Raw genomic sequence first — 72089 nt, 5'->3', positions numbered from 1 at the left:
GAATGATGACTTATTTAGAGGTGGAACATTTTAATGTTTTGTGATGTCTTGCTTTCTATTTTATTTTTTCGTTGACCTTGCTGACAGACAGCAGGATAGATTAGCATGCACAGTGCTACCTACTGCACACCCTCTGGTATCCACTTGTTAGCCAATGTTAGCCTTGACCGTTTTGCACCACCCTGGTCAGGTGGGACCTATGTAGCCATGCCGCATATTTCTGCTGGTACTGCTGCAGAAACATGGCATCTAATCTCCAGTCGAATAGCTAGCTTCCAGCAGACCTGGGTGATGCACAGTGCAGTATTCTGAAGAGCAGCAAAATCAAGCAGTAGGCTGAGATTGTAACCGGTCAAAAATATTCCTGACGGTAAACTGATTGGTTGACTGTTGACATCCCTAGAATGAAGTATCTATGAAAGACGACATTGCTTCCCTCTTGCAGAGACTAGAGAGCCAAAGAGATGAATAACGAGAGTGAGAAGCAGAGACGAGAACAGAGAGGTGCTGCCTGTGGTTCACAGGCTCGAATGTCCATCATCTCCCAGAGAGCTGGCTCTCTGCACATCAAGGTAGCAGACGCGAAGATTTTCTCGCAACATAAAAAGGCTTTAGAGCAGCAATAAGTCACACAGCGCCAACATTGCTGTGAATATATTTCACCCTTCTCTGAACCTTCACACGCTGCGTCCACAGTCCTCTGTATGTGCGATCGTCTTCTCCTCACGCCTTATCTTAAAGCACCGTAAAGACAAAAAAAGAAAGTGCTCATTCTGTTAGGTTTTAACATGATGTGTGGGAACTCTAAGGAAATCACTATTTTTATCTTTCTTGTAAGTCTAAGAGTTCTTCCATCCGTTACTGAAAACACAGCAGAGTTGTTGGGCTGCAACTGATGATTATTTTCACTATTTCCATTATGAATCAATCTGTCCATCTGTCAGTTACTGATGAATGAAATTAATTTTTATGTCATAAAATAGTTTTCCCTGAAAACACAATATAGAAATGTATATTAAAAAGGTTTGGGAAAAATTATTAGTGAATTACATTTAGAATTATCATAATTAGATATCTAAGATTTTTTTTTTTTACAGAATTATCATTTTTAAACATTTTTCCCAAGTCATTTCCTTTTTTTCTTACATTTTTTAAAAACTTTTTTTGAATAAAACGAAATTTCAGGTATTTTTCTTTTACTCTTTCCTCATTTCTTGCAAATTTGTGGGTAATTTCTTCTTAAGTTCGCTCATTGCCTTCTTCCCATGTTTTTGAGAGAAATCAAGCCAATTTGCCCAGGTTTAAAAGGGTTAATGGAGTTAAGCATACCATCTTCACAGCACTGAAAAAAAGGCAAATATTTGGTAAATTTGCACTGCAAATAAGTTAAATCGCGTCCTGCAGATGGTGCAAAATGCTGCGGCTCGGGTTCTGACGGGTGCTGGGAAATATGAACACATGACCCCGGTATTGGCCTCTCTTCACTGGCTTCCATGTCAGGTTCGTGCTGACTTTAAGGTGCTTTTATTGACTTATAAAATTTTAAATGGAGCAGCACCTTCTTATTTAACTGATCTGGTCAGACTGTATACACCGTCTCGTGCTCTCCGCTCTCATGGATCTAGCCTGCTGATGGTGCCGAAAGTCAGGAAAAAGACTGTTGGTGAGCGAGCCTTTTCTTTCCGAGCACCAACACTTTGGAACAGTCTTCCTCTGGACATAAGACAGGCATGCTCTCTGGATGTTTTTAAAACAAAGCTGAAGACCCACTTTTTTATTTGCTATATGTCCTGATTTGTTCTTACTGTGTTAATGTTTTTATAGTTTTAGATTTATGTTTTATTGATTGATTTTATTAGCTGTACAGCACTTTGACTGAAAGCGCTTTATAAATAAAGTTATTATTATTATTATTATTATTATTATTAAATTATTATTCAGTTATCATAATTTTTGTGGATTTAAGTTTGTGTCACTCAAGTGATGACTGGGCTGACCGTTTCATTTGTGTGAGTATGTAAAACAGTGCTGCCGCGTCTTAATATGCTCTGTGTGTCTTTACATGAGCATCTCTTAGTGGTTTAGCAGGTTCAAGTGTAGCTAATCTGACCACCGCGTGCCTACAAGGCAGCGGCTTGGCGTGACAGAGGAGTCCGCGTGAAAGGCCTCTTTGTCGAGCCGTGCCATCATTTGTATTCAGCAGGATCAAAGTCTCCTCGGCTGCTTTTAAAATTTGTCCTGTGGCTAGTGTTGCCGGAGCAGTGAATGACAATGTCAAGGGATGCAGAAGAGCTGCGAAATTTACATAGAAATGGCCCTCGATATGAATGTGTAAGGAATCAAATCAGAGTCCCCAATTTAGGATTGTGTTGGCATGTATCTGTGCCTGACTTACACTCTCCTGCCTCTGTGTATTTGTGTGTGTGTGTGTGTGTGTGTGTGGGTGTGTGTGTGTGTGTGTGTGTGTGGGTGTGTGTGTGGGTGCACGCCTAGTAAATGTGTGTTGGTGGTAACCATATGTGCATGTTTGAGAAAAGACTTAGTGGGGATTGTTTAAGTAAATGTTATGGCTCGCTACATCATTTTTTATAAAGAATCTTTTTGGCCTTTTCACCTTGATTGGACAGTCTGACAGTGAAGATACTTGAAAAATCTACATTATACCTAGCCCCATAATACCCCCAAACTTCACCGCTCCCAGCTTTATTATCATTGGCATGGTGCGACTATTCCACTAGGTGGAGCTACAGTCTTATCGAGAGCTTTGCGTGTTTAGTCCATTTTTGTGTTTTTAAACAAAATATTTTGAAAGTATTGCTCATGTCACAAAGTATAATTTGTGCTTTGGATGTTATTATCATACTGTGGGAATTGTCTGTGTTTTTGTTCTGTTACTCTGTAAAGATCTGACTTCTGCCTGTCAAATCAGATCTCACAATAATTACCGTAATATTAGTTTTTTAAGTTCATGAAATGCACCCAAATTCATATATTACCAAAGACAAACTGTAATATTACATTGCAATGTCTGTCACAAGTTTAACCATTGTTGCTGCAATATTGTGACCTGCTCGAAGCAGCAGACATGTCTCTGGTGGTGACCATCCTGGTCAAGTGGCCTTCTAGTTGGTGCAGTGTTGCCAGGTTGGTTCAGAAAAAAACGCAGTACTTTTGCATCTCTTTGTGGTCGTTTGGAGTCCCTTACTGGTCGATACGTGTTAATTTGATTGACGTTTTCCCTGTGAAGGCCTGGAGGGCCCCTAACACTTTTGGCCCCTGGGCCTGTGCCTAGTAGGTCTTTTCAGTAAGACATCCACGAGTGCAGTTTTTTTGTAAGTACATTATTTAAATCTGGTCTTTTAATAAATAGATTAACATTAGACAACAACTAAATAGAGGTTATTTATGTTGATATGAAACATTTTGTAAACACAGAAGCAAAAACAACATTTTTTCAGTTATCAGCTGAGAAACACAAACATTTATTAGAGTAAAAGTAAAAGTACTTTAAATATATGCATGTGCAAATGTAACTCTGATTTTCATGTAAAAAAGAAAAAAGATTGTATGTTTAACCTTCAATAGCACTAAACACGGAAGTTGTGTTTTTAATGAAATACAAAGATTGACAACATCTTGATCAGTTTTTCCACATTAATCCTCATTTGTTTCAAACTAACTGTAAACATGCAGGACTGCCAGGCAGTAAGATGTCAGAGCCTGAACTTTCTCCTCTTCATCACTTGGAGAAAGGCTGTCAGAGCATACACTGATTATACTGTGGCAGCACTGACATCCGCCATCTTCATTATTATGGCAGACACACAGCAGAAAATCAATAGGGTCGTTGTAGACTTAATAAAGGTAATTTCTTCACGGCCCTGCCTCATGCAGCGCCAAAGTAGCAGGCTTATTCCTCGACTTTTTTTTATCCTTTTTCACTATTCAATTTGTTGCAAAAATGCAGGAGGGATCGATTCATCAGCCGTTAAAACTTTCAAAAGAAGATTGGGAAAGAGAAAGGTGAAGGCTATATTTTAGTACTTGAATGAAGCAGAAATTTTCAATGGAATGGCTTGTTTAGTGCACTGGATATGGCATTTTTATGAGCTCTCTTGGCCCCCTTTTTTGAAAAATGTTAAAATTTGAAGGTGAATATGAATCGAACTGATGAGGCATTTCACAGTCTTCTCCACAGCACCACATCGACATATCATATTTACTCACTCTAAACTGTATCTGCAACTGCAGAGGGATCCTATTTCAGAAATAAGAGTATTATCCATGTTCACATTTCCAGACTTTTAACTGAGTATAATCTGTGCCTGCACTGTATATTTGACTAATCTGTGTGTATTCAAAACTCTATTACTTTATGCTTTTCCTTATATACCTCTTGCTCCATTTTCTTCCTCTCTTGCACCGCTGATTGCAACTGAGATAATGACATCACACATCAGTGCACTCAACGTCACATTTTATGTAAATCTGTCTCCTCCATCTGGAGTTTTCTTCTCCAAAATGAAGAGTCACACACGCTCATATCCTAATATAAAAACCATATGCATGTTATTTTTAATTTGAATGTATGTGATAAGATACATAGGTCTCTCAGAGCGCACATTTAAATAGAGATCATGTCTTTAAAAACTTAAATTAATTATTATTGGAAAGAAGGAAACACATTAACACATTAGCTCTATTCAGAGTTTTCATATTCTGATAATACATAGTATGCCCAATATATTGATGCTTTATTAATTATGAATCTGTAGCATTTACACATTGTTATGTTGTTGATACATTGGAAAATTTTTCAATGTATTTTTTTCCACTTTTTTGGCAGCTCTTTTAGCAGGAAGCACAGCAGTGTCTCAGTCTGTCTGTCTCCATCTCTAGATGACAAAGTGACCTCATATATTATATCACTTTAGACAGAAATGTACAAATGTAACATATTCTTGGTTTCCAGAAAGTATACCGCCAACATTTTCTGCTGTCATCAAACACATTTACAAACCGCATAGTCACAATATTATATACACGATGTCTGAAGTGTTAGGTGTGTGTGTTTACCTGACAGCCTAGAGTATTTTTTATTCTCTGACAGACATTAATAATGTTTCATTTTAATCTATTTATTTGTCCTGTCAAAAGTTTGTAATTCTGCAAACATATAGTGTCCTTTTCTGTTCCTATAATTGGAAATAATGTTGTCCCCAAGGAAAAATTATCAGCCAGAAAAAAAAACTAGAAAATGTCTTGTGAGAGGAGTAAGCAGAGAGCATTTTAATGACTGTTGCAGGGTGGACAAGAGGCTGGATAAGACGCTCTTTAAAAAGGATTGTCTAAGCTGGTGTGTAGCCTTTGGCAAGAGATTACATTAGAAATAGGAAGTTGTGGTGGAGCTTGCCTCGCAGCCATGCATCAGATCAAGGACAGTTTCAGCCTGTACACTATTAAGATAGTTTTCGGATTAAAACTCTTTTAAAGTCGGATTTTAGTCTGCTCAAAGTTTCTCCTCCTCTACACTTGGACAAGCAGGTTAATCTGCAGAAGTTTGGGCACAACAGCCATTAGGAGCTCCTCTCTGCCTTTAAGAGGGAGGGTGCAGCTCAACCAGTAGAGCTATTAAACCATCCAAACCAATCCTAGTGTTGTCAGTGTCATCCTCAATACCGAGGAAAGGTTAAATGTGAGAAGTAACGTTTTATTTCTAGTCTTCTGTGAGGCCGGTTGACTAGTCTGTGTAGACACAAACGCCCGCGGCAAGCCCAGGTGTGTTGAATGAGAAGACAGTGGCCTTGCTTTGGCCCGGGGCTTGTTGTCTGTGCATGTCGACCTGAGGCTCATGTGTTTATCATCTCATCTCCTCTCTGGGCTTCCGACATGCCTTCGGATTGAGGCGCTCCTTTATGAATTTTAATGTCCACTCCTGATCTTGACCCACTGGCTAGACTGAAAAATCCCACTCACAAAAAATCACTGACATACTTTAACAGCATGTGCACGGTGTCCCAATAAAACAGACTCATGGGAGTAGGGGTCGGTGGTGTTCACTAAAAGTAAGGAGTGGGCTGAATTATTTAATGGACGTTGAGAGGGAGAGTAGTGAAGAAGGATGGAGTCAGGATTGAGGGAAAATTGATATTGTATGTGTGCGGGCTTTGCTAGATATATAAAATGAATAATAGAGATCATTTCTGAGTACATGAATACTAATAGACAGTGGTGACAGGCAACGCAGTTGTTATCAGAGTACTGAAAAAAAAATTGGTTAAGTGTTTTCACTGACACATTAAGTGCTTGCCTGGAGCTTCAACTTCGTGTAGCCCTAACTCGTAAACTAGTGAACTAATAATGGAGAAGTTAGCTGGATAAATACCATATGAAAATTGAAAGCTGAAGTCCCACCTTATTATGTACAGCACATATGATTTTGCCACACCTAATTATTTGATGTGGTACTAAGTCTCACTCTTCAAGACATTAGGTTGACACTGGACGCAGAAGTGCTGCAAAATGTGCTGATTTTTCATGGAGCGCTGCCTGCTTCCTCTCAGCGCCCACGTTTATCAGTTGGGTTTTTCACACTGGTTGCACCGTGGCCTGTTTGGGATCTGCAGCAATAGTTTTGCCATCTGATCTCCCCAAGCTGAGAGCGAATCTGGCTAAAAAGCACAATGGTAATCTATTATGAACGATATAGCATATATTATATATGATATTAATGATATAATTATGATGAATGATGAAATATGCATCTAGTGTTTCCATATATTTGTCTGTTGTGTCAAAACAGAGAGTGAGAGAGATGGGCGGGCACACGCACGCACGCACGCACGCACGCACGCACGCACGCACGCACGCACGCACGCACGCACACACACACACACACACACACACGAGTAGCCAGAGAGAGAGAGAGCTCTCTTTGTGATTAGAAAATAGTAAAGGAGCAAAAATCCCTTGCACAGAGAAATGTGCTTCTGGTGTGAGTGTCCAGGCGACTGCACGACAGTGGACATATTGGAGCGCTTCAGCTTCCAGTGTGAACATGGTGTGAGAGTCTCAGACATGAATCAGTCACTAAGTGAGTCCTTGCACGTTCGCTCACAACTGACTGAGAGCTCAACTGAACTGAGAAATGGACAAATTATTTCAGGAAATGGTTCAGCTCAGTTTGTTCACCCAAAAGATTTGCGCTTTTGAATTAATTGTTCGCAAATGACAACACTTAAAGGCGTGTAAGTCTCTTGATAAAGTGAGCTGAGAAAACAAATTCCTGGTTCAGCTTTGGCCTACTGCAGTTGTGCGCACAGTTTATGTTCAGTGACGGATTACTGTCAAGTTTGAGTTAATTACTTTAGCTTTTACAACTAAATTATACGAGGTAATTTTCCCATATGTCAGCAGTCAATTTGTTGAGTAAGGTGTTATCATAAACAATAAAAATGATGAGGAAGAACTAAGCAAATAAGGTTTAAATGTAAGAAAACATCCCTTAATTAATTTTGTTAAACAGAAATGCACCATAGCAGTTGAATGAAGGACACAGCTGCTGATAGGACAGTGTATGGGTGTAATGTGTGTATGCATGTGTGTGTGCGTACAAGGATGTAATTAACAGTTGGGGGTAAATGGGCAACCTGCCTTCACAGAGAGCCAGAGTGACTCCATGGCTTGCATCAACATACATATCCCAGCATGCATGCTGTTTTTCCCCATGCCATCCCTCACACTCCACCTCCCTTCCCCTCTTCCTCCTCCTTTGCTCTGACGCCCCTATCATACAGCCATGCTTTGCTCATTCTCCTTCCCCTGACACACAAACCACACACACACTCTCAAACTAGCTGTCCATTTGCACGGAACACCATGTCCGTCATGCTTGTGAGAAACGATATTGTGACGCAAATCAGCTTACTTGGTCACATCAAGAGTTGACGGTGAGCCAGTGGGCAGTCTAAAGCAACACCTCACCGCCTCCTGACTGCTGCCTCGTTGACTTTGAAGGCTGCATTCACTCACCTTTAGTGTCTGTTTGCAGGCGAAGTTTAATCCCAGATCGACAGCTGTGCAGCAGAATACAAGTGGTGAATACTGAGAGGTGTCACTTATTGTTTTGCACGATGTGTGCTGCACTGAAGTGGCAGTTTTTCTGTGCATACTCTTGGCTCATGTCTCTATGTTCGTGTGGGTGGGCAGGTTGGTTAAACATGCCTGTACTGAGCGAACATGTGCCGCATATGTCTGTGTTTTTGTCTTGAAAGCATGCAGTCTTGCTTGCGTGTATGTATCATTGTGTGGCTGAGTGCTTCATGAGCGATTCTCTCGACAGGCCGGGTTATAATGAGATCCCTGGGGCTGAACGCAGGCTGCCTGTAAAACAACAGATGTGACTGGACTCGCTCAGTCTCCCCACTAGCTGACAGAGCTGTCACTCAGCGGGGAGGAGTTTGACTGACAGGTGAGGAGGCTGCCTGTGTAGGGCAAGAGATGGGTGAACTACTGTGAGGAAAGGAAAAGGCAGTCACCTGGGCTGACACTTGATCCCGCAGCTCGGCGCTCTCCAAACAAAACTGTCTGACGGCTGAAACATCCCAAATGTCAACAGCTCAATCGCAGTAGAGATGTGATGATGATGATGAGACCTTATACTTTTGCTACTGGTGCTACACTTCAAAAGTGAGCTGAATAATCTGACATTTAAAAGGCATTTCGAGACATTCAGATAAAGTGCCATCTATAATCACATCGGAAATGACCAGTTATTAAAGTCTTAAATGCGGAAGGCTCGTAAGCGTGCAAATGGAGGTGAAAAATCAGATTTCTCCTTGAATATACTAAATGGGAATCCTTAAATTTTACTTGACATTTTGCTCTCCCAAGAATACCCCTCTGACACTACACACACTTTGTGGGAAAAACAATTCAAGATGCGATTTTTCACCTGTCTTTCTTCTTTAAGTCCCGAGGGAGAGCCAGGCTCGGGGAACTGGCAAAGGCCCCCAGTCAAATGTTACTGCAGAGTGCCAGAAACATCACAATAGAGGTTCTGTGTGAGGGAAAGAGCAAATGGGTGCACGCATACAAAAACACACACACACAAAAACATCCCTCTGCTCCTGGGCATACAGCCACTGGCCCGCTGCAGTCTCTCAGTCAATAGACGCGCATTGTGCTTCCTCCAACAGGAACCTGCTGCAGAAACCTGTTACTGTGCCATGTGCACGCCAGAGGAACATTTAACAATTAGTCAAAGGTTGTGTGATATGCAACACTGATTCTGTTTTTGTTTTTTGTTTCTGTTAGGGATCACCCAAATAAAAAGAAACACATTTTGAGTCAGCAATTTTCACACTCAAAATGTAGTCAACATTTTTTATAGGAACAGGGGTTATTCAGAGTAACTCAAACATTAGCTCTAAAAAAAGGCTCTTTTTGTAGCCATGGTATCTTATACTATTACAGGGATTGCAACGAAATTTTGTAAAGACATTCGTGGTCCGAAGAGGATGAACCCTATTTATAACCCTTATTTATTTCTGGCGGCCTGCCACAATCAAAATACCTGCTGCCATAAATTGTTTTAGTAATTTTGGAGCTGGACCATTCATTAGGAATGCTATTGGAATAAATGAACCCTTTGGTTATTCATTGCAACACACTCTCGGACCACAGACCAGAGCAGCAGAACGCCAGGCCCAGTGACGGTGAAACTTATTTGTTAATTGCAAAGGGGCTAAAAGTTGCATTGCCTTGACTCTGCAACAGCTGCTTCTTGACCCAAGAGAGCCAGGAGGGACAGTTGAGTCAGATTCAGCTCCTCTTTGTTTGGGATGGGAGGGGGAGGTAGGGAGGGATTTATCAGACATTGTGTCTGAGGTTTGTCTCCATAAAGTCTGTCTACTCTCGTTACACCTTGATAATGTAACCTGCACATTGTCTCCCCATAATTCCACTGTCATGTATAAACACTGCACACACATTCTGCCCTGCACTTCTTGTTTCCCATCCATGTGTCGCTAGACACACCTGTTGGAGATCTGCACTCTTTCTGAGTGGACTTTTGTAGTGTAATGTTGTTTTCATAGCTGTGAACACCACAAATGGAATTACATTCACCTCCATTATATTGGATTGGAGGCAGAAATCTCTGAGACAATCTGCATGGCTAAATACTACTCACAAGAAAATCTGCTCTTAAGTAATTTGGGTGAACTGACACTTGAACCTAGCCCTGACCCTGGTTTAAATAACATATTGCACTGGTCATCTGCCGGCAGAGCAACACTTATGATCTGAAATATTTTAGGCTATGCAGTGTTGTGCAGTAGTTAATCCCTGAGCCTTAGCTCTCTGGTTTCTTTATGAGACACCATGTCATTAGCTAGATAATCGGGCTTGTTCCCATTATCGCTCCTCATTTTAATGAGCTGTGTACATCCACTGCACGGCCTCCAGAGATGAGCCATCACACAAGGCCTGATTTTCTCCAGCATTCTCTAATGCTCTGCTAATGTGTTTAAATAAAACAACAATTTTTTTTGTAAATCTGCTATCTTTGGGGCATATATGCTCCTCTGTACAGCAGTATTTGTGGATTGTTTTTTTTTTTTTAGAAACATAGCATTAATAGCAACCTTAGAGCTGCATAGCAACTCCATATCTGCTCCATTGCCATTCAATCAGCACACACCGGCTAGATATTTCTCAGGCAAAATATGCAGCGTCTCCATCATCAGAGAAGGCTATGATGCATGACCTGCTTGACTCGGTTGATAAATGATTTATCAAAAGCACACACAACCAGTCTAGGTAAGGGTTGTGGACACAGAGAGATGCAAGCAGGCAGAGGAGTGAAAGCAAGCGCTGAATCTGAGAGCAGATAGTTGGAGCTCCAGATGGTGTTGGTGACAGGTGTGATTATCATTGGGAATTACTCTACATTTGTGATACTCTGACTGCACAATGTGTGATAATTCAGCTCTAATTTCGGCTACACATCACACCCCAATACAAGCACATTGGACATGAATGGCTTTCCAAATTGACAGGAGCAGAATAACTAACTGAAAATAATATTATTTAAAGCTTAAAAATAAGTTTTTTAAACATCAAACAGCTTGTCCCTTCAAAATTTAAAGGGTTGCAAATTTAATTTTGTAATATTTATTAATATATTTTCTTTTAAAACCAGGCAATTAAATGCTGTCAGCTTTCTATAAATCAATTTTATAATATTTAATTGCTTCAACCTCAAGGCTATCAATATTAAAATTTAAATCTGAATTTGAAATGGACTAAAAATTTGCATAGCAGAACAAGCCCAAATTCAAATCTGCTAGGCAGACATGGAAACCCTGGTTGCAGAACAAATCAGTTGAATCTGATTTTTACCAGTTTGTTATTTATTGTTAAGTCTTGTAAATGACAATGAAGATGCCATTAACGTTTTATTTTCACTGGGAATTTGCTATGATGAGGACATTTATAACCTGAAATTACAGTTTAAAATGTAATATTAGGTTGTACATTGTCTGCCGATTTAAAAATGAAACTTCCATTTTACATCCTATTTCATGATTCTTATGGCAGTACATGCAAATATAGAAACAGACAGACAAAGACTCCCTTCATTTTAGTAAGATTACACTGGAGAAAAATGTGCTTTTATTGACTAACACGTAAATGCTCCATAGTGTGTGAACGTTTACTGTCTATATTTTGAAAAGTTTCAACACTCTCAGGTGGAAACATTGAGACTGGGTTCAAACATTAAGTTTGATGGTGCTTTATTTTCTTGAAAACGTTTGTGTCTGTATGATTGTGTGTGAGTGTGTGTGTGTCTGTGTGACTCACTGTGAGGTTGTTTTCAAAAACTCTACAAGTCTGTCAACTCTGGCAAAAATAACTGTTTAGATTCCCATCTCTTGGTGGCAGTTGAGCAGCTACAGCTATAGAGATTTGAGGGGACTTTCTTCCAGCAGAGTCCTTTATCACTATTAACTTCCCTCCCAAGTGCCATAATTTTCTCTCCATTTATTCTCTCTCTCTTCTCGACACAAGAGCACTTTGTCTCACTGTTCCTCTGTCTACCTTGTTCCTCTCCTCGCCGTTTAAACTCTCATTTGTGCATGATGGAGGTAATGTTGCTGTTGCCCTGATCTCCATTTTTACAGGCAGTCTTTCAAAATCTCACACCACTTCACTGGGATGAGAAGACGGAAGAAGAGTGGTAAAAGGAAAAGGGAGGAAAAAAGCTACTGCCCGTCGCTCTGAATACAAATTGAGGCTGTCAAAAACTAAAACCAAATGATATTAACATTTGGCTCAGACAAATATGCTCCGTTGGCTTAAAATATAGCTGCTGTTTTCACTGCATCTTCATCTCAAATACCCATTATAATTGGCATTAATTCAGTGTTAGCAAGCTGTGAAAATGTAATTTCCAGTTCAAGAGCTCCAATTGGAGCTTAGCTGAAGTGGAGAGCATTACACTGTCTGTTGAATTGGTTTTGCCAGGCTGAGATTGCCCCAGCTCCTCTGCTGAGAGGGACGGGTTAATAGATCAACGTCGTAGGAGGCTGAGAGAGCGATATAAGGGGAAAGAAAATAAAAGCGCAGGAGTGTGATTATTTAGGTAACGGGAGGAGAGAAAAGTATGCCGAGCTCTGAGGTGGGGGGGTGATTGGCTTGATTTCCCCCGTGTGTCTGTCATCATTGGGGGGCCGGTCTGGCTCCATCAGCTGGCTAGGGGGTCGGCTGCATCCCCTAATGCCACTCCTGCCTACATTACACGGCTATTTGCAGGAAGGTGCTGTGCTTTGATGGTCAGACATATTGGTCATCATTGCCTCTTTGCGGGAAATGAGCGAACAGAGGGGAAAGGCAATTTCTTATTTGGCCCCGCTTTCCATTGGCACTCTTATAAATACGGTGTGGAGATTTGCTATATTGTGTTTATTCATGCTGAAAATCTTTTATTAGACCTTTACTTTGTGGATGGCTGTTTGGTGTTTTCCTGTCTTTCTCTCGCTTTTGTTTCCTTGTTCTTTCTATTGTCTGATTAATTTTGAATGTGTGTGTGCTGCTCATCTGTCAGCTGCTTTGTGCTTTTAAAGTTTTGTGGGATTTGTTCTGTTTATTGCCTGTCTGGTTCCTCCCTGAACCGTTTGGCTCGAGCCTGTCTGATAGTTGGACGTCTCTCAGGACTCCTCGCAGCTAACCGGGCAACACTGGCACATCTCCGTGTTTATGAGACAGCGGGCATGTGTTTGGTCCCACCTGGCAGGGGGAGATTGAGAGGGAGGAGGGGGGCTTGAAGGAGTGTGAATGAGAGGCCTGTTGGGACGCTGCGGGGAGCGGGTGGGCATATTGGATAGCAGCAGGTGCTCAGCCAATCTGGGAGGTGGCCTGAGCCCCCCAAAATGGCCACCTCGAAGAAGGGACAGCCTCTGATTGGCTGCCGATCAAAACTGACAGGGGCAGAAAGCACGTTGCTTTGCCAAGAACCCAGTCTGAGTGCACCTGGCCCGCAGTCACATGACCGGAGATGTCTCAGACAGACTCTGTGTGTGGCGTTTGTGTGTGGCTGCTTTGAAGTCCTTGCTTCTGGCTTGTTTGTGTTGTGACCACATGGGGAGTGGAGCCCCGGCTCTTCCTCTCAGGAGAGCCGGTGGGAGTGACTTTGTCTATCTGCCAGCCATCGATGTGGCTGCTTTTCAGCGGACGCCTCTTTGTTTTGCAGCTAATTTGATTTTATTCTCACACCTCTCATCTCTCCAGGGGCGGCCGGTCAGTGTTCAGCCCCTTTGCTATTAGAATACCAATCAAACACCCACCAGTGCCGACTAAACACGCGTCAAATCCAGAGCCAAGAGCATCCGCCTCCTCATCTTGTATCTTTCGAGTGTAGCATAGCCATCTGGACATGGAGTACAACTGCTGCCCATGTACAGTATAAAATACAACAGTGATAGCAGTAAATAAATAATCAGGATATCACTGCAAGGCTGGTGTTGTTTACAGCTGGCCTCATTTGTTCAGAAACAAATGCCCGAGGAATGCATAGCAAAAGTGCAAATGCATATTTAATAGTCGTGTTACTCTGGACCTTTTAGAAAGCATGTTAAACCCCACAGCTCCTCCGAGATACTAAATGGGTTCTTGAGGAACAGCTACATGCACGTGCTCGAGGTCACAGTGAGATCATTCCCTCATTAATATGTATCAAAGGGTTATGATGTTGTAATGTTTTAATGGAGGTTCGCATTTGTTTTCTACCAAAGAAAGCTGACTAGATCAACAGGGCAGAATGATTCTCATCTCTTGGACTTCTTTCCTTGACCCTGAATGAACCTTGACCTCACAGGGCTATGACCCAGGAAAATGAAATTACCCAAAGGGAATGGTACCCTCACACACTCCCACCCACCCCTGACTGTTGCTGACCCCCATCAGCAGCTCGCAATGAAAACCACAGCTATTATGTCATTATTTTCAGACTCAGCAATAAAAGTCTGTAGAGGAAAATGGAGAGAGATAAGAGCAGGGGAGAGAACAGAAGACTGAATAGGACAGTCTATTGTTGTGAAATTGTTCGTTTTTCTGTGTCAGGACAAAAGGGAAATCAATAGGAGATATTGATGTTCAGCTCTAGGCTCACTTGTATCGTTGCTGCTTTGTCATCTCTCTCTCTCTCTGTCTCTGAATAGTGATTTTGAAGGTGTGTAGTGAAGCGTGTCCGAGAATGACACCAGAGGATTGTTTTGGGAAATGAGTTTACATCAGGATTCACATTTATTCATGCAGTAGTAGCATAGATTAGATTTTAAAGAAAATGATTATGACTTTGTATGGCAACAGAGGGACTTTATCCTGGTGATATGTATAAAACACTCACGTATCACTCAATACGAGTCTCAGTGTCACCAAGTGATCGGCCGACTCCTGTGACCTCCGTGAAATGACCCAGTCCTCATTCTTGAGAGCATGCATATCTGTGAGTGTGCAGATGTGTGTGTGTGTGTTGTTAAGCCCTTGAACAGATGGTAGAAGGACACCCCTGTGCTCTGCACCCTGCCCATCGCTCGCCTCTGTAAATAATTAGTGTACATGCTGTGAATGACACACAGACTGTGTGTGTGTGTGTGTGTGTGTGTGTGTGTGTGTGTGTGTGTGTGTGTGTGTGTGTGTGTGTGTGTGTCTCTCAAGAGAGGTTCTACCGTTTTGCATAGGCGCAAAGACTAAAATGACCAAATTTGAAAACTTAAATATTACTTAATATTTTATTTTAACATCAATTCAAAGCAAACTAAAGTTAAAGCCCTGATGTGCAGAGTATAAAATATTCAGACTTTGGGAGCTCTTAGCAGTAGTATCAAGAAGAAAAAACACTGCATGCAACACCAGCTCTTTGCACATTGCACATCCCAAATAAACAGGCCAGTATCTCCAGAAATTACATAGATAATTATGGACAGTTCTAACTCATAATTTACGTCCAATGCCAAGGGTCAGTGTGAATGCAGGAAATAATGTGGCCTTCATGCAGCAAGGTGGCAACTGGAAGTGTTAAAGTCAGAGCAGTGAATGGGCATGTAGCACGAATGACTTTTGTGCAGGAAAATGTTTGCATCCTGTCTCAAACCTGCAGATAACATTTGCTTTTTAGTTAACCACTGTCAGTGTTTTATATCCTGATCCTAACCAATATAGTGTATATGATACAACCAAAATATTTCCAGAGGCTTAACACCACCAGGTAAAAATCAGTGTTTCACTGCCCTCCGTGGTTAAAGCTTCAAGTAAATTTCTCTTTAAATATACCAAAGAGGGTGCAGGAGGTGTGCATGTGTCCATGTCCCTCCCTGTTTTTAGCATTCTGTGCCCCCTCTCTAAATTCACTTTTGAAGATGAAACTCTGGATGAGATGAGAGGAGAAGCTGCAGTGAAAGTAAACTTTTAGACCCAGCACAGTAAATGAATAAGTTTCACTTTCACTGCACCTGTCTGTGCCCTGCACTCAGCGTGTGGTACAGTGATTAAACAAACAGCTTATTTTCCAATAGCGCTCCTAATGACCAGTCCAGCTCCAAAAGTAGAAATTTTGTTTGTGGCAGCAGATGTTTTGACCACAAATAAATGAATGTGTGGAAAACCCTGTCTTTATTATTCATGATAGATTATCAGAGTGTTTTAAAAAAATGTTGGGGTGTGGTATAGAAATGGGGGAGAAAGAGAGGGGTGTGACATGCAGCAAAGGTCCCCAGACTGGAATAGAATCCGGGATGTTGCCACTCGGCTACCAAGGCGCTCTGTTATCAGTGTGTATTGTTGCCAGATTGGCTTGTGGCTCATGGAGAAAAAAAATTCAAGACAGCAACAGCAGATCGCCAGTCTGGCACGGAGCTTAACCACCTTACTGGTCAACATGAGTAGTGAAAAGAGGCAGGTAGTGTTTCCTCAAATGGGTTTGAGGAATCTTCCAAAGTTCAATATTCTTATGTGTTGAAAGGGTTATGCCAAAATGGGCAAAGGGGCTCCCAAAATGACCACGGTAACCCCTGCATTTGTTATAAATTTTTAATTTTTTGTCTGTTTTTAATCTCTTCTCTTCAGTCAGAACTGTCAGTCAGGTTTATTTCACCTTCACCCAGCTTCATATTTCCTTTTCAAAATTTGATTTTGTAAATAACATATGCTTATTCTTGAAACAAAAAAGCCCTCATTCTTTGTTTCCAGGAGACAGACCTGAATCAAGCTGTCTTCAATAATTACCTTCATCTTACACTTTCATCATCATTGGTGCCCACGCATGTGCTTTACCGCAGTCAGTCCTTCTTTTCACGTAGATGATATGTGCACATGTGCTGGGTCGCACCATGTTGCACAAACAAACATCTACAAGCACAGGCACACACTCACACACACTCGCAAGTAATTAAGTCTGAAAATCTGAAATTAAATCACAAACACAGGCTAATTTCCTTGGCGATGGCACGGTGAACACATCTCTCCTCATAACTGGTCATTTAGAGCGAGCCTGTGTCATTGTCTTTGCAAAAGAAGTAATCAGCGCAAGAGAGATAAAGACTGAATTATAGTAGAACAGAAGATGAAAGAAGAGAGAGGTGGAGAGGATGGAAGACTGATGAACAGAAAGAGAAGGCCTTTGTAAACGCGAGTGCTAGATGTATACATCTATAATCTGCTTAATTTTACATGCTGTTTAAACAGGCAATCCATTTCTGAATCCTGCCATTTTCCTTGGCAAGCACTTTCTTTGCTGAGGTGAGAGAGCTCTTTCTTCACTGCCATTTGCTGTCTGGCTCAGACACTGAGATATTGGGGAGAGCTGGAAGCATTAAAGCCATTACTGTAATGTCCTATTGAAGCTATGTCAGTCACGGACACACATGCACCTGAAAACAGTCTCTGAACACAAGTTGTTTCTGTGTTGTTCTGCTTCTGGAAGGCTCAAAGGGAATTTTGCAGGAGCTAGCAAAAAATGAATGTGTTTTTTATTCTTTGCAGTTATTGCAACTGCAGTTTGGTCAATTAAAAGACAAGGCTTCAGTGGCATTTATGAATAAATTTCACAACCATTACAACTAAAAGAAAAAGGCATTTCAGCGTCTGTTGTTTTTTGTAAACTTGGCATTTCCCCCCATCTCAAGCGACATAATTAGGCTACTGTAACAAGCGATCCGTTTAACCACATCATAGAAACAAAGGTCCATTTCAGCTAAATGCTAACAGTGCTTACTCATGAATTAGCTTAGTTTTCCAAAACAAACCCAAAAGCAAATTGTTAAATAATGTTGTAGTTAGGGTTGCAGGGATATACTGGTTTCAAGGTATACTGTGATATGAAAGCTGAACTTTATCCCACGTACATATTCTTATCTACAATGTTGAACAAAACTAAAAATGCAACTGAATGGCGAATCTCACCTTTAGTTATTTTCAAAAGGGAGACTCTTTGCATGCATTTCCAATAAAAAATGGTTGCAGGTCTTAATTATAGTGAAAAAAAATATTTTGTAGTCATCTGCAAAATGGTAATGTAAGTAACGTGAATGAGTACAGACCAGGCTATGTGGAATTTGGAGAAAAAAGTTTGCTGGCTTATGCTAGACTCCATAGAAATAATGATAAGGTGTTACTAATTTTCAACCAGTGTTGTATCATAATAATGTGGGGGGTATGTGCAAAGGAACCTCTACTTCGTCTTACCGGCACCCAGATCTCCATGTGCATTTTTCAGCTCAGATCGCCCAATTGACACATTTCACGTCACCCAACAGATTTTCACTGGCTTTAGGGCTGTTGCCTTAACAACAGATTGTATCATATGCCCATCAACATGGACACAAGTATAGAAGTCAATCAAATGGGAAAACTATGCATTGTTGATCAAATATAAATCAAGATTCTGTTACTATATTGCAGATTTTCTTCTTCAGAAACCTGTTTTAGTGCAGTGGTTGGCTGTGATACGAGAATTTGTGAACAGAAAGAGGGCACCATGTTGTTTCCTATATAGTAAAAACGGAGGCTGAAAAATTCAAATGGTAAAACTTGGCAGCGCTAAAATATGAACCAAGATTCTGTCACTGTGTTACCTATTTCTCACATAAAAGTTTTTGGAAACCTGTTTTAGTTTACTGTTTAATTGTATTTCGAGATGGTTTGTTACCAGCCAGCCGCCATATTTTCGTGGGAAAACAGCAATACTTGCATTACATCATCCACCAGGGGTGCGCTCATTGGTCCAGTGAGTTGCAGTGCATTCTGATAGTTGTAGGTTTTCTACCTTTTAAGCAAAAGTGAATGCCAATAGCCCTTTTCCTCCATTTTCTCATGTAATTTTTATTGTGACATAAAAAATTGTGATGGCTAACATACACTAAATCAAAACAATAACATCAGGCTGATCAACAGTCCCAAGCTGGACATGTTGTAATATGTATGAGATCAAAACTGACCCTGCACCCCCAGTTTCAGAAACTCACCTATTTTGGATTTTTTAAAAAATCATTTTTTGCCAAAAGGTGACAGGTTTTATATAAACTGTTTCTCTGTTATCTCTGTCATTTTTCTTCTCCTTCAGCCCCAGTAAGACAATATATCTTAGCATATGCAGATGTCACGCCACTCCAAACATTGATAGATAAGCATCATCCGTCAACATGAAGTGTTTGCTTCATTTATTAAAATTAACTTTCTCTATTTATTCCAAAAACAACCTGGGCTGTGCAGCTGCCAGTTGGCAAATATTTGATAAAAATTAGTTTGTGTAGAAAAATGCTGCTAATGTTGAAAGTGATGACTGCACACTTTCATCCCCAGTGAATATCAAGTGAAAAGCATTTAGCTGCTCAGAGTAGATTTTCAGGGACTGTGTTAAATAATATTTAACAAAAATCCCCAGCCTGTAAAAGAAAGACTTACACAGAGAAATGGATTGTGGAAAATGGAAAACAGAAGTGCATCAAGGGAAATAAACCACTAAGTTTAAAAAATCATGAGTATTTCTTTCAGCCAATCACCTGCACTTCTAACAAAATCTCACATCCTTGTGGCTGTCAGCGTTAGCTAAGTCATTAATGTGAATATGCGCTTGTTCTTGCTGCAGGAAATCTCCCCAGTGTAAGATATGTTTACGCTTGCATGGCTGCAGTGGCCAGCTCTGAGCATTCAGCGTGGTCTTCTGACACTGCCGAGCTAACTTTCCTCCAGTTTGCCAGACCCTGACCCTGGCTCCAGGCCTGCCCTGGGGGTGTAGGACTCATTTATAAGCCAGAATGACATTCTGGTGTTGGATGCCTCCTCATAACCAGCTTGGTTGGTTTCTGACTGGTCTGAAAATTTCATTAGAAAAGCCACCAGCTGCAGCTTACAGGTTACAGGAATGCGAATAGAGAAAGGAGTATCTACCCACTGTGGTTCGAGAGAAGAGAGGAGACGAGATCAAAGAAATGAGCTGAGATTTGTACGAGGATGGGAAATTTATTGTAAACACCTATGATTTTAAAGTACCTAATTAGCATGGATGTATTACTGGGGCACGTGCCCAGGGGCCCAAACAAAACGTCGACACAAAATGACTATAAAAAAAACACAAGATGACTAAAAACGAAACAAAATAACCTTAAAAAGACACAAAATGACTACAAAGACAAACAAAATGACCAAAAAAAACCCCCAGAATTTGGATTTAAAAAGACATAATAACCTCAAAGACATGCAAAATGACCCCAAATAAGGCTAAAAAAGGTACAAAATGACTATAAAGACACACGAACAAACCAAGAAAAGAAACAATATGAAGCGAAAATGACACAAAATGACTTTGAAGACACACAAAACGATACAAAGACACAAAACCATGAAAAAAGAGGCAAAACCACCTTACCATCTGTTTATCTTGTTCCTTCATGGGGCCTTTTACACATCCGTGCCCCCACCTGTGCTAATAAGGAGTATAGGGCCTTTATTTGTCTTCAGAAAGCTCTTATACTCTGTATAGTGATTGCTTTTTCTTCCACTCAGTTAGCAAATACCTACAGTAGACAGTGTATTTCATGCTACATTACAGCTACCAAAGTTTGTGTGAGGAAATACTTTGCTGGATGTTTCTTGCTGTGGCCAGCGTTGTTTCTGGGTGATGGGTTTGTGTGGTGTAAAGTCACTCTGCGGGGGAGGCAGTGATTTATATGTCGTGCAGGAGGGAGGCTACACATCTTGCTGACACAACTCAGCCATCAATAGGAGTTATGTCCACCCAAAACCACAAAGCAAACTCTGAAGGTGGACCAAAACAGGACATAAAGTAAGCTTTGATTATTGCCTCTCACTCTCACTCTCATACACACATGCACACAAAAGCCTCCATGCCGGCCCTCCTTCACTCACTGTTTGTTCATCTGTTCCTCTTTGCCCACCAAGAAATGTATGCATTGCCACGGAGCATAAATAAACATGGACACACACACACACACACACACAAGCGAAGGCATAGATGCACACATACACTTTCGATGCACAGCAAACAAACCAGATTACACTGTAAATAAGCATATTTAAACACACTCACACAAGCAAACAAAAATGCCCTCTCAGTTTATAGGAATCAGCAGTAAACCTGCGTGCAGTACGCTGGAAGGAAACATACTAATTAGTTTTTATTTATTAGCTGATTGTTTCTCAACAATATGTTTCTTTTGAATTAATGAGGTCTATATTTGTTATCTTATCAGACGCACACAGACTGATGAACGCAATTGTTCTTAACAAAGTGGAGCAGAACTCACAATAACTGTCGTTTTTATGCATGTAAAAACATGATAACATGCGTCAGTCACATGCATAAATTTGTGGTCATGGTCTAGACATGTCAATCTCTCGCTCGCTTCGCTCTTCTGAATTACCAATTGCAACTCGGAGCCAGACGGCTTTATACTGTTGCCATTTAACAGCAGAGGCAACATGTAACAACCCACTCCGCAGCAGCAGCAGTCCGCATAACAAAGTTGCCATTCTGTTTCTTGCTCTGGCCTCTGAGTCTGAAGGCAGCCAACTGCCAAGTTGGTGATATGCCATCCAAAACTGGCAACGATGGCTTGACTCGGGCTGGATAGCAGCCAATACAAACCCCCCTTATAAAGTACACATGCTTGCAGAATAATACACAGCTGTGCTTGCAAAGCCAATGCAAAGTTCATTTTAATCTACAGAAATAAGTATGTGTGTACTGTAGGTCACGGTCACACTCATAAATCCACACAGGGAACAACAAACTTTTGAAGCCGACCTCAGTGCTTCTCATCTTAAAGGGATACTTTGCCTATTCAAAACCAGCTTTGTATCAAAACAATGTGGTTAGTATGTGAAGATGAACTGTGGTCCAAGTTTCAGTGGCTCTCAGGCTGTTGCTCAATCTACAGACTTGACTTGCCCGAGCGGCTACTGTGGACACAAGAGTATCAAGAGCCCCAGTAATGAGTCATAAAACCCTGAAATTCCGGTTCCCTCATCTTCAAATCAATGAGTTTTTATAATTCGTTTTTGGTTAGATGCCTGAAAAAAGCTCTGTGGTTAACACAAGCTAAAGGTACTTTCACTTTTTCTTCTACAACATAAGACATGTCAGTAAATACCCCACTCATGAACTTTGAAGCTTTTACATCTTAAAAAAGGTGGTTGCTAACAAGCGGCTAAACGTGTCTACTGAGCAGTCTCCAGTAATTTAGCACCAGTATTTATGTCTTTCAGCTGCATTGAAGGCCTACTTTTATGCGAGGACCCTCTTTATTTTGGTGAAATACTTTTTGAAGGTAGAAAAGTTTCTGGGTAGAGCAATCACACCAGCACAGTGTCGTGACAAAATTTTTGACCTTTCACAATAGAGAGCGAGACAAAACAGGATAAAGGAAAAGAAAGGTGGGCAGCCAGTGAAACACACTCCAGCCTTTTCGTCGTGTCGGAGTGTGTGCTCAGGGCTACACAGGTCTGATTAGGAACGGCTCAGTGACTTTTTCCCCCGCGCTGCTAAACCACCCATGTCCGCATTTCCTCCCTCCTTCTTCCTCTCTGTTTTTCGCCATCCTCCACTGCTATTTCCTCCCGACATCCTTTGGTTTTTGTTTTGCTGCTGTGTTTGTGCTCCTCTGAGTGACTCACCTCCGCCAGGTAACTGACAACGTGTCTTGGACATCAGCGAGCTCATTAACATTCTGAAGCATCACCGCCACGGTTGCCATGACGTCAGTGTCTCTGTGGAAACTCGTTCGGGGGGGATCAGGGTCAGATACACATTCTGCTACGATCATATTACTATTCATCCCGTCAGGTTGTCAGAGAGCACACTTTTAATCATACGTTGTGTATTTCTTGTCTGCTTTCTGTTCTCATCATAATTTACAACCAACGTTGTGACTCTGAGCTGTGGATGATAAATTGTCAACCACTCTAAAATGCCTGCAGGGCACACAGACGTATGGGAAGAAAAATCAAACAGCAGTGAGAGGTGACAAAACACCTGACTGGCGCTCTAATGTGTGTTTAATTGTCCAAATCAGACTCGTATTGTACCAGAAAGCCTGCTAGCTTGTGTGAGCAGGAGGAGGGATTTCAGGACCAGATTAGCCGGCCTGACAAACATGCTCTGAGATACACAAGTGGACACGGGTTTTATTACTCCATAATCACTTCGACTGAGCTGGCGAGAGCCTGAGACACTTTCTCCCTAGAGACACGATGGATGATGAGCCTGTCTCACTTGCTGATATTATCTTTGGACAGGTTGGGTTGCTTATATCCAAAGATTCAGCAAGATTACAATTATCTAAAGTGCTGTCCTTGTGCACATGGTACATGGTATTAAATACAAGCAATTTCACATTTTCAACATCAAGCTGAGCGACTGCATTACACAAGGCAACATAATTGGATGTTTATTGTTTAAAGGCCCCAATTATGCCAATTAGAGGTACCTGAACCTGAAATCTGTGAGTGTTTTATGTAAAAAAAAAAGGTATTTTCTTTCATCTGCGCTGTTGAGTGCTTAAACTGGCATATTTGCAACAGTTACCATGGTTAGCACTGCTGTCTTTTCAGTCTGGTATTGCTCTGGGTAGCAATTCACTGGTCTTCCAGCTAACAATGATAACAATGATACTGTAGCAAACAACAAATTATTGAGAACTTTCTCTGGTGGGCTTCTATATACCATTACCACTGATTGCTTTAACGTGCACAAAATAGTCCGTTTTTTGGCCCTACTCTGAAAAAGTCAGTATCTATATGAAATTTTTTTTTTACCACTTTTCACATGCAGCCTAATATACTGAGATTAACGTGCCAGTGAACATAAACATGTTGTTTATTGCATCATAATATAGAAAAGTGAACAGTTGGAGCCACTTGTGATTTTGCATCTTTGCGTCAAAATATGATTTTTTAAAAGATGCCAAGTTTCGTAAAATGTGGTAAAACCTCAGTTAAGTCCTATATTTTGAATGGGCTGTATATATGTCCAAAAAATAGAAAACAGCCTAATTTGGAATATCTAAACACAATTTGCTGTTTACATGACCAACATCAAATTCAGAATATCTTCATATCTCTGAATCTTGGAATATTAATGTGCATGTAAATGTAGCCATTGATGAGTGGTGATGGGTTTTTACCTTTTTCATGTTGCTGTCACTTGGTGAACATCGGTTTATATGAGCCATCATGGCTTTCAGAATATGTTTTATATATTTTTCATATTTTATTATATCTTAGGCTGTAGTGTGTTCTGTGTTTAATGTGGCTCCAAGACCAGTTTAAAATATTCCTGAAACGATAACGTTCAAGAAAGACTTCACCCCCCAAATGACCATTAATATATCAATTATTCCCACAATGCTAATTTGAATTTGTGAAGAAAATTTGTTTTTCTCAACCGGGAAAAAAAGAAAAAAGAAAAAAAAAAATTCTAGATAAATTGAAGTCATAGGAGTCCACGTTCAGCAACAGCAAAATTATATATGTATACCCTTTTTAAAGACAGATTCAATTAACACTACCTTGATCAGTTGTTTGTTTGTGTTATTGTGTGACTTTTAAAAGAGCATATGATTCAATTTAAATTTAGTTACCTGTTGGAGAGGACTGTCTGTGTGGGAAGCACTGAGTTTGCAGCTGGATAAATGAGACTAGGATTATACTGCACAAGTTGTGTAAGAGTTTGTAAATGGATGTTTTTATACGGTTTTCCTGCCGTTAAATGTGGTCTCCTTTACTACAATTTGCTAAGAATTTTCTGTTTTTTAGATTTTTTGTAACTTTTCTACACAAATTCAATGTAACACAGGGTGATTCTTGCTTGTGCATTACTCACGTCATAAACAGAACTCTGAATGCTCTACCATCCTACTTGTACTTAAAAATAATAATTTTCATCTTTTCCTCACATAATATTCACCCTCCAAGGTGATTACTGCTTTCTACCGTGAATACATTTTATCGGCCAGCTTCAGAGGAGACATACAGGGATGTGACAGCACTATTATTGATCAAACATGTTTTTAAGTTCAGTTTTATGCAATTATCTAAACCACTGAATTGGAAGTAAAAAGGAAGGCAACCCTATCTAAAAGCTGCAAAATAGCTCCGCATTGCAATGGTTTGAAACTGAAAATGTAGCTATCTAAAACTTCTTCCTATCACAACTGATAGGCAAAAATAAATTTAGTGAACCCTGCAAACATTTTTCTCTCTGAGGAAATCATATCAGGTTTCTAATGGAAATGAACTTTATCTTTTTTTAGCCAAATGACATTTACCTTAGTTCCCTGACATATTTCAAGATATGAACTTTCTTCAACACTCATTGTGAAAGAAGTTCTCTCAACAGGTCAAACTGTAACAGGGATAGGTGGGATTATCTTACACTATTGGCAGCAGTGAATAGATAATGCTCTCCTCTCCCTCGGTGGTTGACAGTGACGTGACCTTTATTAAGGCACTAAACCCCCAACTGCTCCAGTCGAGCTGCTCGGTGGCCACACAGTGAACAACTAAAGGGCATCTCCCTAATGTGCGACTATGTAAATGGGTGACGCCCTGCAGCAAATAGGAAAATTCCAACCCAAGTGGCTGAGGGGGTGAGTGCATGATGTTTGGGTTTATTAACCTAACCCAAGCAAAACAAAAATATAGGAGATTGTTTGGAAACCCACCCACAGTAGCAGATTACAGAATCAGAATTTTTCAATCCTGGTTTAACCATGAAAAGCTCATTGTAATTTTGTTTTAAAAAGTGCGGTATACAAACAGTTAATCATTATTTTTTAACTGTCACACTATAAGGAGCCACACACACACATACACACAGCAGTCATATCAGTTGCCATGCTTATGTTATACAGCAGACGGTATAGCACACTGATGACCTCTTGCCCTCGAACTTGAGTGAAAAAGAAAACTCCAGCAATCTGCTGGATTGTCCCAAATTACAGAACAGCTGCTTGCAAGGTGACAAAGTATTTCGACCTAAACTTGCTGCTGTTGTAATGCACCATATAATTAGCTGCTGACAGGTGGTTAGTTTGCCAACTTGATCTTATGGCCAGAAAAATAATATCCATTAGATTCAGCCAATTATTGGAGCAGAAAATGTATGTCACGTATTAGGCTCTGTAGCTGTGGCAAGCAAAAGAAGTGAATCTACAGCTAAACGTGAGGCGATACTAATATTAACGTGCTAACATGCTTAAAATGAGAATCACAGTGTGGCATTTTTGCATGGTACTTTTCTCATTTGCAATAGAAAGTACAGCTGAGGATGATGGGAATGTCAGTAGTTTTGCAGAAATGTGATTATAAACCATTTGGGACAGACAATAAAGTCTATCTATCTGTCTATCTGTCTGTCTGTCTGTCTGTCTGAAAAACAGTCAATATAGACAGATCACCACCATGCAACTTTTGATAAATGCTTAAGATTTGTCCCTCCCAGTTATAAACCAGATAAATCTGCTTTATTTTCCATGGACAACCTCCAACAGGTCTATCAGTCTGTGGAACCATTGAGAAACTCAAAAGCTGGACACTGAATATCACTGCCAAACCACTCCATCTTTCCTATCTTAGCAGACCTCCCCTTGCACAGCTCAGTGACAAAAGAAACTTGTACACAACCACTAATCCCTTGGGGAAGCTCTGTGTGTGTGCATCTACCTGACGACACATGATGGAAACAAGCACTGCCTTCTCAAACATCAATAACTCATCCCATCACTCAGTCTTCCCCTGCTCTGCTTTTGATGAATTTTTTTTAAATCCCTGCAGTAAGACGTTGGTCCCAGATGTAAATTCAGACACATTCAGATAAAGACATACACACAGACACTGACTAACCATATGAAAGCACACACTCCCACATTTTAATTAGCAGCACTTTAGTGCAGAAAGCACTAAACCGTAGGATAATTAATCTCCACAGTCTGTGTTTTCACTGCTAAACCACCTCAGGGAGGGGCCCAGGTTGCTCTCGAATGTGTTGAGATCATCTGTTGGGAAACAGGAAACAATCAAGTTGAAAATATTAAGGGGTAACAGGGGAAAGGTCACCAGATTAATATGCTGTTGAAGGCATTTGCTTGTGCAGTACAGTGGTGGTCAGTTCCTGGACCCTGAATGTGGAATGCCAACAATTTCTGCTGGTTTCCTGTGTGTGTGTGTGTGTGTGTGTGTGTGTGTGTGTGTGTGTGTGTGTGTGTGTGTGTGTGTGTGTGTGTTTCAGTTTGGTCACATACTGCCTCTCATTATAAATCCTCTCATGACTGTATGCAATTTGTGGCTCTGCTCTGTAGCCTTTTGTCAGCAGGCAAGCCAAGTACTGTCTCTGTCAGTGTCCATCACTCCTCCTCAATGTGTCTCTGTCAATCGCTCGGTCTCTCTCTCTTTCTCTGCCATCTCATGGGACACAACCCCATCTGCAAATTGTAGTAATTAGCCAAGAATGTCTGGGATCGCGCTTCCTGTGCACATGACGTCAGCTCTGGCCGTTCAAGGATAAGATGACTGGGCTCTCTGTGCTTGTCAGAGTCACTCGGAGCAGCAGAGAGTGGAAGGGAAACTCAAGAATGCAGAATCAGTGCGTGAACCCACAAAGGTACTTCTAATCCTCCTGCCGTCTCAGCGGTAAAGGGCAAATGGCTGATCAGATTGCTGAAATCGAGGCGAGACATCCTGCAGTAATAAACCTGCCTGTGAGTGGGAGTAGATTGTCAAGATAAACTCAGCTGCCAGCCCTAATTTTAAAAACAAAGCAGCAGCTGATTTGTCTTCATCTCCGTGAGATGTACACGTCCGTGTGAGTGCCTGAATGACTGCTTTATTTGATGGATATTCTGGCTGATGGCAAAATGCAGGCCAGTGCAATGGAGATGATGCTACCCATGCCCACTCTGTTAAATGCACAAACACACACACACATTGGCACGGCAAGACTAATCCTCTTAAGTCTCAGTCCGAGCTGTGGGGGCACAGCAGGTCTTGTGCTCCTGCTGTGGGTGCTGGCCTCATTTCCACTGCTCATTTCCTGCCCTGGGCTACACCTTCCTCCAGCTCCTCTGTGACTCATGTGTCCATCCAAAAAATGTCCCACCCGCCCTTTTTTTTTTTTTTTTTTTTTTTGCTTTGAGGAATACAGGACTGAAATCTATTTTTTGAGTATTGAACATTCACATCCTTGCAGGCTTAAGAGCTGACTCTCAAAGTTTCTGCTTTGCAGAGTAGCGCAGTAGCTCGGATTCCCAGCAGTTGCAATAGATTACCACGAAAACGGAATATCAAAACATTCATAGAAGCTTCTCCACGTTTCTATCATTTATTCGTATCTTCAGTTTGTTTCAAATGCCATCATGTATCAACAAAATATCAACAATACAAATAACTTAGTGAGTCACTACACCCTGAAGAAGGTGCATGCTGATTAGCATTGGTGTATTTTTAATGTTTCTAACCCTATGAATTAAAGGTCTTTTATGCTTTTTGAGCTATCTTGAGTGCCTGGACCTGGATCTTTAATACCACTGTTTTTTGGTCATAAGTCCCCCCCCCCTTTTTTTAAACTATTGATTTCTTAGCAAGGTGACAATTATTCAGACAACATGATCTTATCCGTACTCTTCATATTATGATGCTGGGCAGAAGGAGACTTTTGTTTGTGTTGTTCTTTTGTGTTGGCAGTTAGGTTTAGGCTACAAAAGCTATTGGTTAGGATTATTAAAAGATTGTGGTCAGTTAGTTAGTTAGTTTATGTTAGTTATATCAATAGCCTCCCAATGACTAAAGGTGGACTAATGGCCCCCTATGGCCACTTATTTTCGCACATTGTGCATTGACAAAAAACCCTCAGTAGAGCCACTTTTAGCTACCCCATGATTCCTGGTTACCATTAGTTAGGACAGAACCTGGCTGATTTGCTTTGCCTGTGCCGCCCCAGTCTAGGATTGCCTCTGCTTGTTGGACCTATCCAACTCCCCACCAACTGGCCCTACGCAGACTTTGGCACTTTCACAGATTTTTTTCAGTATGTCAGTTGCTCTTAACGTCTAATAATGATGCAAATGGGTTGACTTTACAGTTGGTGCACAGCCTGGTGAATCATACCGATGCTAAAGGGTGTATTGTGTGTCTGTATCTGACCCTGAGTCCAATTGGCACTTTTTCATGAGCAGTTGAACCAAAGAGTTTAGGAAGAAGTAAACATCCCAGTATTTTATAGAAAAAGAAAAAAAATATTTTACAGAAGTTACATTTTTGAATAGTTGAAATGTTTTTTTTTGTTTGTTTGTTTTTCCTGTCTTGTCATTTGCGGACCCCTTAAGAAGTATCTGGTAGTGATACTTGTTTTGTAGTTTTTTCAACGATACCTTAATACTGACCAAATGGATCAGTGGTTGTGAAGATAATTATGTTGAAGGAGTGGCTTGAAAACTTACTTTGGAAAGTACATCTAGACTCCCTTTTTGCCATCAGTCCATTGTGATCTGTTGAAGCTACTACACTACTGTGCAAAAGAACAAGCTGGAAACTTTTCGGAGACACATTTGAAGCCCACAGGAAGTGTGTATTTAATACTCAAAGGATATATTTTTGGTGACATATTCCTTTAATACTTCCACCCATCAGCCATCTGTCACTTCCCCCTTTGTGTCTTGTCTTAGCTTGTTTCTCTCTTCATCCATCCCAGTTCCTGTGACATTTCATCCATCATTTGAGCTCATCTTGTCAATGGTTTAATTTCTGGCTGGGATGTAACAACACCTAAGTTGCCAGACATAGCTGACAGTTGTAAAGGTAAAGCTCTCAGTTGCTGCCAGCGTGTTATGACTCACAGCAGACAGGCCTGTCCACTCTCACCTCCACCTAAATGCTGTCAGGATACAGCAGCTTGCCAACTTCAAAAACACTCCAGACAGAAAAGTCCGGCTGCCTAAAAGAAACAGTCCACGTTGAGACTGACCAATAGACTGTTTTTACAGAAGCAGCTCAGAGAAAAAAAAACAGCTTTGAAAGGTTTTGGAGTCCTGGGATCGACTGAATGGCAAAATTGCTCTCTGCGGATGAAAGAGCTCACATGTCATATCATCTGCCGTACTGAATAGGCTTGAAGCTCCTGAGTCCAAAAACAGTACATTAGTGCTCCAGTGCTGCTGCATTGCAGTTCAATTTTGCCAGCTGAGAGGTCTGCACAGTGTGCACATTACCTTGAAAGACTGACTCATTCTTTGGGCTGCAGTGCTGTTTGACTTGCAGGGCAACACGAGAGCACGGAGATGACATTAAAGCAGGAAATGGAGAGTTATTACTTACAGATAAGCCTTTTGAAGGCTGGTGAAGGAATGCACATGGATGGGAAGTTGTAGGGAAAAGATTGCAAGTCATTGAGCATAATGAGACAGTTGGTTACAGTGTATAATAATCACATGATCTTTGTCTGATGCCATGTAATGGAAAAAAAAGGAATGAAAATTTATCCAGAAATCATCTGTTCTCTGCACAGTCAAGCTGTTCATTTATTTTGGACTTTGGTGAAAAGAAAACAAAATAGCCCTATCATTTTACCACTTTATTTTCCACAAAGAAACATCTTTAAAACATCTGAAACATCTTTGAATCAAACTGACACGGTTGGAGTTGATGAGAAAAATAGTGTTAAATGAGCAAAAATAAAATCAGATATATTGTGACCTCTAAAATGCACTTGTGGTAGTAATGCTCACACACACCTCCACAATATTTCAGTGTTACATGTCTCATTTCCAGCTCCTAACATTTGGTTTGAGCCATCATTCATTGAATCATTAGAATCCCTTTTCAGCATTACTGTACATTTCCTCTCAAATATGGCAACAGGAAACAACTTCAGACAGTGCAGCGACAGATTTAGTCCTCATGTTCTCCGAGCAACGCTGTCTTGGAAACCAGCTTCATCCTCAGACGTCCTGCTTCGACATGGTCCTCCACACACACTCTTTACCCTCCTCACTGTTGCTCCGCCACGGTGCCATCCTTTTATTATAGCGGTTTCAGGAAATTAATTCCTTTTTAATACCCGGGACTAGACGGCATTTCCACTATCATGGCTTCCTCCTGTCCAGGGGGTTAGTCCAATTTGCCATCATTTCAAACAACACAAATATGTAAACAGCTTAGAAAATATTCACACACGCAAAAAAGAAAAGAAAAAATCCAAAGCATTTCTTTCCACAGCACAGTGTTTCTTTTTTCCTCACTCTTCTGCAGTGCAAAAAATTAAAATACGGGGAAAAAAAAAACATTTACCAAAAACAATAAATAGACTTCCTCTGTTATATATTTCTGTGTTTATGTATATACATATATATGTTCATAGTGATGGGTCTCTACATGAGCACACAGCTCTTGGCCCGGTCCTTCCTCATGACCGGGGCCTCGTCCATTTGCTCAGTCCGACCCGGCAGGGGTGGCAGGGGCAGCTGTGACACTCGCTTCAGGCCTCTGCGGGAACTGCTGCGTTTTAGCTGCGGCTTGTGCGGCCGCCGCACGGACGCCACCGTGGTGATGTGAAACACGTCCCGAACGCTGTTCTCTGAAACCTTGGAGGTGCACTCTACATATGCCACTGCACCCATCTGTCGAGCTATTGTGCTGCCCTGGAACACAGAGACAGACAAAGAAAGAGACAATTAGCAAGGAAACAAACTTAAAGGGACACTTCAAGCCAAAATCAAGATGACAGATTTTTCCTCTTTTCCCTGTAGTGCTATTTAGATTTTTCTTGGTGAGTTGCAGAATGCTGGAGATATCAGCCATAGAGATGTCTGCCTTCTCTCTAATGTAATTGAAGTAGATGGCACCAGAAAATACATTTGAAAACTTAATAGCAAAGTCTCTTTCCAGAAATCATGATCCAGTTACTCAATATAATACACAGACCTTGTTGTGAGCAGATTAGTGTAGGAACCATTTTCTTCCTTCTGTGCCACACCCACCAACTGTATCACTGCGCAGAAGTAAGAGTGCATCTACTCGTGGATGAGAGCAGTGTTGCCAACTTGGCGACTTTGTCGCTATATCTAGTGACTTTTCAGACCCCCTCAGCCCCTCAATTAGTCAAAAGCAAACAGCAACAAATCTAGCAACTTTTTCTGGTCATTTGGGGAATGATTGTGTTGACAAAGGTCTGCAAAAAGCATTTCCCGTTCTGCGGTTCATGTTACAACTGCGCTCACGAGAGCCGAGTACAGCGAGGGCGGCTGCCGTCTCCTCGTCATCACTCCCACAGCACTCATGCAGCCAGTCTGACCAGCAGCCCCGCAGTCCCAACCTGCAGCGGACTCTGTGACTGCTCTGAGCGAGAGCTGCCAGCCCTGCAAATGAATCACGCATGTGCAGCTTACGACCAATCACAGATGATGATTTTGTACAGTTACAGCAGAAATGTTACGTTTTTGTTTAAATATTGACTCTTTTTTTTATTTCATGCCCCAAAATCCCTCACACAGTCCTCTCTGTCTCAGTCAGTCTCACTCACACACTCAGTCAGTTTCTTGTCCCTCTCCTCCTCTAGCAAAATATAAGCTACAAGACCACGTTTTTGTTTTGCTCTGCATTCATTAGGTCACTATAAAACAAAAGAAAAAGCATTATAACATTATAGTTATATGGCAACAAAAACAACTTTGTAAATACAGTTAGTTTGTAAACTACCTGCTCAGCCTTTTCTATTAATTTTGCCTCTCTCAGACTTTCATATTATGCAAATTAGTTGATTACATCATCTAGCAACTTGCAGCGACTTTTGGGAAAGCAGGGAGCTACTTTCCTTACAGAGGAGTTGACAACACTGGATGAGAGGCTCATAATCATTGAATCGCAAGATGTAAACATTAATGGTGTCCTTAATGGCTGACCTGTAGCTATCAGTAAACTACACTTCCTTCTACGCAGTGATAAGGTTGGCAGCTCTAGTTCGGTTGAAAGAAAATCCTGACCCAAAAGGGTTGTGTCCAGTGTACAGCTACTGCTAGCTCACCTAGCACCATTGAGTAAGCTAACGTTACAGCCCAGCCAAGGAGGATGCCATTACACGATGCCATGAGCCTCTCATCCATGAGTAGATGCACACTTCCTTCTGTGCTGTGATACAGTTGGCGGATGTAGTTTGGTCAAAAGAAATTAGTTCCTGCATAAAACTGCTCACAACAAGGTTTTTTAGGTTATCTTGATTAACTGAGTCATGATTTCTGGAGAGAGACATTGCTTTTGAGATTTTCAAATGTATTTTTTGGGCATCTTGAGCACCATAAGCCGAGTGCCATCTAGTTCAGTTACATCTCTATGGCTGATATCGCCAACACTCTGCAACTCACACCAGAGAAAAGATTGATAAATAGCACCACAGGTAAAAGGAAAATATGTATTTTTGATTTGGAGGTGAACTGTCCCTAAAATGTATGTTGCAGTTTTTCAAAACAGATGAAACAAAATACTTTACATGAAACATAAAAGGGGAAAGGTGAGATTACATGTCTAACGGTGCGTACCCACCAAACGCGATTAAAAATGATCGCGCCTCAAGATTACATACAAAGTCAATGCAAAGACGCGATTTGACGCCTCATTTTGCCGGGCGACGCGATGGACGCGATTGCGCGCTGCTGGACGCGAAATTGGCCGCTCGCTTGGACGCGTTGGACGCGAAATTGGCGTCGCGTCAACGCCTCGGCCCAACGCCGAAAGTTGAAATAATTGAACTTTTGCGGCGTCGCGTGAAGACGCGCCGCGACAGCCTATCAGCGTTGAGATCGTCATCGACGTGCTGACGTATGGACGTCCTGGCGTTCCCTCGCAAAATCTAATCAAACCGCCAGAAACAATGGAGGAGCAGCTTATCGTCGCCGTCACCACTCACCCAGAGCTGTACGACAGTTCCTGTCCCTTGTTGCAGGAGACGGTGGAACTCGCCGAGCTCACGCCGCCTCCGTAGGGTAGCATGCACCCAGAACCGACGTCGGCGCCTAGCCCGCAGACGACGCTGGGAACTTCTCCAGAGCAGGTGCAGTGCAGCGGCGATCGTGGTTATCTCAGGCATGGTCAACGAGAGAATGAAATGGCGGAAGAAATGTTGTTGTTTGGGCGGGCTCGACGCGCGGCGCGATTTCGTCACGCGTCGAGTCCCATTTTGGGGTTTTTGTACGAATGTCAAAACTGGAGCGTCCGGCGCGACGCGATTTCATTTGAGGCGCGATGAAATAATTTTCATCGCGTTTGGTGGGTACGCACTGTAACAGAAAACATCAGCTTGTATAAGATGACATTTTCGCAAAAGATTTCTGTTGCACTTTTCCTTCTTTCAGATGTTTTCTGTTCCGCTTCTTCTCTGGTAGAACACCTGACCGTGACACAAAAACATCTTCCTCCTTTTAGAGGTTGAGACAGACACAGGTTTGTTCGACATCAAGGTGCAGCGTGAGCACTCCACAAAGAAAATGAAATTTTACAACATGCACCCCATCTGTCATTGTACCTTGGCATAAGCAGGAGCTATATCTCAAACCGTGGAAGACTAAATGTCCCTGAAAGAGGCAGCAGATCCGAGACAAAGATGTCTATCTAAACTGTAGACTGAATTCCAATGATCTAAACATGTCTGCAGACAAATGAAGCCCCTCCATCTAAGGCATAAATAATGCAGATGCTCTGACTCCTCAGTCTGTGGTTAGAGAGTAGGAACGGAGAACCCACTGGGCCACTGTTGACATGGTCTCTGCAGCTATTTAGAGAGAGGAGACTAACAGAACTCCTCCAGCACTGGATCTCACCCCCTGAGTAATGTTACGATATACCCAGTTAATTGAGACCGTAAATTGTTTGCTTGCGATCAAATCACAGACAAATTTAATTTTGGAGTCCCTCGGTCTCTCTCTCTTTGCTACAGTACAGCCTCGACTCTTGTTACATGATCAAACCAACGTTCACGCAGGATCAAGACGTGCAAAGGTTGTAATGAATGAGACAGTACTGCATTTCCCATGACCCTACAATCGCATGCTCTCCAACACAGAGAGCTTTTCATCCCCAGTGGACGTGGACTGATTTTTATCGCCGCTGTTCACTGAGCCGCATATTAGAGGCAATGAAGTCCTCATTAGGTGGAACTGCGGATTTAGATTCAGGGGTGGTAGTGGCGGCGGCGAAAGGGGGGGCCCGAGGTAGAGATTGTCGTGACAAGCGGAAAAGCTCTATCGGATCTCAGGGCAGATTAGTGCGGAAATGTCTGGAGTTCACCCAGTGGTCACTCTCGACTCCTCCGCTGTGTTGGAATTCAATTTAAGATCAACAACAGGATAACAACAGAGGCTATTGGATTAGAGCACCAAAATGGTTATTGTGTGCAGCGTTGGCATCTGCTGTGTGACACACATTTTCTGGTTATGTCAGAGGGACAAACAGTAGTAATCTCAGATGAAAATAGTCACTGAGACGGAGCAAAACAATAGCTTAATGTAGGCCTGGCCACAAATGGTCCCCAGCTATTTAACATTAGCTCTGTGGTCTGCCACTCCGTCTTTTGTTTATGTATCTTATTTACATGAACAGTCTGTTTTTTTTCAGTCGCTGATTTTTTCGGAGGCTGCGTGCTTTTAGCCTCCGGCGCGCTCTCAGACAGCAGTGGAGAAAGAAAAGGGCTCCTTTGTTCTGAGGGCTTTTGTGTGTCACTGAAAAAGCCCCTCCACGTTTTGTATGTCCAACACGGGAGAGCACAAAATGAACACGCTGAAAGCTGATTAAAATTCACAGATTTACAGAACAGTTTATCATCCCCCCCCTCTTCCCCCCATCCCCTTGGCTTAGAGGTCATGGCGGCATGCGATAAAAGGGCTCACTCATTCATCAATGTCCGTTTTTCTATTCATCCTGCATTTTGAAAATCCCTAAATCTGCATGAATATTTCATTTCAGGGGAAAAAATGTGTCCTGAGACATAAACCGCCCGCCCCTCTTCTGTGGCCCTCGCCATAAGCAACCTTGCATCGCACATCAGCAAATTTCGGTCAAAACGCCAACCCCAGCAACATGTCCCAGAGGGATTTCACACAGCTCCTATTCTGCGTTGCTTGCTTGTGTTGCGTGAGCCCCTTCTCACACTCCCTTCCTTTGGGACTTCACTGCAGACGCAATGCCACTGCTGATCCAAGATGGAAAAAATTGACGATAATCGCTGGATTGCTTTCTAATTTCTTTTCCCGCAAACCGTTGTTGTTTTCAAGTCTTACTTTTCCCCAGGGCACCTTCCAAGTCCCTCTCTCATTACTCATCCCACCCCTTTCTCCTCACATATCCATCATCTGCTTGTTCTCACCTGCTCATGGGTGACGGGGATGAGGCGCTGCTTGGAGAGCTCCCTCAGGGTGCTGACGTCTGTCCTCATGTCCAGCTTACAGCCCACCAGCACCACTTTGGCATTGGGACAAAACTCCTGTGTCTCCCCTTGCCACTGTTGAGACATGACCCAACAAGAGAGACGCAGAAATACATCAGTGATTGTGCCAAATATGAGAGCAGACCTGCCTGTACTGACTGGAGATACAGTGACGACCTTTGGCTTCCCTGACGCTGGATACCTGCGCTCGAGGGGAATTAGCAGCTGAGGAGTATTTTAAATTTTATTTTATTACATTTTTTAAATTTTTTTTTTATTAAATGTGTAGATGAGATCAATTCCTCCATATTTTAAATACAAAACACTCGTCAGCCAACGGAAAACTTTTTTGATTTTTGATATTTTAGGTGTTTAAGGATGTATCCACACATACGCAACTATTTTCTGAAATGTATTTTTTCTATGAGATGTAGCCTTTCGTCCACACGCAAACTGCGTTTAAGCTCACTGAAAACAGACCTTTTGTAAAACTCCATCCAAGGTGAAGATTTTCAGAACCCAGTTTTCATTCTTTACATGTAGACAGACAAAAAAGTCTTTTGCTTTAACATCAGTGTGTTTTTATGTCCTTTTTTAGGCATCACAAATGACATGACATTTTGTTGCAAGCATAAACAAAATAATGCTGACTCTAACCTTGCTAACAGGACTTTAACGCTTACACTAAAATGTACATATATATACTCTTCCAGAATGCACTAAAAAGGTCACTGCTCCAAGTAGCCTTCCGATTATAGTTTTCTTTTTAGGCATCAGATTCAGATTCATAACAGCTTCTTCTTCTTTATGTGGCTTCAGGGTTGTGATTATATTTCTCGCTGCTGGTTTGACGTGGTCTTGACAGTGCTTCAGTTGTTATTGCATTTTCATTTGGACAGAGATTTTTTGAAACAGTGGTTGTGTGGACAGGATTTTTTTAATTTATGTTATCATTTATTTATGTTTTTGGAGAACAAAGGAAGAACACACTGTTTTGGAAAATTACCTGTGTACTTGTTGACAACACAAAGCATTTATCAGGCATAAATGGAGGGGAATGTGCTGTGTTTCTCGCTTTTACACTCTTTTATGATGAATATTTCTTTGTTGATTGGACAAAACACACAAATTGAAGACATCATATTGGGCTCTAGCAAATTCTGATGGCATTTTCACCATATTCTGTAATTTTATAGTCTCTATAAAACTTACCTATATGTATAGTACCATTATCGGTTAATCTGACAGTTATTCTCCTGATTAATCTGTAACGGTTTTGGTTAATAATTTGTCAGAAAGCAGTGAAAAATGCACATCATAATTTCCAGAAACACAAGGTGACATCTTCACATAAGGGCAGCTACTAACGATTATTTAATGTCAGAAATTGGTGGAAATTTTCCCAAAGCTCATGATGACATTCTCATATATGTAATTCAGTCCACAACCCAAAGATATTCACTTTACTGTCATAGAAGAGTAAAGAAGCCAGAAAAAAAAAAAATTTACGAAGCTGGAATCAGATAAATGTGATGTTTTATTGTTAACAAATACTTGACCAATTTATCAGTTATCGTAAGAAAAAAATTATCAACGAAGGCAGATTTTCCCCCCATAATACGATACACTCTTTTACTTTAAAATCATAGATTTATGTCACTAAGAACCGTGTAAAAATATGCCATATTTCATCCTGCCAGCTTGGTTCAGGTTTGTGCAGTACCTGATGTGTGTTTTACTTCCCTCACTCAGCCCCTGTCAACAGATCTATTTGAGGTTCTGCACAGAAAAGGTTGAGCAGTCTTCTCCTAAAATCACCCTGAGATTAAATGTCACTTCTGAAATTCAGCTGAACCAACACGGTCTCCTTCCCTGTGACAAAAACGCACAGCAGCAGCCAACAGCCCTGAAATATTCCCCATGCCGTGTGCAGAATGTCAGGGTGTCCATTCATCCTTCACATTGGAAAACGGCCTTTGACCTTAAGCCCACCCCTTGTTCTGCCAATAACACCCAATCAAAAGCTTTGATTGTTTAACCCTCTCTCCTCCCCCAGCTGTCATCCAGAGACCTTGGTGACCTGCTTTTTCTTAGAGGTCAAGAGTCTAATTTGGGATGGTGATTGTGCAACAGGTTTTCCATGTGCCCCTGAGATTCAAAGATTACCAGGGCGACAGCTCAGGGTCGGGGGTCATGGCAAACCCCCCGCCAAGGGATTCATGGGAAAACCAAAAGCTTGACGGCTACTCTGCTTCCCCCTGTTGACAGAGCGCACTGAGTCTTGTGAGATATTTGTGAGTTTAAAAAAAAGGTGTCTCGGGTTAGATCTACAAAGTCTGCAGGGGCATTTTAGCGGCTCCCCTCAGACCACTAAACACGTCAACAGGCCTGCCGTGGGAACTGTCCTCGGCCCACAAGGAGCACAGTTCAAAGGCAAACACACACACATGGCTTCAAGATGAGAGACCACGAAAAGGCGCAGGCTTATTTTACGTGACACGCATGCATGCAAACAAACCCATTAAGTTGGGTGTCTCTGCATGTACAATAGGTATTGCCACTGGCTGTAAAGACCCGTGCACAGCCCTGCCCTGCCAGCATCGCACTTTAACCAACACCTCAGTCTCAACATCTGAACCATAAGCCACCTTACAAATGTTAAGTGCCACCATCTGGGTAACTGTTCTTCATAAAACTCAGATTTTATATTTTAAATGCCTACAGAAGGGCGATTTTCTTGAACAGGTTCTGCAGCAGCTCCTCTATGGTATGGCTGATGTGGCTAATTTGCTTATCTGATATTCCCCCCGAACCCACCGAGGTGCAAAGACTCTCCCTCTCATTCTTCACTCCAACCTTCCATTCCTCAGAGGGACCAGGGTCAAGTATCCGTGGACGTTTTGATGAGATAAAGGAACAGGAGGCTCTAACCTCTGCTGCTGATTTGCTCTATTGTTGAGCCATGAAAATGCAAGCTGCTGGCACAGAAATCTGAGCGGCTACAAGATGCTGATAGGGAGAAAGTGAATTTTTTCCGGTTAGTTCTCCAGTGTCAAGGCAGATATTAAATGCTGCTCTAAAGTGTTTAGAGGAGGAGATGAAATAAATATTAAAAAAGACACTGACCTTCTTTATGACACTGTCCAAAGTCTCTGGGCGGCTGATGTCGAAACAGACGAGAACTGCATCCGAGTCGGGATATGCCAGCGGCCTCACGTTGTCGTAATAAGAGGAACCTGTGGGCACACAATAACATATGGCGTAAGGTCAGGGTGTCTTCTGAGAGATGCCTGTGTGTTTTAAACTCCATGAGGTTCTTCATCTCAACCATATGGCTTACTCTGTCAATTAGAAACATACTAGAAGGTGATCTAAAGGTCAATAATACATGGATAGTCCATTAAAGCAGGGGCTCTGACATAAACTTGGACATGCTGCACCTTCAGTGCACTCTGCAGATGCAAATGAGTCTGGATCTTAACAGTTGTGTGCACATATTTGAGTATCTTTGTCTCCTGGGCTTCTGCACAGCTGCGGCCTCCCCTTTATCACAGAGCTACACGAGGAATGTCGAGGGGTTACTCAGAGAAGCATACACTCAAAAAGTGAATTATAGTGGGCTGAGGACTGGAGGACTTGTGCACACAATCCATAATCATCCTGAAACAACAGCGAATGCCAGCACAAAGGCCAAACTAAAGGTTGAACCCCTTAATTCTCCCGACTCATCCCTCTTCCTGTCTCTTCTGAAAATGGACCTTGTTTTAAAAATCCTCCATTTCTTTCCGACTATATGAGATTCACATGCACTTGCACGCCTCTCCCAGCTCTCGCGTTTCATTTCTGTACCTTGATCAAATTTGAAGGCGCCGTGGTGCCTCTGTACTTTCACAAGCTGCTCGGTTACACGGGTCCTGCTCTCTTACAGCTCTCATTAGGAGGCTTGTAAAAATATCTGGGCTCTCGCTCTCTCCCTGGAAATGTGGCTGTGGGCTGTGGGCACCCTCCCTCCTGCCTCCCCTGGGAGCTGGTGAGGACCTGAACCCTTACTTTTTGATAGCAACAACACCCAAAGCTGCATCAATTAAGTTTCATGAAAACTCACACGTTTGGTGACAAATGACCACATTTCACGCTTACAAATGGCCATGAATCAGTGAATCATCATGTAGATGAGTGTTGCACATTTTGGTATGTAAACCAACTCCTGTATTGCATTTAATCCCTTAAGGTCACACAAGCTGATTATGATAATTGTAGATTTTTATACTTGCTGTTTACGTGCGTCATACCAGACCTGACACAAAAGGCAGCCAGCGTGTTAAAGAGCCACATGCCTTTGTCTGGTGGGGTAAATGGAGTCTGCACAATGGCGCTACAGCCTGTTTTAGCATCACTATGTTCTCTTTGTTAATGATGGAATGACAATAGCTGCACGCGGCCCGTAGCCCCAGTTATTCAGCCGGCTGTCCCACAGTGACCTGCTCCCTCCCCACTATGAGCAATGCAACAGCCTGCACATTAAAGATGGATGCTTTTTGTGCCTTCAAGTGAGAGGAACAGTTTTGTTTACATTTTGTTACTCACCAAAATGCACTTTGTCGTAAAGGCGTAATGAATATTCTCAATGGCTATCCAGTCTTGTCACTTTTTCAAAAAACACACAGCTTGCAGTGTTCTTCTTCTGTCCTTTTGGTATGGCATTGAACCACTGATATGCATTACCTCCCTCTGCAGATACAAATCCTATCACACCCTCACTCATAGTGTGTTTATGATGGATGTAAAACTGGATATAATGCTCCAAAATGGTGACCTGTTCATTTTATTGAAAATTGGTCATTGCACACAATGTAAAGGTCCTTCAGTCTTGTTAGAATTTTCAGCCATAAAAGACTTTATAGCCCGGAGGTACTTATCGGCTCCTGCTGATAGTAATATGGCACTCTGGCGAGATACCGCTACAAAATTACTGACCATTTCCCTCTAAGCAGCGCTCTATCATTGTTCAGAAACCAGTTGGCACCAAGTTTGAGAGAAAGACTGAATAAGTAAAAGATATAAAAAAGAAGTACATTACACTGTAACATTTTCGCTGGTCTCCATGCTGCTTTCTACTGTTTACTCACCTGCTTACTGACTCTTATTTACGAGTGACGGGAAAGAAGTCATCGCTTATTTCAAAAGGTTTTCCCATGCTAAAAAAACTTGCATACACACACTAATTTTGGTGAAAAAAAAATCAGATCTATTGACTATTAAAGATTATAGACTCTGCATGCATGAAGGACAAGATAATATTATATTGATATAGCTTTTTGAAACTTTTTAGTTTCAATTTATGGCTCAAATTGTGGTGACAAATATGTAAGAATACAATTATTTGCTTTATGTGGAAGTCTGTCTGTGTCCTGATGCTCTCAGACTTTTTGTGAGGAGTGGACTGAGTGCTCTCTCTGCTTGGTTTATTAAGAGGATTGTGTTTTCTTGGTTTGCTTGTTTACGCTGCCTTTCCCTCCTTTGCCCATCTACACACTTGCCCTCAATCAGCCTTGTTAGTCGTTTCTGCTCCCAATGTTTTTCTCAGCGTATCAGCTCCCTGATGTTCTCCTGCCCATCACCTCATTCCCTTCACCTGAGCTTCACCAACCGTCTCTCCACCTGCACTTCATCCCCTTGTCAAATAAGTTCATATTTCAGTCCCGCTTTTCAGTTCAGTCTTTGTTGGAGTGTTGGTTTTGTTCTGGTATTATCAGTTTGGCCTTAATGCATGAAGTGTTAACGTAAGTTATTTCTTCAAGTTCCTGTTGCCTGCAGTCTCCTGTGTTTGGATGCACCTGTTCCACTCATTGTTTTAACAGCAGATAATTTTGTAATGATTGGTTAAGGAATAGATCGGCCCTGTTTATACCTGGTATCACCATAATATTCTGATCATAACTGGACAGCTCTAAATACAAGAGTAAACAACCACCAAGCACCTAAACGACTTACCGAGGTGGTCTGAAAATGCATATGATTATATATCTTTTGTAGTGTAAATGCTAGTGTGCTGAGCATCCCTGACAAGGGCGATACGTAAAATACGTCATCAATGCAGGATGTGGTGGTTGTTTCAGTGACAGCACACTCAGCTCTATAACATGCCTATTTGATGTTGTGTTGGCTAAAGTTTTGTGTGACCATCTGTGGTTTTGCCCTCTGGAAGAAGATGTGTTGAATTCTGCAAACAGCAATATCTTCAGCTGTACTGACCAGGCCCCAAGGAAGCGTGCCTGGCTTTTTGGAGTGGCAAAACAGTTCAATTAAAATAGTTTTATCTCCATTCAAGTAAGCGGAGCACTAAACTGGAAGTAGTCAGCTCAGCTGGTGGAAGCCCAATGTTGGGGAAGCAACGCTGATCATCCGGGTGATTGTTTACATGGTAGTTGAACTTTTTTGACTTGATGAACCATTTAGCAACTTTTTAAAGGTATGAACTGAGTTCCACCTGAAACGCTGTATCCAGTACTTTATTAATTGTGTGCAGGGCTGTTTGACCTTCAGAGGAAGTGACTTAGACAGTAACGAAATGTTGAACAAAAGTGGTTAGCTGGAGACCCATGGTAAACGCAGGTGTGAAAGCCGATGTGTCTCGACTGTTCACTCCTGTTTGGATCATGCAGACACATGTTAATATTTATAAACAGGCTCCATGTTTCTGAAACCCATGCACCTCACATGACTTATAGTTTCAACTATAACAACCATTGCTAAACTCCTGCAGAGTCTGGCACTGCTCCTGGGAGCTTGGTGCGTGTGAATCAATGTGAAAACAGTTAGGGAACCCTGGCACCTCTCGTGGTCAAAATTTCTACAATGTGATGCTTTAAACTCTGCAAAAGCCCAAAGGCAGTTTTGCAAAATCTTGACACAAACACTTTTGACAGACTTGTTTCTCCACCCTTTAAAAAATACACACTGTAATCATATTTTCAGTGTAATATAGAAGAAAGAAATGAAAAAATAAATGTCATTTTAGCCTACACCTTACAGGACATTATCAGGAATCCACAGTCCCCTCCTCGTTTTATTAATACAAGATTGCTACTGTTTTGTACTGCTGAGAGAGCAGGAAACACACATACATAAACACACACACACACACACACAATCCAAAAAAGCCCAATCACACGGATGCCAAGTCCAACAGTCAGCAAAGCACACATTGTACGACAGCGAGCTCTGATTGGTAGTGGTCACACATGAGGTGCTGTAGCTGCTGAAGTTGGTCTTTAGTATGTATCACAGTGCAGCAGACCTGTACCGAGGTTAGAGCTGAAGAAGAAAAGAGACGGAGCATGTTGGGGTGGAGAGGGGACAGAGGAGATTTAATGACTTTGACACTGGGGCGAGGGCAAGGTGCAGAAGCATGGAGATGATGAGAGAGGCAATTGGGGAATTACAGCAGAATCCAGATGAAGGCAAAGAGATGTCAGATGAAGGAAAGTTGAGACAGTGGTGCTTGTTTGACTTAAGATGTAATTAGAGGCCGTTGGGATCATTTTGTCAATTCCCAAAGATCAAAATGATTGGCAGGTCACGGTTGACGACGGGCCCCGTCACAGCGTAGCAATTCAGAGCTCTTCTGCCCTGAGCGACAGGGAAGCTACCTCAGCACTTTTGCAAAGTCAGAAAAAAAGAGTCCTCTGAGGGGAGAGAAGTGGAGAAAAAGTGCTGTGTTTAAAAGAAGCCGAGCAGGCACAAATAAAAGCCAATCACCATAACGATCAAGAACACGGGGAGGAGGAGGGAAATATATCACCTCCACAGCCTGAAATGCACTTGTCCCCTTCCAGCATAGAGACATGACCAGAGATAAAAGAGGATGTAGCTGTAGAGGAGTGGATGAGAGGAGGGGGTGCCGTGGGTGTTTGGGTAGGTAATGAAAGCACTGGACTCGGCAGGACAGATCAAATAAAGAGGTATGAGAGCTCTGGGTTGGCTATTGGTGGAGCTGGCCTGTGCCCATTCACTGTGAGGTGGAACAAAAGGTCAATTGAATTTCAGACAGAGCAGGCTGAGATGGATGGAGCGGAGGGGGCGAAGGAGGGGGGCACTGCCTGGCAGGGACCACGAAAACCATCACGTCTGGCAAGGAGCGGGACCCTGCCACACCGTGCCAAGGACGGACATAAAACACTTCCTCGCGAAACCTCCTTGAGCCTTAGCATTAGCCTGATTTAGCACCAGCGATTTCTCACATTGAAAAGTGAATATCTGTCTTCACTTGGCTAATTAGTACTAAGCATCGCAGCAGCGGCGCGCAGGAGGCTCAGGTGACAGAGGTGGGAAGGAAAGTGTCTTCACCAGTCGTCAGTCGAGCCTCATCAAAGGCCAGAAATCCCAGAGGTCGTTGAGATGGACAGGAACTTAGTGGCGTGCTAATGTACAGTAATAAGGTTTGAGGGTTTGTGGTATGACTTCATTTATGCCTCCTGTCCCCCGACACGTCAACTCCCTCATAGGGCTAATCTGTCTGCAATACGACAGCTGTCTATCTACTCATTCAAACCCTCCGCTGTGAGAATTTTACGACAAACAATGAAATAAACGTAACTATAAAACACAATTGATCCAGTTTGACGGAGAAATTTCTTCAGGAAACCTGAGAAATTTACATCTAACAAAGCTTCCCAGTCTTCAGTGCATTAATCTGAACCATCACAGCGGGAATTTCCACTTCTTCTCTGTGTTCGTTGCATGCTCATTGCAGACGCAGCTAAAAAGCAAACCATTATGAGTGAGAGGGAGAATAATAGTCTTTGCCTTGAGGCTCTCTGATGTGTTCATGCACATATGGCAGGGAGTCAACAGCAACTAACAGCCTCATTAGGCCACATAGACACTCAAAAACACCCATGCACACAGACAAAGGCAGGGTATAAGGAAACAAACACCCTCTCAAATGTCGCCAAATAAACGAAAACAGTTAGTGTGATTGAGTTAGGCGCAACCCTTAGAAACACGGCACATTCAGCACCAACTACCCGGTGTCTTTTTTTCTTCTCCTGCAGCTGTTTCCTTCTTGAAATTCACCTTCAAAGCAAAAGCAAAATATTTCAAGTTGGGGTGGCCGAGTATCGTAGCAACCTGGAGGGATGCAAATGGCTTCATTGTGGGGCCCTGAAAGAAGTGAGGAGGAAGAGAGCAGGAGAGCGAGGGGATCACGGAGGCTAATGACTCCAGTGCATTGATGATTAGAGGTGACTAAAAGGAGGAGAAGCAGAGGATTGGCACATCCTTTGAGGGGTTGAGCAGACTTTTCATTGCTGAAGGTCCGGTTGGTGTTGTGTGAACTGTTATGGCTTCTCCTCAATCGGGGTTCTTATTCAAAAAGAGATAAACACAGACGGCAGCCAAGACCCTTGGAGAGAAGGTGGAGTTACTTTGACCCTGTGTTATACAAGACAGCGTTTTCTTATGTGAATATTAGCCTTCAAAAAAAAATGTCTTTTACAGTTCCACATCCAGAATCCAATACAGTCTACAGCATATGGTGCCACTGACCTTATTCCCATGGCAGAAAGTTTTAACTCACACTCAAGATGGAAAAAAAATCCACCTGGAAGATTGGCATAAAACGAGTGCTTCACATATTGAAACTTTAAAAAAAAAAGGTAAACTCAGTGTGGGATTTTCATGTTAGCAAGTTCTACTGTTTTTGAGTTTTGTATTTAATCTTTACACTGTTCCAGGCAACCACTGGTTCCCGTTTGCGTATGCAATCAATTAGTAGACTCTTGAAACTGAGTTTCAAGAGTCTGAGTTGTGTAATCCATCACAGGGAAGATAAAGTCTGCACTCGTTTTGGTCCGTGTTACATTGTCACTGCTTGGTAAATGCAGATTGATTTGCAATACCCCATTACAGTAATGTGACAAATATTAATACAGGCTCTGTGTTCACTGTGATGTAACACAACTCAGGCAAGATTAAAGAGTCTGCTAATTGATTTTCATAAAATAAAGAAGTTAATGGAAACAATGGCTGCCTGAAGCAAGAGAGAAGAAAAAAATTAAAGGGGCATTCACAGTTTTACATATAGGCTATAGCTTAGTTAACTGATTTGTGTATATAGGTACACACACACAGATGATTGAGCCAGATGACTTGACTCAAGTCAGACTTGAGTCACAAATTTGAGGACTTGAGTGAGACTTTCTAAATTTATACTGATGAAAAAGACTTGACTTTACTTTGACTTGATATTCTTGAGTTAAGATTTTACTTAGACTTGAGACAGATAACGCGAGAAGACTTAACAATTTTATTAAATATTTGCAATTTTTAGATATTTGGAAGTTATGTTTTGTTTTTAAACATGATTGGGTGATTTAAGTGTAACAAGCACAGACATAACAACTTATTACATGGTAGACCGGAAGAAGTCAATGCACTAGGCAGCTTTCATGAAGGGGGCTAGGCATAACATTAAAAAAAATGGATCCAGGGATTATGCTGTCGAGAATCTAGCAAGTAAAGAACAACAGTATGCAAGGTCTGGAGCTCAAAATTCAGTGACATTACCACTAACATCCACCTTCATCTATCAGTACAAAGCCCACAAAGAAAGGTATAGGCATATGTCTTTTTATCTAACTTATTACTTTACTGGCTAGTCAAACGTTAGCTTTCTAGCCAGTGTTATCAGAATTTCATATTGACTTGTCTTGCTCAATTTAGGACTTGAAAGGACTCCACTTTACTTGCTTGATTCTCACAAAGGTAACTTGGAACTGACTTGAGACTTGATGACTAAAACTTGCTTGTAACTTGCGCATGTGTGACTTACTCCCAACTCTGCCAGACTGTATTAACCAATCACATTTGAACAGCAGGTAAACAGTTCATGTGGAGAGGCGAAACTCATTGACTGAAATGCAATATTGGAACCCATCTACTGTCGTCTGATGATTATTTAGCTTTTTATTTTAATTTTTCAAATTATGCTTATGGAGATTAGCCAAAATTTTGTCTGGACCATTTTCAAGTTGCTATCAAACTGTAAACAACGAGCAGTGCACAGAAAAAGAAGTCTTGGCCCTGATATCCATTGGCTACAAAAGACACCATAAAATATTGATTGTTGCCTTAGAGGTCTGTTAACGTCAGACCGATAGCCAATAGGTTGCGATATTGGGTTTGAGACTTCAAGCCTTTGACAGGGTTACAAACTCGAAGCATACAGTTAGAGAGATTAGGGCATTTTAGAGACGGGGACAGTCTCATGAAGCTCGCTATTGAGTGGCATGATGGGAAACGTAGGATCAAGCATTTTGAAGCTTGACTCTCACAGGGCACTAATATGCATGATATTGTTTGCTGCTGCTTTGATTTTAAACATTCTGTTTTTAATCTGCTTTGTCCTACTATGGATGTCTAATACTAAGTACTCATTTAAATTGGTAAAAACATGCTAAACCACTGGGACCAGTCCTTTAAATTTAGGAAGCTCCTTAGTTAGTCATATCGAGCCAGTAGGGAGATAAAGTCATACGACTGTACTACGTCTGGGACAAACTTTCCTATTTAATACTGCAAAATTGCATTGATCCTCATATGTGGAACACAACAGAGGTATATTCATTTTCCTAAAATGAGAGAGGAGACAGTGCTGTATCCATCACTTGAGAATACAAAGATTTACTTCCTGGCTTCATTGGATTAATATTGATTTCTGAGTTCTAGTTTCAGTTGAGATCCACTAACTCTTACTTAATATGTAATTCATTCAGAGTAAAATCTTTCAAATAAAATGTTTCTTCATAGTAGCAGAGCAGATGGGCTGTATACTTCCAAATGATCGCTAATGCCATAAGTGTATATGTCTATAATATTGCAACTTTCAGATTTCACCATCACATGAAATATCGTCCAGATTTTGTGTAATATGTAGAGGCAACAGAGACATGATTATGTGCCACGGCCTTATATAAGGAGCCTGAAGCAGTGAATCTGTGAGCGAAAAATCAACTCAATCCAGTGAAACAAGCCATGAAAAAGCTTGTATTGAAGCAACCTAAGATGGACTGAACTCTACAGTGGCCTATATGTTTGGTTGCTCATGCAGTCTGACATATAGGTTGTACAAGTGTACGCACCACACACACGCACACACAGATAAAGCTGTTGATCTGTAATAGAGATGGCTGTGTCAAGTTTTCAAAGGCATTAGCACACAGCCGGGACAGTGGAGGTGACACTGGGTTAAATGGCCATTAACCTTCCATGTCTGCAGCCTTCACACAGGGGATATTGATCAAAGCTCCCTGCGCTTTCCCCAGTGGAGGAAATGCAGCCCTTTGAAGGGCGTCGAGCACCTTCCACGGATCTGCTCTGAGCTCTGCTGCCGAGGAGTTAATGCCTGTGTCTGTCGTCCAATCGCAGGTTGAAAAGCAGGGGTCGACCACAGCGCTGACAGCACAGGCGAGGGGACAGAGCAGCATTACTGTCTGTCTCCTGCTCGCCCCAGGGGTATGGAGATGGAGTGGTGTGTCCGCTTTCAGTTTTCTCCTCACCCTCGGCCCCTCTTTTGTAATCACAGACACACACACTCTCATTCCGCCAGAGAAATAGCTTTGCATTTCATCTCCTGTTGTTTGATCTCTTGTGTCTTGTCTAAGGCTCTGGTTCATGCTGCGCTTTGCTTTTAAAGATCACTATGCTCCTTTTGTTGCTCACTTCTTCTGTCGATTTATATATTACCCGCCTCGCTTTAAAAAAAAAAAACACCAATCATGTCTCTTCTTTGATTTTCCCCTTGGAACTATTTGAGACATGACTTCAGATTTGTTGTTTTGGTTGGTGCACCCCCTCCATGACACTCACAATTCCTTGGAGGTGTTCATGTTGAGATGTTACAATACAAACATTTCCCCATTTTGGTTTGTGTGAGGAAGTCAAGTAGCTGTGAACGGCTGCAGGCTGTGTACAGGGAGCACACGCAGGACCTGCCTTTATCTGTTTATGTGTTTCCTCAAGCTCTCACGCCAGAACAGTTGAGTCTCGTCAAAGCAGCAACGGCAGACTGTTTGGAAAGAATCCACCAAATAAGACAGTTAAAAATTTAAAAAAAAAAAACAGACAAGAGCTAGATGAAGCACACCAGATGCTGACTTGAAGATTATTTGTTCTTTGCACAACCTCTTTTACTGCTCAGTGTTGGACTCCAGCTGGTTCGGATATCCCCAACACAGACTGCAAGTCTTTATGCAGTATTTGTTTTTGTCTGGTTGCCCAACTTAAACATGTAAAAGCAAACATTTCAAACAGGGGAGAGTTTTTGGGTTTTTTTTTTACTTCTTAAAAGCTGATTAGATTGGCCTTCTGGAGGCTTTACAGGGACGTCCAAGGACGTCTGGGTCACTGTTGTTGACATTATACCCCAAATACATTTCAATCAAACATTAACACACTTAAACAGGCATAATGGTGATTTTGTGAATAAAATAAAACACCATCTATGGCTTTGATTTTTGCAGTGTAGGTATTGTTCAACACAATATTGGCTGGCAACGATAATGTTCGTCGTGTCCACAGAGGGAGAAAGATATTCAGTTGTGCAGCACCTGTTAACAATATTGCGCAAAATTCAGTTTCTTTCTCTTTTCCTCTTATTTTCTCTATGTTTCAACACATTCTTATAGTGCACCAAAAAGTAAAATCATGCTGGCTGAAGTCTGATGTTGTACGTAAATACCGATGTAGCCCCACAGAAAAGATGCTTTAATTAGCAAAAAGAATGCAAATGCGCCTGTTTGGCAATTCTTTTTTAATTTTAATTTTTTTTTCATTTTAAAAGAAAGAGGAGCATCTGTATTTTTGAGGATATTGAAAATCGTACTTTCGGGGTTTAAAAATACCTTGTCATACCGTATTATCTTGATACCGCCCAAACCTAATGCACACACCGCCATGTCATACTCTAACACCGGGTAGCACCAAAGTAGGACATTTTCCATAGTTTCTATAATCATTTCTCAGTTAACCAAATATTTGTATAAAACTGTAATGGTGGTTGTTCTCTTAGCCTGCAGCTTATTAACAGCGCCTCCATTTGACAAGGTGGCCAAAAATAGACAAAAACCTCAAGCTGCATTAAATATTGTAATTCTTTTAGAGCTCCATTTCAGCATTCTTTGAGATCATGTTATAAAGTTCACTGCCAGCGTTGGACACCCACTCTAATTCTTTGACCGAGTATTAGTGATTACCATCCCACAATGAATTCTGCTCTAAAAACGCTCCCAGCCCTCCTCGAATACTACCATCACCTCTCACACATGCAGTATTCAAATTCTGTTCCTTTCACCTGTAAAAGAGCAGAGATCACGTCCTTTATTTCCACGCCTACACATCTTTCAATCTCTGGATTTTCATTAAAACTTGTAATAATACTGACTGTAGCTTCTCTGTCCGCTGCTGTCTGTCTGATATGAAAGACGAAGTAAGAATATTCAGGCAGCTACACGGGCATTTGGAAGAAAAACTTGCGAGTGGCAAAGGACATCCTCTGCTCCATTGACTCCGCTTTCTCCAGTGCATAACCATCCAAACACATCCCTATCATGGTGCTATCTATCCCCCAGCCCACTCTGAAACCCCCTGGGGAGGCCGCTGGGGAGACATGGCAATACTTCAAGTGCAATTTCACTTCCACAAAAGCAGCAGCAGCAGCGAGAAAGAGAGCGCATTGGATCTTGTTTATAAATAAAGTCATCCATAAATGATGGGATCTGTCGAGTGTGTGTGAGCGAGGTGCAGGTGGGGGGTGAAGGATGGAGGTGAAAGACGGCCTCTCTCCCTGTATCCCCTTACGCTCGGTTGGGTTGCAGACGGATGCTGAGAGGGTTTTGCTCCTTTGGAGGTGGTGGTGCGGGGGGACCAGAGGGACTGAGCGCTAGCTTTGGGAGCAGCAGAACCAGTCAGTGTGGCTGTTTGAAGTGGGCTGATCAAAGCTGGCGCTGCATCGGGTTCTGTTGCACTCGGTGGAGGGAGTGGACCGGGAGAAAACACACAGAGCCACAGTTCCCTGGGTGGGTTTCCTGTCTGCCTGGATGACTGAGGCATTCACTGCTACTGCTGCTGAATGGGAACAAATACCTGGTTCAGTGCCAGGGTGTATTAGTTTGTGTCTCTTTTCTTGTTAAAGGCAATTTTCCAAACACATGAGCAGTGCTGGGGCACCACAATGTGTTACTGTAATCACATTACTGTGCCAAGTAACAGCAGTTTGTTTTTCAGTGAGCAGTTAATGGTCTGCTGAAAATTATGTTCCCCATGTTACACATTACAGGTTCAGTGTGTAGGATTTAGGGATGTCTATTGGCAGGAATGGAATATAATATAGTGAGAATTTTTTTCTTATGTGTATAATCACCTAAAAATAACAATTGTCGTGTTTTCGTTACCTTAGAGGTAGTTCATATCTACGACGGAAGTGATCCTTATCACAAAATCTGCCATGGTGCACCACCATGTTTGCCCAGAATGGACAATCTAAACACTGGCTCCCAACAACTTTAGAGTTTTAACATCAGCCACCGTAGTTTGCAGCCTCTCCACGATAAGCCAAACGGCATCGGAGAAAATACAGATTTTTTAACATGACATTGCACTGAGATCTGTCAAATACAGTTGAAGATCACTGCCATGTCCAAATTGAAGAACTTTAGTATTTCAACAGATGTAGTGTTTCAAAATAGTTACATTAGTTGTATAATTATTCTTTTAGAATGAAGAACAATAAGTTTGTTTCTCTCTAAATGCCTGTAAGGGAAAATTATTTGAACCCTATTAGCCCATTTGTGTAGGAATGAAATTAACGCAAATAAAGCATAAAATGGTGAAGAGTTCTGGATGTTTTAATAAGTTAAAAAAAATCCTCTGACTTTAAATATACAGTAAGAGAACATCACAGTAACCTGTAAGCTCCAGTTCAGATTATTGTCAAAGCAGTTGACTAGAAAACATGCCAACACCAGACTGTATGTTATTCATTATAAAACAAAACAAAAAAACTAAAAGAAAAGCAAGAAAAGTCCTGGTTCATCTGCTCAAGTCCACGTGCCCTTGAAGTGACCACATTTGGAATCAATAACTTCCTGTGTCAATGGATTCCTTTGCATTGTGTCATAGATCATGTTACTTCGGGTCAATGAAGACGGAGGTTGCACAATTAAAGCATGCTTCCTCCATCATACAATAGACAAAAGCACTGCATTAAATCCCCAATAGGACTATTTATATGGCCATATGTAGCTATGTGTTGGCATTGAACAAGAGCGCTGCAGTGATTTAACAGTGTGACACAGTTGGCGTTTGTGTGTCTGCGTCCCCGAGGACCACAGTGGGTCAGGTCCCAAGGGTGCCACCAACAAACCTCACCCACAAAACAAAGCCTTGAAGGGTGGGGTGTTGGGTGGGGGTGGGAAAAGCACAGATGTACACTTCTCCCTCTGTCTACTCCTTCTGTCCCTTTTCCCCACTTTTCAATCCAGAGAACACTTGCTGCTCTTATAACATGCTCTAAGGGCAGCCCCCACAACTCGCTTCAACTCCCCCAATGTCTTTGCCTATAGGGCGAAGCAGCTGCTTCGCTTTCCAGTCTTATTGTGTGCTGGCTCCCACCCCAGCACCCCTTATCAGCCCCCATTACGCCTCTGGTCAGCTGAGAAACAATAGGAGAGGTCACAGGGTCAGAGCTGTTGGAATTCCCATACACAAACCCACTCAATCATACACATGCCCACACACATGTACACTTGCACTCACTCGTATTCATTATACAATAGCATTCGTCTATTTTATCTGTGGCATCCATCTATCTTTCACTTTACAATGTACGTTAAATGCTGGAGACCAATATATAGTATTTTTAAACTAATGCATCAAATAACAATGTGACAACGGCAGCTCTCCTCCATTATGGAGCTTTATAGTGAGTTTTAGCTCATTTTTCAGGCTATTTTCATGCACTGTTTGTGTAAAAAAAAAAAAAAAAAGTAATGCATACAAATTTGCATATAACCTGCTCAATCATTGCAATCATGCAGCAAATGCACTGACGGAAGAATGCAAGTAAGCAGTATAAAGAGTGAAAGTCCACGCAGAGAGGCAGGTTGGAGTGGTGGATGGGTCCAACAAACACATGGCAGTGCCTGAGGTGTTTGTGTCCCATGTGAAACTCAGTAAACTAAAGTAATCAATTAAAGTAATTTTAAGATCATCATGTCGTCACGTTACATTAATAATGTAACTTTTCATCAAACATGTAACCAGACGACAAGCAACAGTTTTTTTTAGTAAACCTAACCTACGTAACTTTGCCTGAAGTATGTAACTTACGTTAACTACATAACCTGACGATCCTCAACCATAATTCTTTTCCAAATCGAACCTACAGAACTTTATTTTCCTAAACCTAACCTATGTAATCTGTTAAGTACATGATGTGGCAATGCCGAACCATGATCCGTTTTCAAAACCTAGCCTATGTAGCTGTACCTTAAGAACAAAACTTAACATAAAGTACAAAACGTGACAATGCCCACTGACTAAACCTAACTGATGTTTCTTCACTTTCCTAAATCTAACCAATGAAATGTAACGTAAAAAAAATCCCTAACTTTACATCAAGAACATAAAGTGATGATGTCCAACCATGAGTCTTCTCCTTCACCTTACCTACATAACTTTACTTTAAGTACATAACAATGTATTTTTTCCTAAACCAAACCTATGTAACTTCACCTTTAGTACACGACTTTACATTGAGTACATAACTTGCTGATACCCAACCATGATTTTTTTCTTAAACCTAACTTAACATTACAGGTAGGAATACTTATTATTTTAGCGCTATTTTTTCAGATATCATACGAACTGTTGTGTGTGTAATTGATAAGGTATCATATGACCTGATGTCTTGGCATACATTTAGCATTGTTTAGCTTTCTGGCCCACAACGTTTTGGTTTACTGTGAATGCTCTCACTGCATAGTTTCCGACCAAGAAAGCTCTAAAAACCCAGTGTACACTACCTGCTTAGCACCAAACAGCAGACAGACACAGTTAGAGACTAAAACTGGGAACATAATGGAGCATATAGCAGCTAAAGAACCAGATATTTCCCTCAGAAGTTGGTAGAAACCAGAAACAGAGTTAAATGAAAGTGAGTATTGGACTTCCATTCATCAGATGGACGGACACACAACTCCAAATGAATGATACAGTTGCTAGGTAACTAGATATATGTTTATACCATGTACAAGGACATGCATGCTAGCTTCTGAATGTGCATCTGTTATTTTGTTGTGTGATGCTTTTTAAAAACCCTTTTGTAGTGTGACTGTGATGTCTTTTTCTTTTATGATATCTTTTCAAAAATTAATCACAGGTCTTTATCAGTTAACTACTGGAAACAAGTATTGGCCAAAATGTCCCAAATATCATCATGTTAACAGTGTCTTCTCTACAATTCATTACAACTGATTCTCGTATCTCATATCGCCCCTTTGTATTTCTGTCGTCTTAAATGCTTGCCATGAAAACCACTTTATATCTTCATTTTATCCTTTTATTCTCTGTCAGTCATAATATTGCTCCATTCTCTCTCTGTTAGTAGCGCGGCATGGCAAGGCTTAAGACAGGGCTTGTAATCTGAGTCAGTGTGAGCTCATCAAAAGCTTTAAGTGTTCTTTTTCTTCACCACGTACCAAAAGACTCCTTTAATTCTACCCCCGTTAATGTTCCTTCCCTAATAACTTATCACTTTGATTATTCCATCGGCACATTTACTAAGTAAAAGCCATATACAGCCTATCAGCAGTGTGCAGCGCAGTTCAGCAGTGGACATGCTATTTAAGCAGATTATCCACTTTTGCCTGGTGCTCAGCATTAAGCTGACAGTACATGGGGGCTGAGATGTGGCGAAGGAATGTGTGGTGGCTCTCGGCTCCAAGCTGTATCCATGGTCACATTTACAGGCTCCTCTGACGGAGATAAGAGATCACAGGGACTGAGAGGCTGTCTCCTCCGGGGCCTCCGAGAAGTGCTTGTTTTATTGTTTATGGGCGGCTGGACATGTGGGACACTCAGGACGTTTTGTATGCATGTAAAAACGGGCACAACAGCGAGTACATGCCTGTGTGGTGCAGGTGGCAGGTTGTGTGTATGTGAGTATAGGTGGTTGTTTGAGTGTGTGTGTGTGTGTGTGTGTGTGCTTCACAGTGTCACTGAAGAGAGCAGATATTCTGTGTGGTAATTACAGCCTGTGTGTTCCTGTCAGTGCAGCTGGCTGGCTTTCATGCAGCACTTCTGCCCACCCCCTGCTTAACACGGCCACTGACTGCAAGTGACCTCAACATGGCGCTTCAGAAGCCACCTTGACTAATGGGCTATCAGAGATGGAGAACATCGCGGAGGGGAAAGAAATAGGGGAGGATAAATAAATAGCTCTGAGGAAAAGATAACTGACAATCCATCTCTGGAGAAGTTACGCTCTCCTGCACATCAACAATTCTCCTCTTCTCCTTTGTTTCTTGCTGCTCCTGTAACATACGGGCAGACATTTCCTCTTCAGCTCTTGACCTGTTGTGTAGTCCTCTAAGAATACAATTCACAGAGCTCCAGGGATGGAGCACAGCTGCTTGCCTGCTCAACAACCAAGACCATCCAGCTCAGCAGCCAGGACTGCCGGCTGTCCTCCAGAGTTTCCATAATGTCACACACTCAGAGTCGGCATACGATGAAGAGCAGCACTGTGCATGAGACCATTATTATTCAAGAAGTTGAGAAGCTGGAGACCATTTGCAAAGAGGGAAAGAGTGAAATGCCTGGAACACAGAGGGGATTTGTTCTTGTAATGCCAAAATAATTATAGTAATTTTTAATATGTGGCATGCATCTGTATGTCTGTAAGTGCCATTTTAGGTATATGCAACCATGTGTGAATATGGAGCAATAATGTTTCCTGAGCTGTAAAATATATTTTAGTTATTGTCTAAACCTGGACATTTAAGGCTCTAAGCAGCCCCTCAGTGGCCGTTAATCCCTTGAAACCTGAGCAAATTGGCGTGATTTCTTTTGAAATGATGGGAAAAGGGCATTGAGAAACTTCAGGGGAAATGACCCAATAATTAGCTAAAACAAAAGTAGTTTAAAAAAAAAAGAAAAGAAAAAACTCAAAAGTAGGAGGAAAAAAAAGAAAAAAGTAAAAAGAAATCAGGGAAATGACCTGAAAAAAAAATGTGAAATAATTTTTAATATATAGTTAAGAAAATTATAAATATGTTTTTTGGGCTTTTCCCCCCTTTTTTAAGAATAATTTTCCAAAGCTATTCACTGCTTGCAATTTGCGGAACAGTTCTTGCCAAGTAGCTCACTGCTGTTTTCCCATGTTTTCAAAAGAAAGCAAACCAATTTGCTCAGATTTCAAAGGTTGAAATACAACACAAAAACAGTGATGTACATTCAGGTTTCAAAGGGTTAACGCAAAAGGTCACTACATTTACATTTTTCTTCTCAAAATTGAAGTGATTTATTTCTATTTGTTAGTAAGGCTCATTATTACTGATCATGGGAGTGATCAGATCAAACATGGCTAAAATCCTCGGCAGTAAAATTTTAATACAATCTACACTACAGTGACACACAAAGATTGCACATCCACATACACCCCACGCAGCTTGCAGCTTGATTTCTAATATGCAAAACGTCTTTGTGGGCTCCAACCATTAACTGTAATCCTGGGGATTATCAGGTGCAGCCTGCCAGACAGGCTGCAGGCTCATCCCAAACCTGATGCCAGGGGGATGAGAGTCAGGGATGAGACAGAATATATTCTCTGTGATTCTGCTGTCAAGTTCATAAGGCCCGGGAGGACAGAACGATATCCCCTTTGTCCAAAAATACACTTCACAGGCATTCCATTAACTGTCTATGGAGACTGGAGACTCTGAACAAAAGCCCAAGTTAATTTCCAACCCTCGCAGAAAAAAAATCTGACATGTCAGTCACAAGTCACACATTATTACAAACTGTACTCTGTGCTCAGCCACCAAATTGAGAAGGGAAACTTTTGTTAAATGTGTACAGTGAGTTCTTGTCACAGACACAATAGAGAATGTCACACCTGCCCTCTCATGCTCCAACAAGAGTCGAGCTGCGTTCACACGAGTGTCACAGCAACAGGTTACGAATCATTTTCAGCGGAAGCGGCTGACATGAAGCTGCAAACTGACGTCCAACACTTGTTGCTATGATGTGCTACAAATGAAAATTGAGCTGGCCTCGACTTTTTTCATCACTCAGAGCACCATTTTAATGGCAATTTGTTGATAATAAAGCTGGTCTTGTTGTAGAGCTGTCGCTTGTAGTGTGAACACAGCATTAGTCTTTAGCTGTGCTCGTGGCTCTGTAAGGCTGTACTTAGGCAAAGCATTGCATTGCGCTAACTGCTACCATCGATATGCTACACGCTCACAGTGGCAATATTAAAGTGGAAGCAGACAACCTTTCCCCCCATTGTTTACAAGTTGTATTTTTGTTGGTGCCACCTTTGCAGACAACAACACGAATGCTTTCCCGTTTCCTGATAGCATCAACTACAACGCAGGATAAAAGCTTGAATTTATTTATTCATTTCGTCTATAATGACATGAAAGACATGAAAGCAGATATTGGTGCCAGCCTGACTGGATCGCCAGTCAGCCTTTGTTTTCCCGAGAGATTGTACCCGGTGACAGACAGTATTACACAGTGAAAGCAAGGCTTAAAGGGGACCATCCTAAACGCTGAAGGTGTCATTTTTCAATAGCCATTATATTGTGCAATCAACATTTGCTTCATAACGATACGTTAAAGCAAAAAACAAAACAAAAAAACAGTTTAACTAGGTATAATGGTAACCATGTTCACCATCTTAGTTTAGCATTTTGAAATTTTGACTTGATAGCACTAGATGAAAAGTCAGAGGATCACCAGAGAGATTACGACTCATCTTGAGGGGGTCGTGAATGTTTGTAAGTCTATCAAATAGCTAAGAAAACAGAAATGAAAATACATTGGGGAAAAGCCAGCCAGAGGCTCACTCAAGTCATTTGGATACACCCTCTGGGGACCAAAAATGTTTAAACATAATTTGATGTCAGTAGTTGATGATGCAGTATTTCAATCTGGACAAAGATTGAAGGTTGTGGTGCTACAGCTGTTTGCTCCCTCAGTGCGCATGTGGAAGTAGTCTTGTGAAAGATAATGACCCCCAAATTGTTTCTGATGGTGGAGCCATTGGTGTTTAAGTGCAGTTAGCAGGTAGCACCTTGATAGCCTCCGAGTTGGTGTATGAATGCATGTGTGAATGAGTGCATGTGTAGTAGTAGTAGTGTAAAGGGCCGTACACATGCCGCGTTTTTTGCGCACTGATTTCTGTTGTTTTCAATTGGCAGGCGTGTTCATAAGCCACCCTGTTACGGCATTCACTCGTGTTACACTGTCATGGTGGCATAATAACTGTATGAATGACATAAGAACTATAAGAACTTGAGTCAAGACAATTTAAGTCTAATAATCGATTAGAAAATCCAGAGGACATTATTCGATAACAATTTTGATGATGGATTTGTTGTTGAAGTCCATTTTCATCTTCCAAAAAGTGAAGATTTACTGCTGTTTTGTCTTTTTCATGTTGGTGTTAACTGAATATTTTTGGGATTTTTAAACTGTTGGTCAGTGGGGAAAAGCAAACTTTTTGTTAGGGAGCAACTTTCTAAACCTCTCAAATGACTGTGTTTGTTTAATTACCAGGGCGCAAACAGTTATTTAAAGATACAGTATTTCACAAACCTTGCACTATCCTCTGTTTACTCATTACCAAAAACTGTCATGCAGCCGTTCTCCCTCAGTGCAGGGGAGTGCCTTCCAGCCTGCTATGCATCATCAAAACAGGTTTCGTTTAGGCAGTTATTGCCCTGGGCTGGTTAGGCAAAGAGCGGGAACAACTTTCAGGGCTTAGGCTCGGTGCATACATTCAGCTTTGTGAGAAGCAGTTGAAAGGGTGTCGTCATCCTCCCTTCAGGATGCAGACAAAAATAAACAAAAGGTATATTTAGTGTGTGTGGTTAAATATGCAGCTCTCTTTCCGTCGGGCAACAACCACCGAAACACAATCTCATTCTCCAGTTTCTGAGAGAAATGATTGTTTTTAATTATTTAACGTTGATTCTAACAGAGAGGCCAAACTGTAAGAGCCCAGAGCAAATAATACATGTGATCAGCGTGCTGAGGTCAGGCAGCACTTTTCTGAGCACCCTCTGCCCCCAGTGAGCTGTACTTTGAGGGCAAAGATGTGTCTGTTGATTTTATCTCTGCTCTGCGTTGTGATTGTAGTTCACTCACTCTCTATTAAAGATTAATCAAGTGGAAAGTGTCGAGGAACAGAAAGCCGGCATGTTTTTACAGGCCTCTGGATGCCCTGCTGGTCCAGCGAGCTGAGAATGTGGAGTTTTTAAAGAGCATAAAGACACCAGGAATGCTGGAAAGTCGGTATGACAGAAGAGAGACGGCCAGACTGCGACTCTGAGCCAGGGCTGGGAGTGGTGTTACACATTTGCAGTGTCTTGTTATCGTCTCTTAAGTCAAAACAATTACACCTCTGACTGTGAAAAGTCGAAACAGCTTTGTCACGAGAAATGAGTCACAAAAAAAAAACATTAAACATGACTTTGAGAACATGAGAAAGGTGGCTTTGAAATTTGTGTGAGTGGTAATTTTTACAGAATCTCTCATAATCTGTGACATTTCCTGATAAATAAATGCTTTTCTGCTCCCTGTCACCGACTGTGCAGCACAATGGTGTGTCAAACTGTAGCCAGTTCATGAAAGCTTTTATATTTGTTGTTGTGAACACCCGGTGTCAGACAGGGCTATTGCAGGAAAAAATCCTCCACTGCACAGCAAGTGATGCGTTTCATGTTCCCAGCAGCAGCTACAGCACTTTGTTTGGAAATAAATAGAGGAAAAAATGGGCGGTTACAATAGCCAGCATCGCTGATCAGTCAAAGAAACTCAACAGAAACTCAGATTTCATTGACAGAGCTTCTCGGGATAAAGAGTGAGGGACACGTGGTTTGAATGACAAGCAATCTCTGGGAAGTACAGTGGGGGAAAAAACACCACAGCGTGAACTGATTAGTAGAAAAGATGTCAGCAAAAGAAGAAAGAAAAACAAGATTCCCGTGGATTGCCACTTGAAAGCACACTCCAGCATGACTAAACAGAAAGTAAGAGTTCCAGTTCTCATGTGAGAATCAGGTCAGGAGTTAGAGAAGAGAAACAGAAAGAGACGTGAGTGCACTGCTGTTGGAAGTTTGGGGAAACACGGCCTGTCATGACTCGGACTTGTAAGAAACAGAATGCACACCTCTTAGCTGGGTATTAGTCTGAGAGCCAAGGCAAGAGGGAATCTTTCCCAGGCACCCTCACCATATTGGGAAGAAAGAAAGAGCGTATTAATGTTTCAGGCTCGGTAAAAAACCCTGACTGAGCGTCGACAGCAATCACTAATGGCCCTCAGATAACTTATCACAGAGCCGCATTGACATTTTGACCACTTAACAGCTTGGGTTGCTTTAAAAGTCCATTAAGAAACAGATACATGTGATGGTGAAAAGGACTTCAGCGTCTTTTTGCACATGCTGCATGTAATACAGATACATACGCAGTTATAATGGTTTTTCTCATTGGAATTCCATTCAATCACTTTCTAATTGACTTAATTCTCCAGATGGTCCGGAGCTGAAAGAAGGGCAGAATATAAAACACATCTGAAAGTTACCCTCCGGCTCCCAGAGGCCATAAACCTCCTTGTTTTTGTTTAATGCTTCTGAAAATACCCATTCATTTAGAGAACACACACACACACACATACAGACTTGCACAGACATACAGATTTACACTCAGTAATGACCTCAATTAGATAAACACCTCACCGCTGTTCTCACCCATCCTGCAAGGACTAGACCTTGTGGAAGAGCCAGAATTAATGAGACCAAACTAATCAATGGCGCAGCACTGAATGCTGGGAGCATTTTTAATGGCAATACACATCTAACCACGCCGGAGAAACGTGGACCAGGCGAGGCGCAAGCTGTTTAAATAGCCATGCCTGGGATAGTGATCAATAATGCTTTGTGAGCGGAGCCAGACCACAGCAGGCAGACTTCACCCGCAATTAAAAGGGAGACAATACTTTATGTGAAGAGGCTGAAAGCTTGGGTTGTCAGAAAAAAAACAACACTGTATTTTGGGGAGAATGGGATGCAGCTTTGGAAGAGTAAATAGAGGATTGACTGACACACATGTCAGGTCGAAATTGAGCTGTACAGAGAACTGTAGACTGTAGCCACCAGAAAGAGGGTGCCAGGTCATGGCCGATTATCGGCCTGGACGATTATCGGGACAATATTTGGCATTTTACCAATCATCTGTATCAGCATTTTGTTTTAATAATTGCAGATAAAATTAATTAAAAAGGGCAAAGAAGGTGTCAGCATGGGAGGAACTTTTACTTTGTAAAACCGTTTTTATTTAATTTTCACTTTTTTTGATTAAACGTTTGATAAAGGCATTTAAACAAAGTGTTGTGTTTGAGTTTGTCATATTCCAAATTCAAAATACTTCATTTTTATTGTAAATGTATATTGATTCCAAATATCGGTTATTGTTCTCGTTAACTTCTAATAATCTGTATTGGTATCAGCCCTGTAAAACCGATATTGATCGATCCCTAGTCAGTTTGCTGTGTCCTGTACCTTTGGTCATCATCTGTGCTCGTCAGCCTTTTTTTTTTTTGCCGATTCAGCATGTTGAATATGAGACACGAAATCGCTCTGATTGGCAGTTGAGCTCAGCACATGAGAACAGAAACAGATGTGAGGAAAGTAAACAAAGGGCTAAAGTCAAGAAAGTGAGATTAAAACAAACCTGTTGTGTCGGGTGAGATTGTTTTTCTTAAGCCATTGAGCTCTTTAGCAGAAATGTTTCCTGCTGATGTGTGTTGTTGTTCACTGGTGCATGGTAAACATGCTTGCTTGTTTCAACATTGGGTTGTGTTGTTAATGTGCTAACTGGCAACTAGTGTCAAGACAGTCTTGCAGTTTCCCTTTTTTAATGAAGATTACGGACCGTCTCCGTCTGCTGGTATGGAAGGGTGTTTCCTTTCGCACAGGCGCAGAATCTACGTTCTGGTTGGCCTTCAGTTTGGTATGTTCTTGTGCAACTTTTTCACTGAGACAGGCAACATGAGGTGACGCAGCAAGCGGCGTTTGTCGCTGCTAGCCCTCTAATGTCGGTTGGTGTGTCTGGGCCTTAAGGTTTCAAAGTTAGGTCAGTATTTGGTGAGGGAACAACTGGCATTACCATTTTTAAAGGGGTACCTTGAAGTCTCACCTCAATGAAAACTGGTCCTATGTACTATACCCTTGAGTCTCCCCTAAACTTGAGAGGGCTTGTTCTCTGCAAATGTTTTGTTCCTGACAATCAATGCACTCCTTTATATTAAAGCTGCTTATTTAAATATTTAATCAAAGGGACAACCAGCCTGTTAGATGAACAACTTGTACTTATAACACACTGAAACAGGATTGTTGTGGAACTTAAAATATACGTGTACTGATATTAGTCTGTGCACATCAGACAATTAGTATTAACAGGAAAAAGTAAATCAGTACGTGATTCCTTAACTCTTATATTGAAATAGTTTTCAACTAGCCTATATTTGAATTCCTGAAATTCAGTTATAGTGTTTGGTTTTGTTTTGCCCCTCCCAAGATTTTAAGTGGCCCAATGTGACTACACCTACGAAAAAGCTCTGGGGATCCATTTTATTTCAAAATAGGAGGTACTGGCAGCTCAATGATATTGTGGTTTTATTAAAGGCAAAGTGGGTACTCAGAGGAAAGCTCCATCTGCATTGCTTCTTATTTGGCAACGACTACCATGACAGGTTTCCTCCTCTTCAAAAGGTCAGCACTGTCGGGACGGTTTGCAAGAAAGTGAGTTCACAGGTCAAAGTTTACTTAAGTTAACTCTAAGCCAGAGCATATAACACATTTAGTTCCCCTCCACGAGTAAATCCACTGATCCCAGCGATTTATTGAAATAAATTGATTTCACTCTGTTGTAAATGATGCCGTGACCATGCCTAAGAGTCTGGGCACTGAGCTGGTGGTGCCGCTAATAGTGTTCAAGAGCAAAATAATACTAACAAAAACAGCTCGTAAAGGGGAGCTGAAAGAGGCGAGGGAGTGAGGCAATAATAAAATCTGAATCTAAAAGAGGAATGATGGGAGACATGCTATTTTCTTCAGATGAAAGCCTTTTTCATCGAAGTGTGAGCCAATTATTTTCCTTGTTGAGGGAAAATATGAACATCTGTGTTTGCTGTGAATCAGTGAATAATGGCATACCACGGACCTCTGAACACACGCACACACACACACACAGAAGCACACTTTTATCAAACACACACACACACACACACACACACACACACACACACACACACACATTTGCCCTGTGGGTTGGGTGACGTCATGTTTGTTGTGGGGCGGGTAGCTCCTGGTTTAAGATTAAAGACCAACTCTGCCAAAGGTGGTTTAGGGTTTTAAAGATGGACAGAAGCACAACATTCCCACTACATCATTAGGCTCTTACAGCACAGAGATAAGGAACTCTTCTAAGTAGTGGCCCCAGGCCCCAGGGGACCCCGACCCCTGACTGACAGGCTCAAGCAGATTTACTCTCCGGGTCACCATGAGGTCCAAAGAAAAACAACATTCTTTTACTGATCATATAACATAAAAATAGTTCCATCGTCTCTGCCGGAGGATGGGTTTAAGGTTTGGGAATGTTTATGATAAAAGAAGGAATTCTCCCTGGGAAGATCCCAAATAGTCCTGTGACTGGTCAGCCGTGTCACCGGTCAGAGAGCTGACAGGACCCTCCAGCCTGAGATGACCATGATGAGATGCAGATCTCAGCGCAGATAATCCACGGCTCTCTGAGCAGGAGTCTTACTGGTGCCGCTGGATGCCTGGTGGCCAAAAATACCTCCCCAGCCAGAGGCATGTTTTTACACTGACGCTTAATCACACAGGAAGTCACTGACAGGACAACGTCAGGATGATTTCCAGAGAAAGTCCCGTTCTGATGGCGCAACACTGTTGACACAGATTCTTTCCGTGGATCAACAGTGTTTGACACTGACGTCACAAGTAGCTGTTATTCTGAGCACATCAGCGTGTTTAAATTTGACATTTTTATTGCCTTGAGAACTTTTACTCAGGGTGGGAAAAGCTCCTAAAACAACATCACAAAACTTTGAGTTGAAATCTTGATGAATGAATCTGGGAAGAAACATGAATGAATTTCTTTTAGGGCTGAGGGAGTTAAAGTGGCCAGATAGTTAAACTCTGGAAACATCACTCTCATCATATTAAAGGGATACTTCACAAATTTTGAACCAGCTTTTTATCAAAACAGTGTGGTTAGTATGTGTAGATGAACTCAAACCCATGCCTAGATATCCCTCCTCCCCCCACGACGGATGATCTAAAATACATCATCCAGCGGAGTTTCACTGGCTCTTAGACTGCGAAAGAGTATGTAAGAGTATAGAGGTGGTACAAAAGACTTAGCTTTACTCCCTTTACATATGAAAATAGATGTCTGTTTCATATTAACGTCATTGTCCTCATACCTCCATTCGACCATTACGTTTGCACAGATACAGCCATTAGATAGCACTAAAGGGCAGCGTCAAAAGTTTCTGACAACAACGAAACACAGACATGGTGGCGGTGGAAATCGTAATATTGTACCTTTAAATGGAAGCAGTGTTGTAGATAGTGGAGGTCTGTGCATCTGTTATATACATCCTTACATGTTGATTACACTGTATATAACCAGTTCGTTCCATTTCACCATTATTTATTATTATTTCTTCTTCATCTCCTAGGTGGTATTTTCATGACACTGCCACAATGATATCTAGTGGTTCTGCTCCTTTTCGTCCGTATCCGTTAGCTTTAAGAAAAGGTGCACAAATACAGACAAATGCAGACAATGGACAGGAGGATCCATCCGTCAGCATAAATGACCCTTTACTCTTTCTCTCTTTTCTTCAGAAACATATTTTAGCTTACCATGTAAGTGTAATACGAGATTATTTGTTACTCACTGGCCACCGTTATATCACATGGATCTGTCCACATTATGTCGCCCACCAGCAGCAGAGTTTATTGGTCTGTTACATGAAGTGCATTATGGTAGTTGTAGGCTTTCGACCTATTGTGCAAAAGCAAATGGCACAGTCCTTTTTCCACATTTTTTATGGTCATGTAGCACCAATTTCAAAAGTATTTGTGTCTCTCTACTACATATACAGCTCAGTTTTATGTAAGTGCCCTTTTTATATTGGTAAAATATTTAAAGGAGGTAAAACTTCATATCATATTATCCCCTGAGATTGTGGCAAAGGAGGAAACTGAAGCAAACAAGCAGACATGTCAAATATCTGGCTGACATGTCAGCAAATCACTACATCATGCTAAAACAGTCACTGGTTACACACTTGCTGGTCTCTTCAGGCCCATCCTGTCTCAATTCTCCACGCCTGCACCCATTCCAACCCCCTACAGTCGCCTGACCCTGTGGCCAGAGCATGGGAAGAGCCAGCCTCACACAGCGGACAGCACAGGAAGGAATGCAAACACAAGGCACCAGGAGACATGAGGCTGGCACCGACTTTCCAGCAAAAGACAACAATCATAAATAGCAGAAGCACCGTGCTACAACAAAAAAAGAATCTAAAAACAAAAGACATCCATCTGAAGTTGGCAAGGTCAAAGCAATTTGTCAAAAAGACGACGGCTAGAAAAGTTGGAGAGGGGAGTTGGAGGCAGTCCTCCCACGGTCGCAGCCAGGGACAGGCACCATGGCAGGGGCTGGGAGGGGATTGATTTGATGTCAGCCTTTAAAGAGAGACTGTGCAGCAGGCAGAGATATGAAGAGATATTGTCTTACCTGACGTGTCCCACATATTCAGCTCGATCCGGTGCTTGTCTATCTCAAAACTGGCTGTGTAGTTTTCAAACACCGTGGGCACGTAGTTCTGAAAATAAGGGATTTATTTTAGTTATCCAATTAAGACGGACAAGATAAGCCTGTGTTTACACAGCCACAGGCTTCAGGAGAGAAGTAAGGAAAACCATTTGAAATGATGTTGGAGATAAATAAAATAATGCCAAACAGCAAAGTAATCCCTTTGGGGATATTTGAGAAAAAACGTTGATATTATAGCAGGTGAAGACAACGCCTTAAAGTTTCATAGGCAGCACTGCAGACACAATAAGAAGTCCATTTAGACATTACAGGACTATTACAGTGATTTTATAGGCATTCATCACAGCTTCCTCTCTCTCTCTGTCTTTGGGCAGGTGGATGTAACCTACTGAATAAGTACTGCTGAAGTTGCATTTAAATGTCAGTGCTCACTCATTCACAAACTCCACTGCTCTTCATATTAAAATCACTAAAGTTCAGACTTGTGACAGACCCACCTCTGGATAGCAGTCCTTGGCAAAAACGTGCAGCAGTGCCGTTTTCCCACATTGCGTGTCCCCGACCACCACAATCTTACAGCGGCTGCCTATACTGTCCATGTTTTGTCCGTCAGAGGTGTGCTGTTGACGCGGGGACGGATTGCATCCAGCATCCAGCATAGGAGACGCAGCAGAACGCAAGACGGGGAAGAAAAATGAGAAAATACATGCGCCGACCCGGTGCGCTTTCTCCAGATCCCTCTGCCCTGCGCGCAGCTCCCCGGTCCCGCTGATACACTCTGTCTGTCTGACTGATCTGCTACCGAAACCACAGGAAGCACGCGCACACACACGCAGCCCTCCCTAGAAACTCCTGTAGTTTGATTTCTGGCCACGCCTTCCTAATAATCGCGTCTGGATCACATCAGTCAGCTGTAATAGGCTGCTCTTATGGGAAATAAAAGGTCTGTGGGACAAAGAGTTTATAGTGACCTCATCCTGTTTGTTTTTGCCTCCCAGTAGGCTATCCTTTTAATATCTCTATGATATTACTAAGACTATATCAGTAGGACACAAAGAGTCTATGGAGACAAATTCTACCTACTCTATCCTTACAGTGTCCATATCATATTACCTAAGGAATTTTATGTTTGAGAGCAGGGGTGTAGGTTTTATTCCAACATGGAGGGGAAACAAGGGGGTTTGGGGGTTTGGAGGTTTCACTTTTGCCCAAGGTTGGTGTTATCATATACCAGCGGACAGCCAGATGACACCTGGTGGGTCTGCCTGATATGGGCACAGGCAGCATTACAAACGGACATTGATGCACGAGTCTGGCATTCAGTTCCCGTGTGAATGTTTTGGGGGGTTTTTCTACACCTATGTGCCGCCTTTCCAAATCCGAACCATTCGTGCCAGCATGTGTGTTAGTTGGCGTTCTGACATTGGTTGCCATGTGTTGTTGTTGTTGCCTGAACAGAAGCGTTTGCAGCGTCATCCCACCATGTTCATTTGTTGACATCACAGTAGCAACGTCACAGAGCATAAATAGCAGACACAGAAGGATTCCTAATTACTAATATGTAGACGTGGAAGTCCATTGACAAAGTAGCAATATGTGACAAGTCGGGATGAGAATGTGTGAAACATTTTGGGCATCAAACAATTTCAGAAATCCTAGAGAATTCTTATGCTCAATCTGTGACTGCACAACAGCTCATATGCTATCTTGCAAATCAGCACCCCACAAATGACATTACCGTTTCAATGTACAGTTATGTTATTAAAATTAACTTATGCAGGTTCAGTTTAGACAAGTAAAGTCACTGTGGTTATGGTGAGGCTCTTTGAGGATTTTTGAGAACCATCCACCACCCCAACCATGAAAGCAAAAAATGTAAAACATATATTATAATCTGATGCAGTAAATGCACAAATAGTGCATAAAAATTCGCCAGAACTCTGTGTTTCTTGTTGTACTTGTATTCACAGCTTTTGTGTAGTTTCTGTTCACCATCAAAATAAACAACTCTGCAATGCGCTCAGGTGGGAACAATTTAATATGTTGTGAAACCAGAAAATGCAGCATACTGGTTGGATTTCTAGTTCCTAATAGAAGTTCAGCACTTTGCTCCAGTGAATGTGTCACACTTCTTTTTGCAATCAAGTGGTAAGGTGATGATTTCTTCACTGCAGTCGAGGATGCTGCGATAAGTCGTTCTGCAGGAGGTACTGTATTGTACATAAAAAAGTGATGGAAAGAAAACCATTTAAATTAAATGTGTCATCCTTTTAAGTATCAAAATAGAACTCTTAATATGCTAGAAATAGTTTTTTAAATATTTCTAATAAGAAGGCAGAGAGTACAGTCTTTTTTTACCCCACATTATTTATTCATTAGTAGTAGTATTTGTCTATCCTATAATAATCATTGTATAAATACCTATATTTTCACTAAATTATCACTTTGGGAGAGCAGCATAAATGCTCAGCACATTATGCTTCTTGGTTTAGTGCCAGCATGACCTCTTAATGGAGATACAATAAATGCAGCGTACATACATAAAATAGTCCATCAAATTAAGTAGTTCAAGGTGGCTGCGCTGTCTTTATGGGTCTCATTGCCTTGCATTTAGTTGATGTTCCTTGTAAGTGCCCTGCTGAGGAGTTATTGCTTTTGTGAATGAGATGATTAAATGATGTGCCACGACCACTCAGCACTGTTGAGTCATGTTTTGTCCTCTGAAGACCGACACTGCAGCCCTCTGGACACGAATGGTATTACATCACATTCAATTTACAAGTGGCAAAAGAGCTACTAGTCACATTGAGGACAAGCAGGACAATAATGTATGTCAATCCAATACAACAGACCTGCAAAATTGTTACTTATTTTCCTTATATTATCTGTGTGAAGTGCCCTCTTTCAGTGATGGAGTATGGACTACGTTCTCTCGCTTAATTAAAAGTAGGCTTTATATGCAAAACTTAAAAAATATTCCATTACAAGCAAAAGTTGTGTATTCCAACTCCTACCTTAATAAGGTTTTATCAGATAGCAGAGGAGTATAAAAAGTGACAGTAGCTATTGATTATGCAGAAAATGGCCTCTTTAACTGACATGCTATTATCGCCTGTATGACATTGTTAGATTGTTCATGCTGATGCATTAATAGGCCTATGTAAGCAGCATATTATTGTAGTTGTTGTGGTTGGTTGTGGTGCTGATTTAAACTACTTTAAATTGAATTCTTAGTTTAGTCCAGTTGTTCCCAGCCTGGGGGTCGGGCCCCTCCGAAGGGTCACAAGTAAAATAAACTATCTTTAACAATGCACTGTATTTTAGAAGCTTATTGTACATTTCTTGAGGTAAAAACATAATGTTAAAATGGGGCACCCACTAGCTTGCCTGGTAGAGCAGGTGCCCCATGTACAAAGGCTATGTCCCTGTTGCAGTGGCGGCAGGTTCAACTCCAACCTCACAGTCTCCTCTTGATGCATGTCATCCCCCCTTTCCTATTTTATGCTATAGCCTCCCCCCAAAAAATCAAAGAAACAAACAAGCAAACAAATAACATAATGTGAAACTAACCTGTAACTGTAGCTGTCAGATAAATGAAGTGGAGTAAAAAGTGCAAAGTTTCCCTTGGAAATGTATAATTGGGGCGTGCAGCTGTGTATGCACACTATACAGTGTGTAAAAACTGTGCAGTGGTTTTGGCTGCAGTCACTGTGGAATGAAAATTGTTCATAAACCTAAATCTACATGCTGCTGTCTGCTTTGGTGATGTTCTATCCTACTGTCGATTCCATACGAAGCATCAGCTAATTTAGCTTATCTGTGTCACTTAGATTACTATTGCTTGTTGCTGCTGCTGTGGTGTCATTTTTGTGTTTTTGTGCAAGTGTTGTCCTCTTATCTGGTCAATTAGAGTGAGGTTACACTGAGGCAGGAAACTGTGCTTTTATAATCGGTCATCAGTATGCACAGGCATTTTTAGTTTTATCTTTTTTTGTTTTATTTCATGTTCGTTTTTACACAAGTTCACCTTTATATAAGTTAAAATAACTGCTATTTCTCAGTTAGAATATAGTAGTACTCTTTTCACATTTGCTTGTTTCTGGAAACCTTGTTGAGTTTTTCAAATTTAATTTCCAAATGCTTTGAGTGGCACAGGCACAACTCCTCTCAGCTCTGTTCTATTAGAAGGGTGGTGCTCATTTTAGAAGCGGATAACTTAAAACATGGGAAGACTTACCATTTGGGGTAAGGAAAAAAATTAGATTTGTGTGAGTGCATGCTGTGTGTGTGTGTGTGTGTTTGTGTGTGTGTGAGTGATTTGGAGGAATTGACCCTTTAGAGTCAAAATCAGTCTTTGAGCCAGAAGAACAGCAGGTGGCAGCATGTTTTCATTACATACGGTTTATGGATATTGTATCCCATGACTCCCCAGACCTTGTAGGAAACAGACAAATAGCCCATATTTATTTTTTTCAAAGGTGAAATGAGCAGAAATCGTCAGGTCTCTATAGGAAACTCCTGGAGCTCATCATTTTTTGTCCATAACACTTTAAATTACTTTCACTAACAACAAGAAGAAGCTGACAAGAAGCTCTGCTTGCATCTCATACTTCTGGCCAGTTGGTTTTCTTGTTAAGGACATTGGACTATTTACTATAACTAAACTTGAGGGACAAAGATGCTATATATAGTACTTGGAAACAGTGTTGCTGTAAGCCAATCCCACTCAACATATCTACAAAAGGATTTACATAAATGCATAAATACTTACAGTATCTGGTAGGTGGAATACACTCACTCTTAGGCTGCTGTCCGCTGGACCTGCCAGCATGTAGGTGTAGTGTTCCTCATTCCCACTGCCTCTATATTAGTATGTGGGAAGAGATGCTTTGATGGATATGCTCATTAGGCCCATGTGTAAACAGAGCACAGATGCCACCAGTGGATCAGGGTAAATGATATAGAAGAAAAATGCATTAATGACCTGAGGTTGAGGAGCCATTAGGCAGTGGCTTTGGAGCTTCTTCGTTTCTATAAACTTTCCAATGCGACTGTAAAACACGCAAAAGCTCTTGGAAACACTCCGTTTTAATTAAACATCTGAAAATGACTGCAGCATATGTAATGCATATATGCTTCTGCACCATCTGTACACTGAGCCTGTAAGTGGATGGGATGAGAGAGGAAAATGAATGCTGTAATGCATCTGTGTTGGAATGTAAATGTAAGAGTATTTATTCAAATATTGTAGCCTATTTAAAGGGACAGTTCACCCCAAAATTGAAAATAGATATTTTTCTTTTTACCTGTGGTGTTGTTTATCAGTCTTTGTTGTTTTGATACTGAGTGGCTGAGTGTTAAAGGTATCAGCAGTAGGGATGTCTGCCTTCAGCTTGTGGTTAACTGGTGTGTTCAATTTCCAATTTCCACCAAAAGAATCTAGCTTGAT

The 72089-nt window shown here is 41.6% G+C and overlaps 1 protein-coding gene across 1 annotated transcript; it reads right to left on the bottom strand.

The window, feature by feature from the left end:
- Window positions 1-30627: 30627 nt before the first annotated feature.
- rnd2 (Rho family GTPase 2) lies at window positions 30628-67471 on the bottom strand. Its single transcript, XM_042505511.2, has 5 exons — window positions 67138-67471; window positions 66602-66689; window positions 39605-39714; window positions 36419-36553; window positions 30628-31706 (listed from the first exon to the last, which is right to left on the bottom strand). The coding sequence occupies exons 1-5, from the start codon at window positions 67297-67299 to the stop codon at window positions 31437-31439; spliced, it is 765 nt and encodes a 254-aa protein (XP_042361445.1). The 5' UTR covers window positions 67300-67471; the 3' UTR covers window positions 30628-31436.
- Window positions 67472-72089: the final 4618 nt, after the last annotated feature.

The sequence above is a fragment of the Plectropomus leopardus genome, chromosome 18 (assembly GCF_026936395.1).
Source record: "Plectropomus leopardus strain MGB_pleo_1.0 chromosome 18, ASM2693639v1, whole genome shotgun sequence".
NCBI classification, from domain to species: Eukaryota; Metazoa; Chordata; class Actinopteri; order Perciformes; family Serranidae; genus Plectropomus; species Plectropomus leopardus.
Note: the sequence above shows the minus strand (reverse complement) of the source record. Positions and strands in the feature narration are given on the sequence as shown.

Coding starts and splice junctions, on each gene's coding strand:
- rnd2 (XM_042505511.2), bottom strand. CDS start 67,299: ATGCTGGATGCTGGATGCAATCCGTCCCCGCGTCAACAGCACACCTCT. Junction 66,690..67,137: donor CCAAGGACTGCTATCCAGAG/GTGGGTCTGTCA, acceptor CCTTATTTTCAG/AACTACGTGCCCACGGTGTT. Junction 31,707..36,418: donor TCCCCGTCACCCATGAGCAG/GTGAGAACAAGC, acceptor TCTGTGTTCCAG/GGCAGCACAATAGCTCGACA.